The following is a 72,089-nucleotide window of genomic DNA, read 5'->3' on the forward strand; positions in this document are numbered from 1 at the left end:
ATATAATCTCCTCAATGTCAAGATTGGGTCTTCACCATCTTATCTCCATTTGTCTTACATAAGCTCAATATGTACTGAACTAAATTGAAAACCGTGATTCTATACAATACAATATTAATTGATGTTTACAATTAATCTCAGTTCAAAATTGAACATTAGGTGTCAGTGTGTCTAGTAATTATCCTTCCAGTGACATGGAAAGTCAATCTTTAAAATGTTGATTGGGAAGTCTACACACAAATAATCCTCTATAAATGTATGGAGATATTCTTCTCTTTTCCTAACATTTTTAATTGAAGAAACTCTTCTTACCCACTCAAATGACCAGTAAATGCTTTGTAGTATGATGTGCTGGTCCTTATCTAGGCCTGAGATACAGGTACAGTCAAGGTTTTATCTTACAGTGGGGAACCTCGGCTGTACCTGTATCTCAGGTAAAGCAGAGCAATTTGTAGAGTTTCCATGCAGGTTCCAGTTGGCATAAGGTCATTTTTGAATGCTTATGGGGAGATTTTGTTTTAGACACTGATACGGTTCGTATCTGCATCCCTATCAAATCTCAGGATGGAATTATAATCCCCAGTGTTGGAGATGGGGCCTGGTGGGAGGTGATTGGATCATGGATGTGTTTTTCATGAATGGTTTAGCACTCTCCACTTGGTGCTGTTCTCATAACAGTGACTGAGTTCTCGCGAGGTTTGGTTGTTAAAAAGTGTGTTGCGTCTCCCCACTGGCTCTCCCTCTTGATCCTGCTGCAGCCATGTGATGTGCCTGATTCTCCTTTACCTTCTGCCATGATTGTAAGCTTCCTGAGGCTGAGCAGATGCCAGCATCATGCTTCCTATCCAGCCTGCAGAACCATGAGCCAATTAAACGTCTTTTCATTATAGATTACCCAGTCTCAGGTATTCCTTTATAGCAATGTGAGACTAGGCACTGTCAGGTCAATGAATCAAGTAAAAAGCATTTAGACACAGATGCTAACTTATAATGGTTTGACTTACAATATTTTGACTTTACAATGGTGTAAAGTTAGCAACATTATGTGTAGACTACACTTTGTGTACCCATACAACCATTTTCACTTCATTGCAGTAGTTAATAAATCATTTGAGATATTCAATATTTTATTATAAATTAGACTTTGTCTTAGATGACTTTGCCCAACTGTAGGCTACTGTAAGGGTTCTAAACTTGTTTAAGGTAAGCTATATTATGCTATGATGTTCAGTAGGTTAGGTGTATTTAATGCATTTTTTATTTACAGGATTTGTAATTTTTGATGGGTTTATCAGGATATAACCCCATCGTAAGTCAAAGAGCGTGTGTATTTATTTCTGTATGTATAGGATTGTGGAGGAAGCCAAGATATGTTAGTCTGTGAGATAATATAGCATGATGTTTTGTTTTGTTTTGTTTTAATTTAAAACAGGGTCTAGCTTTGTTGCTAAGGCTGGAATGCAGTGGTGCAATTATGGATTTCTGCATCCTCAAACTCCTGAGTTCAAGTAATCCTCCTGCCTCAGCCTCCAAAATAGCTGGAACTATAAGAGTAGGCCACCACACCTGCCTTTTTATTTTTTTTTCCATATTGCCCAGGCTGGTCTTGAACTCCTGGCCTCAAGCAATTTTCCTGTCTCAATCTCCCAAAGTGCTGGGATTACAGGTGTGAGTCACCACACTGGGCCTAGCATGGTGGTTTTAAAGGAAGGATTCCAAGGCCAAAAAGACTAGAGTTCAAATTCCAGCTTTGCATTTGACTTTCTTACCTTTGATAAAATATTAGCCTCTCTTAGCCTCAGTTTCTTTATGTGCAAAATGGAGGTAAGATAGTACCTTCCTTATAGGATTGTTATAAGAATAAAATGAGATAATGTATGTAAACTCTTAACACTATGAATACATTTTATGCAAGAACTATGTTCCTAAAGCCCTCAGATACTCTAAGAGTGACCCAGGCAAAGGATGAAACATAATTCATTTACTGGCTAAATACCTCTTGTAGACAGTTCACTAATTCACTCGCTCATTTATTCACACAGTTTATAGACATTTGACTGACCAAACTTTGAAATAATATGATTCTTGACAAATTTTGGATTCCTGGCTGGGTTTGCTTGGGTTCCTGGGAGGCAGATAAGCATTCAAAAGCCTCATTAAAGAGATTAGCATTCAAGAGCCTCATTAAAGGCTGGGCATGGAGGCTCACTCCTGTAATCTTGGCACTTTGGGAGGCAGAGGCAGGTAGATCATTTGTGGTCAGGAGTTTAAGACCAGCCTGGCCAACATGGTGAAAACCCGTCTATACTAAAAATACAAAAAATTAGCTGGGCATGATGATGTGCACCTGTAATCCCCTCTACTCAGGAGGCTGAGGCAGGAGAATCATTTGAATCTGGAGGCAGAAGTTGCAGTGAGCAGAGGTTGCACCACGACACTCCAGCCTGGGTGACAGAGTGAGATTTCCCTCTCAAAAAAAAAACAACAACAACAACAACAACAACAAAAAGACATATTAAGGAGTGGTGCTGGGACATTTACAGGAGGAGGAAGGGATACAGTTAAAACAAAGGCTCCAGTTAACCCTGAAGGATGATCTAAAGCTGAGATATCTCTCTTAAGATGTCCAGTGTTAAGGCAAAGGCACTGGGTTTTCATACCCATTTTGACCAGTTCTTGAAGGGAAGGAGGTATGATCTTGAGCAGGGCAGCTCTTTTCAGCTGAGACAAAATCTGGAGAGACACTGACCTGAGATTAGTGAGACAATTTTATACCCAGCAAGTGGGTGAACAAGGCCTGAAGGAGGGCATCTCAGCAGAATGATGCCCTGTCCACTGCAAGCCAGGTTGTTGTGATTTTGGATGTATATAAAGTGAAACTTTATATTTTATTGTAACATAACTTCAAACTGATAGACTTTGCCACCTCCCTGGGTATGTGCCCTCTTACTATTATCATGTGGCCCTAGATAATTAATTTCTCATTTATTTAATGGTGCCTCTCTCATAGTGTTTTGGTGAGAATTACAAGTTATGTAATGTATAGGGGGTGCTTTACAAAGTTCCTGGCATGCAGCAAGTGTCTGGTATGTATTAGCTGTTTTTATTAAGAGAAGGTCAACGAATACAGAAGGACTCAGTAGTAAATGAAGGAAAGGAAACTATGTTAGGATTTTAAAATTTACAGACTGATTTAAAGCACTGGCAAAGTTTACATTATGGTATTTGACTAGTGGGTGTCTCAGTCTAGTTTTATGTCAACATTAAATGAAGGTTTGGGTTTTGGCACCTGGTGGGAAGACTCGGTGAGACTGTGAACATTCTTCTCTCCCTCTTATTACAAGAGAATTTAAGAATCTTAGAACTACACTCTGTCTACTTGGGGAATAAAAATGTAAGCAATTGTGGCAAGAAAAGGACAGAGACTAAGATATAATAAAGGATTCAAATCTGACATACAGGATTTTTTTTTTTTTGAGATGGAGTTTTGCTCTTGTTACCCAGGCTGGAGTGCAATGGCGTGATCTCGGCTCACTGCAACCTCCGCCTCCTGGGTTCAGGCAATTCTCCTGCCTCAGCCTCCCGAGCAGCTGGGACTACAGGCACGCGCCACCATGCCCAGCTAATTTTTTGTATCTTTAGTAGAGACGGGGTTTCACCATGTTGACCAGGATGGTCTCAATCTCTTGACCTCGTGATCCACCCGCCTCGGCCTCCCAAAGTGCTGGGATTACAGGCTTGAGCCACCGCGCCCGGCCCATACAGGATATTTATCCTCCGATTAGGTTCTCATTCATACACATGTAAAAATATTCATTATTTCACTCAAATTCTTATGAGTTCTCATAGACAGATACTATATTTCTTTAAATAATTTTTATTTTTGAGACAGAGTCTCACTCTGTCACCCAGGCTGGAGGGCAGTGGTTCAATCTTGGCTCGCTGCTACCTCTGCCTCCCAGGTTCAAGTGATTCTCCTCCCTCAGCCTCCTGAGTAGCTGGGATTACAGGCACACACCACCATCCTTGGATAATATTTGTATCTTTAGTAGAGATGGGGTTTCATGTTGGCCAGGCTGGTCTTGTACTCCTGACCTCAAGTGATCTGCCCACCTCAGCTTTCCAAAGTGCTGGGATTATAGGCATTAGCCACCTTGCCTGGCTTCTCTAACTGCTTTTTAATGTACTAAACATAGTATCAGCACAATGAATAAAGTGATACTACTCCTTTTGGCTGTCTTAGGTGAAAGGTGATTTTAACACACACACACACACACACACACACACACACACACACACATACACTTTTTTTTTTTGAGACACAGTCTGGCTCACTCACCCAGGCTGGAGTGCAATGGTGCGATATTGGCTCACTGCAACCTTTGCCTCCCTGGTTCAAGTGATTCTCCTGCCTCAGCCTCCTGAGTAGCTGGGATTACAGGCGCATGACACCATGCCCAGCTAATTTTGTATTTGTAGTAGAGACGGGGTTTCACCATGTTGCCAGGCTGGTCTTGAACTCCTGACCTCTGGTGATCTGCCCACCTTGGCTTCTCAACGTGCTGGGATTCCAGGCCTGAGCCACTGTGCCCAGCCGCCACACACACATTATATATACCTGTTTGTAAAGATAGATTCAAAACAAAGGCTTCCTTACCAGTGTCCTGCTCCTACACCTTCCTCATCCCCAATAGGATTGAAATATTTATTTTCAGATCCAGAACTATGTCCTATTTTGATTTTGTTTGGTTTTTATTAATACCTCCACAAGTACTTAGCACAGTGTCTGGAATGCAGTGAGTGCTCAATAAATATGTGCTGAATAAATGACTGGATGAAGTTCAGAGCTGGAAAGAATGGTGGAGATTATACTGTCCTCATTTTAGAACAGCATTCAAAGAGATTGAAGTGTATGTGGGAAGTTGCAGAGCTCTGAGTCAGAGTAAAGATCCAGGTCTCAGAAGTCTAGCGCCAGGGCCCTTCCCAGCACAGGAGCACAGCCACCTGCTCTGCTTTAAGGACCTGGGCAGATGTGCTCACAGCACTGCATGGCAGTCATTCCTTCCCAGCAAGTTCATGCTCATAAAGATACTTGTTTCTCCAAGGCTGGAAGTAAAGCAGAGCACTTAGAACCCATAAAATAATGTTACTGTGGCCTACTCACCTCCACATTTTTTTCCTTTCATGTCTTTGTGAAACTTTCTTTTATTTGTAGGATGTATAGCATTTCTTCAGTAATCATTCCTTATGGTTCCACGATTACTCTAACTATTAATTCCACGAATATGAAGTAGGTGTACATCATGCCCTAGACAGAGAAATGAGGATAAGAGCAAGTCTGAGGGCTGGAAATCTCTAAAAACCCATTTTATTTAAAAAATATTATTCATTATTTGAAAGACAACTTTTGTTTTAAGCCTCTATGATCTCGTGACTGTAACATGATAGTGGCAGGATGATAATAGCATGGTAATAGCATGCTGGGGAAACTTCTTTCTAGTCTTTTCTCTTAGGTATATTTTTCCATAGTTATAGTAAAAATGACCAACATCTGCAAATTCTCCTTTTCCTCTCAACATTGTATGATAAGCATTTCTTTCTTTCTTTTTTTTTTTTCCTTGAGATGAAGTGTCACTCACTCTGTTGCCCAGGCTGGTGTGCAGTGGTGTGATCTTGGCTCACTGCAGTCTCCACCTCCTGGGTTCAAGTGATTCTCCTGCCTTAGCATCCAGAGTAGGTGGGATTACAGGCGTGAGCTACCACGCCCGGCTAATTTTTGTATTTTTAGTAGAGATGGGGTTTCATCATCTTGGCTGGGCTGGTCTCAAACTCCTGACCTCAAGTGATCGGCGCACCTCGGCTTCCCAAAGTGCTGGGATTATAGGCATGAGCCACCACACATGGCCTATATGATAAACATTTCTGTATTTCAACATAGCTTTCATAACTACAATGTTTGTTCATTGTACAACATTCCATTGAACGCATATACCACAACTGAGAACCAGAATGCCATTTCCGCTCATTTGATATTTTAAAGCAAGAAGGAATGAGCAGTTGGGGTCTAGCTTTCTCCACATTTGGATTGTTTCCTTAGGCTAGATTCCCAAAGTAGAACTACTGAGTCAAAGAAATGGACTTTCTTGTGGGTCTTTAAGCGCATATTGCCAAATTCCTGGGTCAAGGGAGATAATTCTGAATGTAATTATTTTAAGCAAGGAAGTAGCATTGGGGATGCTACTGTGATCACTACTGCCAGGACTAGCTGAGCCTAGTATGTGAACAGAAAGTGTTGTTCTGAGACGGCGCCCACCCTTTTGCCTCATTAGAGACTCATTAGAACTCTGCTGTATTGGGAAGTTATATCTTAGAGATGTGCATTAGAAACACCATTTAAACTGTAGTGTTGCTACTTCTTAGTCCTGTCTTTGATCTGTGACAGTTTTCTAATAAACTGGAGAAGGAAAATTTTTTGGTTAAACACATTTTTATGTCATCTTTTTCTAATGAGGTCAAACAGGTTCTGAAGCCGAGGCTTAAAGAGATAGAGTATTACAGCATTGAACATTTCTGCAATATTAAATCTTATTGTCAGAAACCACTATGGCTTAGAAAGAGGCCACTAATCAAATAGTGTCCTTGGGGGCCTGGGTTTACCACTCACTACACATTGAAGAGGGACTGAGGGTTTCTTTGCTGTACTCATGTGGTCATGCTGGGATGGAACCCTCAGGAACACATCCAGATAAGTTAAGCAAACACATGTTGATGCTTCTTTCAGTAGAAAGGGACCCCCATCTGTTCTTCACCACACAACCCAATTTTTGGGTAAATAGACACTTTCTTTCCTGCATGTTTACTCTTCAAAGCAATGTCCCCAAGAGTGGCTGCAAATGGATGAAGAATTAAAAACACCACCTAGCATTTCTGTTTTCATACACATTAACTTCAGAAGATCCTGGATAGTTAAGTACTATCCCCCGCTCCCCATTTTACAGATAAAACAATGAAGGCTAAGAAGCATCAAGTGATTTCTCTTCAGTCACCAGGTCAGCAATGGGCTGTATCAGAACTAAAATTCTCATATTGGATCTCAAAACCTGTATGCTTATTAACTCCATTGCCATAAAGATGAATCACAGAAATATATAAGGTGACTGTTAAAAATCTTAGCGCCATTTCAAAGAGTCTCTGAACATGAAAATTACAATGGATGGAAGATGCAAAGAAATGACAAAAACTATGTCAGAACTGTCACAGACTCCAAGGCATCAGAGAAAATTGGAGGAACAGAATAAACAAGTTCCCAAAAACAGGTGCAATTCCCACTTCAGCCAGGGAAGACACCGTCCCTAGAAAAACTTGGAATCATGCCCTAAAATACCCATACCTTTTCGATTCCCACTGGTAACAAACAGCCTCATCCCATACCCAATTTCTTTTCTTTTTTTTTCTTTTTGAGACAGAGTCTCACTCCGTCGCCCAGGCTGTAGTTCAGTGGTGTGATCTCGGCTCACCGCAACCTCCACCTCCCAGGTTCAAGTGATTATCCTGCCTCAGCCTCCTGAATAGCTGGGATTACAGGCATGTGCCACCATACCTGGCTAGTTTTTGCATTTTTAGTAGAGACAGGGTTTTATCACCTTGGTGAGGCTGGTCTTGAACTTCTGACCTTGTGATCTGCCCACGTTGGCCTCTTAAAGTGCTGGGATACCCCACACCTAATTTCTAATAATTCAGAAGACTGAGATTATACACTTGATCTCACAATCAAGATTTCATAAATGCATACATTTTGTCCTGTCTTTAAATCAACATTGTGACCTTTGGAATATTCTTAAGATTTTAAGAGACTTCTATAGATTATCTAAGCCAGCCTTCTGACAAATCTGAATCATTATCCACATGAGGGAACTGAGGCCTGAAGAGGTTGTGACTAGCTCAGGGTCCTACATTCAGGAAAGGTAGAAGAGGAAGGGAAAGGAGCCTCTTGCAGGGAAGGGGCTTTTTCCACTATGACTGAGAGAGAACCAACATTTCCTTTAGTCAATGGACCTTTTAGCCAATATAATAGAAATTCCATTTTGTTTGAAAGGATGCAACTATTACCTCTTCAACACTTCTCAGAGGAAGAGAAAAGAATTATCTGGCTGATGAGATGGTAAAAACTCTAATCTATATTTCTCTACTAGAAGATATCGATGAGTTTAACATTGCTTTGCTCCCATTGCTTTGCTTCCATGCCTCTGTTCTCTCCACATACCTAAACTTCTGGTTGTGCTGAGCAGACACAGTTCTTTCTACACTCAGATTTAAGGGAAAGCATTCAGATTTCCCTTTTGGCCATTTGTCCATGTCATTCTTTCCAATCAGGCTTGGTCAGATATAAAGCTATTGCATTGATCCTGTTTACTTTCTATGCCTAATTTTCAGTTGGTTTAAGATCCAGACAGTGTGCTGGGTGTTGGGGGGTGGTGGCAGATGAGTAACTGAATTAATCTGCTTCCTTAGAAACCTCCACAATTTCCAAGACTTCTTTTAAAGTTTGACTGAACTTAATACTTACATACATGTATTAGAAGCTCCCTTAACAAACTCAGACTTAGCAACTTTCCAGATCAATTACTACTCCCTATTACTGCTTTTCCTATTCACAGCACTATTGACATTTTGAACCAGATAACCCTTTGTTGTGGGGGCTGTCCTGTGTAATGTGGGTTGTTTAGCAGCATCGCTGGTGTCTGCCTACAATATGCCAGCAACACTTGCCTAGTTGTGACAAGCACACTCGTTTCCAGATTTCGTCAAATGTCCTCCTGAGGGCAAAATTGCTCCTAGTTGAGAACCGTGGCTCTCATCCGTCAGCAACACAGAATGCCTGATAACCATGGCCTGCTGAACCCACCAAGATGCCCATGTCTCCTTGATCCCAGTTGAGCTATGGGTTTATCAAGTGCCAGTTGTATCCCAAAGCTGTTTATGTCAGTTGCACTTTTAATTATGTAGTTCATATAAATGTCATCTAGTCCAATGAAATGTGAGAGCAAAAAAAGAAAGTATTTGTTTCTTTTTGAAATCAAATAATTGGTAGGGATTCTGTATGGCAGAGACAAATTATTTCTTCACCTTATCTTTTATTTTCTTCTGTATATACAATGAAACTATTCCCAGCCTCTTCTGCAGTTAGGGGGAATCTATGTGACTGAATTCTGGGAAATAGAAAGTGGGCAAAAAGAAGAACACCATTTTGAGGTTTAGCACTTAAAATTCTCCTTGTTCTCTCTTGCTGCTTCTGTAAGAGTCCAGATGGCCTAAGGCAGGGATTGACAGACTTTCTTTAAAGAGCCAGAGAGTAAACATTTTCAGCTTCCCATATTATTGTTTAAAAAACAGTGTTTGAAAAATATAAAAAATTCTTAGCTTGTGGATTGTATAAAATGGCATGGGCTTGATTTGTCTCACGGGCAGTGGTTTGCCAGCCCCTGCTGGCATGATAGGTGTAATGGTGCAACAGCATTGCCCATAAAGATGCTTAAAAACAAACAAACAAACAAACCCTGACACACTAGGCATAAGTAAAACAAAGATAAAATTTTATGGGGGACTATAAAAGTCTAGACTGATTCTATGCACAGATCATTTCAAAAATTCTTTAAATTCTCATTTGACTTTAAAGATATTAAAAGAAGAAAGCATAGACTGTGAAATCACAGAGACTATATATGGAAGAAAAATAGTGCAAGATTCTAGTTAGCAGATTCAGTTCAAGATAACATCTTGGTCTTACACCAAAATTCTAGTGGACTTGATTATTTATGTTTTGAATTCAAATTTAAAGTCCAAACTGTATTTTTTAAATAACTATTCTTGATTTTAATATTTTTTCTCCTCTTTTTTTGTTCTTTTTAAATTTTTTCATAGATTTAGGGGCCAAGAATCTAGTTTTCTTACATGGATGTACTGAGTAGTGGCGAAGTCTGGGCTTTTAGTGTACCCACCACCTGAATAGTGAATATTGTACCAAATAGAAAATTTTTCAACCATCGTCCCCCATCCTGCCCTTGCACCTTTTGGAGTCTCCAATGTCTATTTTTCACTCTGTTTTAACACACTTTTTACTAAAGTAAAGGGGCTCTATGTCAACTCTCTTTTGTGCGAAAACAGATTGAAATGGTACAGCAGAAGGGCCTTAAGGAAATGGGAGAGTCCCACAACACTGATTTCTCTGTCCTGGGTCTTGGCTGGTACCTCAACTTTCCTAGATATTTATAATACAACTGTGGCAACATTCTAGACGCGGCAATGTAAGACTCCCAACATTTTTCCATATAAAGATGTACAAAACCAGCAGTTAGTACAGTTAATTTAATATAAATGGACATGGGCCAGGCATAAGAACAAGCTAAGGAAAATTAAAAACAGCAACAACAACAAAACAGAGAACTTCTCTCCCACAGTTCCTATCAGCTCTCTCTCATAACAAAACGTTTGGCAATTGTTTTAGGGAGCTTGGGCTGCCATGACAAAACACTGTATACTGAGTGGCTTAAGCAACAGAAATGTATTTTCTCACAATTCCAGAGGCTGGAGATCCAAGATTAATGAATCTTAATGAATGTTAATGTGTTCACTAACAAAGATCTAAGGTGTCAGCACCGTTGGGTTCTGTTGAGAATTAGCTCCAAGGCTTGTAGACAGCTCGTTTCTTGCTGTGTCCTCCCATGGCAAGGAAAGAGAGAAAGGAAGAGAGGGAGAAAGACAGAAAGTAAGGGAGAGAGAGAGAGAGAGCTGTCTACTATTTCCTCTTGGGTGTGGGGGTTACTTTACACTATTTTATTTTATTAATTTTGTTGTTTACATCTACAGGTAAAATTATATGTATTTACTGTGTACAACATGATGTTTTGAAGTATACATACATTTTGAAAGGACTAAATACAGCTAATTAACATATGCCTTACCTCAAAGTTATCATTTTTGTTGTGAGAACACTTTATATTCACTATCTTTGCATTTTTCAAGAATACGATATATTATTAACTATAGTCAACATGTTACAAAATAGATTTCTCGAACTTATTCCTCCTGTGTAACTGTAATTTTGTATTTTTTGAGCAGTATCTTCTTACCCTGCCCTACCCAAAAACCCCATTCCCTGATGACTACCATTCCTCTATGTCTGTGAAATCAATTTTTTTAGATTGCACATTTGCGTGAGAACATGTGATATTTGTCTTTCTGTGTCTGGCTTATTTCACTAAATGTTTTCCAGGTTCATCCATGTTGTTGAAAATGACACCACTTCCTCCTTTTGTATGGCTGAATAGTTTCCATTGTATATATATACCACATTTTTCTTTTTTTTTTTTTCTGGTTAGTCCAGTGAAGCAGTGAGAGTATACCACATTGTTTTAAATCCACTCATCTGTTGATGGACGTGTAGGTCGATTCTGCATCTTGGCAATTGTGAATACTGCTGCAATAAACAAGGAAGTGCAGGTACCTGTTTGATGTACTGATTTCACTTCCTTAGGATATACACCCAGTAATGAGACTGATGGGTCTTCTGGCATTTCTATTTTTAATTTTTTGAGGAACGTCCATGCTGTTTTCCATAATGGTTGTCCTAATTTATATTCCTATAAATAGTGTGCAAGGTTCCTTTTTGTTCCTTTTTCTCCATATCCTTGCCAACACTATCTTTCGTACTTTTGATAAAAGGTATCCTAACAGGTTTGAGGCTAGACCAGTGAAAAAATTTGTAATTTAGCTTTAAATTTATATCTCAGATGGCAAGTTTGGTTTCCTAGTCTGAGCCTCAAGCTTTGCAGAACAACTGACTCCGGAATGTCAGATATGATGCCTGGCGAAAGGATATTTGTGCCTTGTTAACTTGTGAATTACAAGTCAAGCCCTGGCCCAGCAGGATGTTATATCTCATTCCATTTTTAATTTGCCTTGGTGTCTCTTCTTATGAGGGCCCCAATCCTACCATAAGGGCTTCACCTTTAAGACCTCATGCAAACCTAACTATCTCCCAAAGGCTCCATCTCCAAATATCATTACATTGGGGTTTAGGGTTTCAACATATGAATTTGGGAGAGGTACAATTCAGTTCACAGTAGCAATCAACAAGGAAGTCACCAAGGGTGCAAATCTGGTACAACAAAGTGTTAGTTAGGCCTCATATGCACCCAAGGGCTAATTCCACACTTTGTCTCTCAGCAAAATGTGTGGTGAGTGAGCCAAGCAGCCTAGGGCCCCGTGCTGATGAATCAAAGTCATTTCAGACTAAATCATCATAAAAAAGCATACTTGTATTTTCACCTTCATCAATATGCTCTCTTTTATTTTTGTTAAGGAGAGAGACCAGTTGACACTGTATTGGAAAAACATCCAGGAGAGCAGCAGCACCAACTTGTATTCATTAACAAAGATCTAAATACAGTTGAGCATCCTTAATCTGAAATCCTTCAAGATACTAAACTTTTTGAGTGCCAACATAATGCCACAAGTAGAAAATTCCACATTTGTTTGTGGGTGGGAGGCTAGTGAAGGAATACCATTAGGAGAAATATCCAATGTAGATGATGGGTTGATGGATGCAGCAAACCACCATGGCACATGTATACCTATGCAGCAAACCTGCACATTCTGCACATGTACCCCAGAACTTAAAGTATAATGAAAAAAAAAAGCAAATTCCTCATCTGAACTCATGTGTCAGGTTGCAGTCAAACACACAGTCATATCTTTGTTTCATGCACAAAATTATTAAAAGCATTGTGTAAAATTATCTTCAGGCTATGTATATAAGGTATATATGAAACATAAATAAATTCCATGCTTAGACTTGGATCCCATCCCCAGGATATCTCATTATATATGTGCAAATATTCTAAAATCCAAAATATTTCAAAGTCAGATACACTGGTCCCAAGTTTAAGGTCTGACCGCACCATGAACGGCAGGGTGATCTCTGTGACCTGTACGTACACTCCAGATGAGTTCCTGGAAGAAACAATCAACCCCTGCATCACCTAACTAAGTTGAGACATTCTTCTATTGTTTCTTATTCTGGCCTCAATTGACAAGACCGTTGGATTTTGTAACTGACCTTGGTCAACCTTGTGACTCCACATCCTATAACTGTCTCCCAGCTTGCAAACCTATGACCCCAAAAAACCACCCTAAAGTTACTTCGGTAACTTTCCACTGTTTACCGCAAACGTATAAAACCAACTCCTATCATCCACCCTCCACTGATACCTTTTCTGACCTCAGCCCACCTGCACCCAGGTGAATAAATAGCCATGTTGCTCACACAAAGCCTGTTTGGGAGTCTCTTCATTCAGAGTGTTCATTTTAACACCAAGAATTTGTGATAAGGAATTCTCAACTTGTGCTGCTTTCCATCATAGCCAAACACTCACTTTGGCCAGGTTGGGTGGCTCGTGCCTGTAATCCCAGCATTTTGGGAGGCCAAGTGGGTAGCATTGCTTGAATCCAGTAGTTCAAGGCCAGCCCGGGCAACATTGTGAGACGATGTGTCTACAAATAATTTAAAAATTAGCTGGGCAATTTGGCACATGTCTCTAATCCCGGCTACTTGGGAGGCTGAGGTGAGAGGATCAGTTAAGCCCAGAAGGGTGAGCCTGCAGTGAGCTGTGCTCTCACTACTGCACTTCAGCTTGGGCAACAGAGTAAGACCCTATCTCAAAGCAAACAAACAAAAAACCAAATATTCGTACTTCTGCCACATTTTCTTTAAAGAAAAAACAAAACAATTTTTATTGTCATCTCATTGCAACAGTTCAAGCTTAGTAGAACCTCCTTTCTACCAGTTTCATTTCTATACTTTTTAATTTGAAAATGTTTAAACCTTCAAGAGTACAGTGAGTTCCCATAAAGTCTTTAATTTACCAAAAGGTTGACATTTTACGACCTTTATTTTTCTCTGTGTATGTACTTTTATTCTTATTATTAGTGCCAAACCACTTGACAATAAGTAGTAGAAATCATGGCCCTTCACTTGAGCTGGTATTCTCTCAGAACAAAGGCATTTACCCAATAAACAGGGCCTAGAGGGTAAAAGGAAGAAATGGCTGGTATTCACCACAGACACGTATTAAAGGGACAAAGTTTTTGATGAAGAATTTACAGAGCAATTAAATTTGCCCTGTGACCGCAGGAACCTAGGAAGTAAAAGAATTTCAAACCCAGCTTAGGCATGCTCCTTTGACCTGTTTTAGCCTGAGCAATTAATAAAGCGTTTGGATTGTATTTGCACTGCAAGCATCAGCTTCCTGAAGAGTAAGCAGGCTAACACACAGGTGGAAAAATTAGCAATTTATTGATTCGGTACATTCCAAACATAGTTGTAGCTTTCTTAAGCCGTTTCTGAGACCCCAAGCTGTGTGCGTTCTTGTGATCATATTGGCTCCCTCTCAGCCGTCGGGATTAACATCCTGCTGGGCCAGGGCTTGACTTCTGATTCACAAGTTAACAACCCACAAATATCCTTTCACCAGGTGTCATATCTGACATTCTGGAGTCAGTTGTTCTGCAAAGCTTGAGGCTCAGACTAGAAAACAAAACTTGCCATCTGGGACATAACATTAAACCTAAATTCTAACACAATTTGATGCTGAAAGATCAAAGATTCCTCAGTATAGTTTACTAATAGCTCCCCACCGTTAAGTATAAAACATTCCTTCCACATACCTTTCACCTCTGCATTCAACTGTGTTTGAAAAAGCCTGTCTCACAAACTCAATTAGAACTGCTGAGCTTAAACACACCCCTTTCCTTGGTCACTTACAGTGGATCGTTTCCTGACTGCTCCTATCGTGGCAGACTGTTCCTAGAAAAATGTGCTCTTGTCAAAAAGCTCTCACAATAGCTCTCATATAAGGCTCATCACCCAAGGTCAGTGTCTAATCATGTCATGCCGTGTTGTTTTTCCAATGGGAATGAAGCTTGCTTAACTCAAGTTGGAGGATACATTTATGGTGCTGTTTTGAAGGACAGTGTTTTAAATTTGAATTGCAAGATATTTTTGAAAATATAGTCCACTCTCTCATTTGGAGCTCAAAATGAATATATCAAGTCTGTATTTCTGAATAGAAGTCCATGTGTCTGGACATAAAATGTGCAATGATAGTACACACTAGGACTTCATGGGCCTGGGTGTATATAGTCTCAACTATAGACATTTCAAAGGCATAATTTTCATTTCAGTAGATTAAGGCACGTGTGTGAAAACAGTGTGAAAATTTTAAGAGTTTTTAACTGTTTTTAACAGAGTTATCTGTTGACATTTGGGGCCAGGTAATTCTTTGCTGAGGTACAGCCATCGTAGTCTCTATCCACTAGGTGCCAGTATCAACACTCATACCCCAAAATGAAGCAATCAAAAATGTTTCTAGATATTCCCAAATATTCCCTTGGGGACAAAATCACCCTTGGGGAGAATCCTTGAAATTAATTGTTTGGTTTTGTTTTCCTATGTGACTAAAGTAAACCAATATTAGAAAGTGTTGGTTCGTCTTAGTCTTAAGTGAATATGCCACAGAGTGCCTACTTACCCGCAAGGTCACTGAGAGTAGGTACTAGGTTTTGTTTATCTCTACATCACTAAGAGTGCTAGCACAGTCCTCGTATAAGATGTTTGTGATTGGTGCTAATTCCCAGATGCTTCTGGCTTTTCTCCTTCTGGGAATGGCAGAATTGGATTTCCTGACATATTTTCACTTAGGATGGTCACATGACTTGTTCTGGCCAATGAAATGGGACTGGAAATGATATATGCTTCTCCAGGTGGAAACATTAAGAGCCAATGCATAATTTACCACGTGTTTGCTTTTTTCTGGTATGGTGACCAAGCACATTTGCTATGATGGCTGCTCTCCCAGTCTGGCCTCTGAGTTTTTGCAATGAGTGGAGCCCCCTGCTGATCTGACTTTTATAAAAGCATGAGTGAAAAAATTTTGTTGATTCAAGCTGCTGAAAATATGGGGTTGCTTGTTATGACAGCATATCTTAGCCTATCATAACTAACACATACAGGGCTGTTTTTAGTGTCACAGGCATTTGAATTCAGAGCACCTATGAGTGGTTTGTTTCCTCTTCTTCCACATTTTAGAAAGGTTAGGAATCACCAGTGATGATGAGCCTATGCCACCATAGCGAACTGGGAAGACAGCTGCATCTCAGGTTCCTGCTCCAGCTTAAGTGTGATTAATCTCTAAACTGGTTAATTTACCATGAAGAACAACACATTAACTGCTATAATAACCTGAAAAATTAAATGGAATTTTCACTTTACTATTCAAGTACTACTACAAGTAATAATAACTAATATTTACTGAGTACTTTCTCCGTACCAATGGCTGAGAATTGTACCAATGCAAACAATCTGCGTATGTTTGCACAGATTATCTCCTTTACTCCTGATAATAGTTTTCTAAGGTTAATGCTCTTATTAGCCCAATTTTAAAGCTGAGAAACCTGAGGTAGGAAGAAGTTATCAGCTTGCTCTAGGTCATAGCTAGAAAGTGTTTCAGTGAGATTTGAACTTGGGTAGTCTGATTCCAGAGTGTGTGCCTCCTATGAGAATCTACCTCCTAAAGAGTGATTCTCACTCTGACACCCCAGAAAACCATGTACCTATGTATTGTGCAGACACAGACATACATTAGACCTACGTGTTCTCTAACAAAGAGGTCTTGAGAAAGGTTGGAGAAAACAGCCATATAACTGAATTGGCCCAACATCAGTTAAAGGCTGGTTTTCCTCCATGGATTATGGTAAACTGAGTTGCTCAAATCTACTGTAATTAAGTGAATATATTACTTTCTTAGGGATTAAACTGGGTATGCAAGAGAGCAACATGTAAAACATCTGTTCTTAAGATGCTTCTTTGGCCTGTGTCACAACTAATCTACTTAGTGTTTTGTTTCCAGATATATATACACAGCATTCAGCCACAATTATGACTAAGGCTTGAGGTCTCTATTGTATTAACCTGCTGCCTGTAAGTTTTATACCCAGGAAGGTGGCTTTTCTCCAAATATGGCTCACAAGCCACCATATCTCCTGGTATTCAGACCCTTTTGCAATTCCCTCCCATGTTGAATCTCACTCTCCTCACAAGATGACCCAGGGAGCTCCTCCTGCAATAAAAATATATACTTTACAGATAGATTTGGGGTGATTGTTTACCTTCTAATTTTCTCTTTAAAATTATTTATTCAAGTTCTTTTAAATATTCAGATTCTCTCCATTTTAATTGGTATTAAACATTTGATGGAGAGACAGGGAGGAGAGTGGAGAGAAAGAAAAGGAAAAGTGAGGACATGAAACTTAGAATTCAACTGTTGGAAAGCTCAGTCAACTCTTCATGCAGTGATTCATTTATTGTAATAGTACGATGGATGAATGACTCTTCAGGCATTAATGAAGTACTACTACAATGGATGAATTACTGCATGAAAATTTACTGTTTATCCATATATTACTTTCCTTTTGCTTCTGTAACAAATTACCACAATCTTAGTGAATTAACACAACAGAAATTATCCTACAGCATTGGATGTTAGATGTCCAAAACCAAGATGGTGGCAGAACTGCTTTCGTCATGCAAGTTCTAGGGCAGAATCCATTTCCTGGCCTTTTCCAGCATTTAGAGGCTGCCCACATTCCTTGTCTCGTGCCGCCTTCTTTCATCTTCAAAGTACATCACTCAGCCTTTGCTTCTGTAATCACATCTCCTCTTATATGGACAATGTGATTACATTGAGCCCACCTGGATAACCCCTACATCTTGAAATCCTTAATTTAGTCACATCTTCAAAGTCCCATTTGTCATGTGTGATAACATAGTCACAGGTTCTGGGGATTAGAGTGTGACCTTCTTTGGGCAGCCATTATTCTGTTGACTACACCCATTCTCATTCAATATATTCATTTACATTTATTGATACATAACACATCAAACAGTGAGCTAGTTGATAGGAATGTAAAGAATATAAAGCATTGACTAGATGCATTCAAAGCAGCTTGCAAAAACCTTAAATATATGGTACCAGTGAAAAAAGTAATGAACAAATTGAGATCCATAGCATGTACCATTATATAAATCACAAGAGCATATAGTCAACATATATTCAATACATTAATACATATTTTACAAGAACAGAAACACAGGATCCAGACCAAACCCATTATAATGGTTGTATTTGAAGTTGGAAGAGGATGGAAGAAAAGAACAGGGATTGAAGGCAATAGTACATATGTAGCACAAGAGATGGGCATATGGACCAAAGATAACATTGTGTTATGAACTCAGGAGTATAACTCTACTCTTTGATATGAATATTTAAAAGGAAAATAAACAAACTAGGTTTAAATAATAAACAGAGTATACTTATGTAAACTTTAATAGCCTTGTTAACAAAAGTGGGAGAACATACAGCACACAGGAGCACAGAACAGGTAGGAGGTATGTTGCCGAATACTTGTTTTCAACTGCAATGATTTTCCCCCAGAAGAAAGTAGACAATGTGTGCGGCAATTTTCATTTTCATAACAGAGAGGGGGACGCTACTGGCTGGAGGAAAGAGATGCTGCTAAGTATCTGACAATGCACAGGGCAGCCCCCACAACAATTATCTAGCTGAAAATGCCAATTGTGCTGAGATAAAGAAAACCATGTGTAGAACAACCAGAAAAAAAATCCCTGAAATTATTGTGATATGCCAATAGATTTGATTTATAAATATTTGATTATTTGAGGATTCAAGTATAATCAACTATATCCTCTATGTTCTCTCTGCTGGGTTTAAGGAACTCCTTTCCAAACACCTGATGCCTATTCTTCATGAATTTCAGTTCCTGTGTCTACACACTGAAGATTACTGGCCCCTGATTCTCCTTGCATTTAGAGTTTTTAGCGATTTCATGAACTTAAAAAAATCAAATCATAATTGGGGTTAGAAAGAATCAACAATCACTGTTTAATTCCATTAGTTCTATTTGGATTATAAGCTAATCTTCAAACAGAGAAGAGTGCTGATCTCTCACATTTTGACAGTGGCTTTGGCTTGTGCAATCATTCTATGTTTGAATATTATTGAATAAATTAAGGGTACAGTAGAGTAATTCTATTCAGGATCTCCAATCTTGTACAATAATTCAATCTTTCTGTAGAACAGTGAAGCAGTGTCAACTTAATAAATATTAATGGCTAATCACACACATATATATTTTAGCCATTTCTTTTCATTATTTCATAGACAGATAAAACGTACTAAATCACTATACTTCTAAAATTATAAATTTGGTCTGACAAAGTGAAATTAGCTTAATAGTCTGACTTATACCCCTCTAGCCTTTCCTTTATTTCTTTTTTTTTTTCAATTTCTTGGGGCATGAAGCCATCTCAAACCTATACCAATAATTCTGTTCATTCATGACAGATATTGATTGACCTTGTGTTTGACACAGAACCAGACATGTTCAATGGGGAGAAAATCCTACGCCTTATTTTCAATACTCCATTTTATTCTCATATCTTTATATGTTGTTATCAAAAGCGAGTTGGCTATAAAGCCAAAGACCCCTAAATGACTACAGGCAGGCTATTGAAATTCTCCAGGCTTTGGTCACCTCATTTGTAACATTGTTCTTAGAAAATTTAATTAAAAGGTGAAATTAAGTGCAATAAAGTAGGTAACACACAACCATTAATTCCTTTTCCTTGTTCTATTCCTAAATTAAGCCCTATCAATATTAAAGTGAATGCTTTACCTTCTGGGTCAAGCGAAGATAAAGCAATTAGGTAAGACAGTATTCCGACACTTTTGCAAATAGTTCTATGATGTATCCTCTTCGGATGCTCAGCTTAAATCCCACACCAGCTGAATAGAATTCCTTACCTCTTTTGAAATTCTTAACATTAATTGTTTGAAATACTTATTTTATGCTAACTAGGGGTTGCCCTTAGTTCTCATTTTCTAGTTTTGTCTTCACAGATAAACTATAAGATCCTTGAGATTAGGAATCTCATATCTCTATCATCTATATCTATCTATCTATTTATCTATTTATCTATCTATCTATCTATCTATCTATATCTATCTATCTTGTTTTATATAGGAAACATTGATTCAGATAGTGTCTTCTTAGAATGCAGGTTGTGGGAGGAGGCAATCAATATTTTTGAGGAACTGAATATTACTGAAAAGACTGTTTCGGCCGGGCGCTGTGGCTCACGCCTGTGGTCCCAGCACTTTAGGAGGCCGAGGCGGGTGGATCACGAGGTCAGCAGATCGGGACCATCCTGGTCAACATAATGAAACCCCATCTCTACTAAAAATACAAAAAATTAGCTGGGCATGGTGGTGCGTGCCTGTAATCCCAGCTACTCGGGAGGCTGAGGCAGGAGAATTGCCTGAACCCAGGAGGCGGAGGTTGCGGTGAGCCGAGATTGCGCCATTGCACTCCAGCCTGGGTAACAAGAGCGAAACTCCATCTAAAAAAAAAAAAAAAGACTGTTTCATAGTCTTTTTTCCAAGTATGTGCTAAATTCCAAATATGTAAAAATTAATGCATGTTAATATCCTCCAGTACGGTCAAATTCAGTGATTCATGAAATGCAATCTTCTAGTTACTACCGTGTTGAATCCTCATATAACTTCAAAGGGAATAAAAAATTAAAAATACAATAAAGACCAGTGCTGCCCAATCAGTAAACCTGATGTTAATACCTATTTAGAGTTTTTATTTAAAGAAACTAAATCATGGACAATATATAAGGTTTTAGAAATTAAAGAAAACTTTGTGTATCTCATGCCATATTAAATTTATATTGAATGATCACTTTTGTTGTTTCATTTACCTAGCCAATGTAGTTTTTAAGCAAGAAAAAATATCACATTGAAGATATTAAGATGGTTGTATCTGTAGGCTGAAGTGGATAAATACATAAGGATGTCATTTGCTAAAAGGTAAGAGTTTCAAGTATTCTTTACTTTCATTTTATATAGCTCTGGTCAATTTCACTGCCCCAACTGGTACTGAACAGGGAAATTGGAAAACTGCAGAATCTATTTGGAGAAGTGAAGTTCTATTTTCTTTTACACTTTGTTCATCAGAGTTGCTATCATTCTTGTGTTGTGTGGTATTACAGAGAGTAGCCTGGGGATAGCTGATAATTGCTAAAAGTCATTCTCTTGAAATGAAAGCAGAAAAAAACAAGGAGCCTTCAATTTCTCATTTTTGAATTTTTGGATTTCCAAATTTGATGCTTTCATAATCCTTCATCTTTGCTAGAATTTAAATGTAAAGACGTTTCTTCTCTCAAGCAACCATGATTATAGCAATTCTCTTTGCTTGTGATTCCTAGGTAAAACAATAATATTAAAATATAAAAGCTCTAAGTGTCTAAGTAGAACTAAATGTAGGACCTTCAAATATTCTAGTTCAGTTTTTCAATTTCTGTTCTTAATTGATTTTACTTTAAACTGTGAATATGTGAGAAAATTGAAATATAGTACTCAATACCTTAAGAGGAAAACTGGTTTACTTTTGCTGCTCTTTCCAGATGTGCAGTGATTCAGGAGGTTCTTACTAAAATTCAAATTAGAGCCATTTTAAAATAAATGTGTAACCTTTGGCTAGTCAGTATCCGTCCTGAAAAGGAATCTCCCCAGTATTCTTACAGATCATTGAGAAAGAATAGTTTGGTATTACTGTCTCAGTTTCAAGATCCTCCTATTTATTGTGCTTCTAAAAAATGCATTTTAGTGAAGATTAAATCTTTATTATGGGGTAACGCCATCTGCCCAGTAGAATGGGGTCTATTTACAGTGTCATATAAATGGCAACTTTGTACCTATAATTATTTTCCTATTTGTATTTAGATTGGCTTTTGTTATTTGTATTCTGCTCCATCTCCAATTTATAAATCTTTGTGGGTCAAATAACCTGAACACTGTCTTTTAACTAATCAAACAATATTGTCAGGTCTGTTTGCTACTAAGTTGGTAATTAAATTTTTAAAAAAATTGACCAAATATCTAAAGGCTTAAGTAAATAGATGGCTACAAAACAACAACAAAGTGCAAACGAAACTCCTATTTTAAGAAATCTGAAAAGGTTGCCACGTAAAATAGAGAACACCCAATTAAACTGGAATTTCAGATAAACAACAAGTGTTATTTTAGTTTAAGTATGTCTCAAATAATGCATGCCCTGTATTTTTATCTGCAACATTGTCAGAGGTTGTCAAACCCTAAGGATTAATGCAATTTTCCCCCCAATACTATCCATATTGTAATAAAAATGCCACCATTTAATAACTTAGAAAGCAATATCATTAAGCACATAAAAATGAAAAAGTAAAGTTATGAGTAACAAAAATTAAGTCAATTTCATCCATCCAGAAATGTGCAGACAGGACATTCACAAAGAGGAAATTATAAGCGCATATGGGAATGCATAAACCCCTGTCATGAGGAAATACCACTTCTTGTTAATTTGCATGGGGTTATAGTATTTTGAGTTCTAAATTTCTCAGCAGACCTAGGGGACAGAACTGAATTGTTTTTCAAAATTCTTTCTCTTTCTCAATAACAATTTAAATTCCAAGATCCTTTATCAAGAAGTTCAACTGTTTAATCTTTTCAGTGCTAGAAGATTTATGCACACGGGCTAACTATATGCCTACTAGACATTCTTGCCATTCACTGATACTTCCTTACATTTTAACAGTCTAGAAGTAACATTACCAATGTTAGCTCATTTGCACCTTAATCTTTAAAATATTAAGCATCTATAATGTGCCAGGCACCCCATCAGATGTTAGAAACACAAGATGAGTAAATCAAAATTTTGATTTTCTTTCCAAAGGGTTGCAGCCTATGAAGTCCATAGAATACGTATTACTATCACTTCACGTTACAGGTGAAGGATCTAAGTGGTTAAGGATTGAAAGGTCTTATGTCAGTTCTCACATATAGTGACTAAAGAGCCAGGGCTTCAGTAATCATCCCTGGCCCCGGGCTCAGGGCTCTCCGGTATTTTTTTCAAAGGAATTCCCAGAATACTTAGTATTGCATCCCTCCATTTTCCAAGAGCAAAAAGGAAAGCATCTGGGATCCCTCTATAATGTTCACGTGCGGAACAGGTGTTCTCTGGGTGCGCTAGAAAAGCAAGGCACGAGTGGGAGTTAAATATCCTAAACAACCGCTCTAACCAGACCAAGTTAATCTGTGGAAACCAGAGTACCGGGCCAAGGCGATGCTATTTCAATTGGGTGTCACAGGTGACTCATCAGAGACGCCTTGCTTTTGGGCCTTCCGATATTTTTCTTCAGGGTGGGGCGTCATATTTCCTTTGCATTTTTGGACAACAGCCCTCCTGTACATTTCCAAATTTTTCAGGTTTTACAGCTCTCACGCAGAGCTTGATTGCATACCGGAAGCCAGTCAGTGGCAGGAAGTTTACGGAAGAAGAAAAAGGTAAAAAAATGAGCCGGGGGCCAGGAGAGAGGCCTAAAATGGGGACATTCGCACTTGAAGAGCTTTCCCTACCCCAGCCCCTCAGAATGACAGTTCTCCTCCGCCAGAAGACTACCTCTCCCGGCAGGCACTGCGCGCTCGACGGCCACAGGCTGGCTAGCTCCCTGCTCTCCACCTCCGCCCGTATCTGCCAATAGGAATTCCCGGGTTGGGCCTCCGCCCAAGTCTGACCACGCGGGAGCGGGGGCAATCAAACTACATTACCCGTCACGCATATGCTCGCGTCGAGACCAATCAGTGCCAGAAATTCGTAGGCTAGGGGCGGAGCCAAATGCACAGTACACCCCATTGGCTAGGGGAAGCTTAGAAGAGCCGGAACCCGGGAGCTGGAGAAGCGAAATGACATTTCCTCTTTAAATAGCTGGAGCCGGGGCCCCATCGAGAAATGGCCGCGTCGGCAGGTGGGTTGTGTGGTGGCCAGGGCGGCGTGGAGGGAGTTGAGGGGGAAGGTTGGCCGGGGCCGGCCATAGGCGGTGGGATGAAGAGGTAGCGGTGTGGAGCCGGAGGGAAGGATGAGGAGGTAGAGGGGAATGAGGGGAGGATGAATGGTGCGGAGGGCGGTGGGCGGTCCGGCGGGACAGGGATGGGGAGGCTGGGTACCCGCCGTCGCTGCGACCCGGGAGGCAGCGGGAGGCGGCTTGAGGGGGCACCGGCGGTCGCCGTCGGTTGAGCTTCCTTCGTGAGGCTCTGCCCTCGGCTCTCGGCGGAGTTCTCGCAGACGCCTCACATGGGCTGCGAGCGCGTTCCCTCCGCGAGCACGGGCGCCGGGCTCGCCGGGCTCCGCAGGAGCAGGCTGGCCTTTGAACTTGTTCCGCCGATGGCGCTCCGCCCTCTGTCTCCTAGATCCTAAACTCGCGGTCCCACGAGGTCGTGCGTATATCCACAGACATATATGTATATATATATCTTTGTAGCGGGGAAAAAGCCAAGCAAGCAAACACACAAACAAAAAAAAATCCCGCGACGCCGTAACTGGCTCGGCACTTCTTGTGGTTGTACGATTTTTCTCCTCCTAGATTTAAGTAAATCTTCCCCAACACCGAATGGGATTCCATCTACAGACCCAGCCAGCGATGCCATGGACCCCTTCCATGCTTGCAGTATTCTTAAGCAACTCAAAACAATGTACGATGAAGGACAGTTGACAGACATTGTAGTGGAAGTGGATCACGGGAAAACATTTTCCTGTCATAGAAACGTTCTTGCTGCAATCAGCCCTTACTTCAGGTATGATGATGGTAGGAACTTGTGTCGGTATCTGCACCAAGCTCCCTTCCCCCCTCAGTATTGTCCACTTGATGTTTATACTGAGATGCAATAATGAAATGAAACCAATGGCTTTGTTTCTTGAGACTAGAAAACGGGTCCTCTCTTTTTAAGACCTTATTTTGACTTGAGGGATTCTTCTAGCGTTGAATTTTAAGTTACTGGGTCGGTGTGTGTGTTTGAGGTAATCTAGACTTGTGCTGGTCAGTATGGCAGCCAGTAGCCATGCGTGGCTGTTTAAACTTAAATTATAAGTTAAATAAAATGAAACATGTAGTTCCTCGGGTCCCCAAGTACACTAAACACTTTTTTTTTTTTTTTTTTTTTTTTTTGCGACAGAGTCTCGCTCTATCGCCAGGCTGGAGTGCAGTGGCGCAATCCCGGTTCACTACTTCCGTTTTCCGGTTTCAAGCAATTCTTTCTCAGGGCTCCGAGTTGCTGGAGCTATAGGCAGGCACCACCACGCCCAGCTAATTTTTTGTATTTTTAATAGAGACGGGGTTTCACTGTGCTGGCCAGGATGATCTCCATCTCTTGACCTCGTGATTCGCCCGCCGCAACCTCCCAATGCGCTGGGATTAAGGCGTGAGCCACCGTGTGGGGCCACTAAACATGTTTTCGGTGCTTGGTGGTCACCCGCAGCTAGTGGCCGCCATATTAAACAGCACAGAGATACAACATTTTCATCACTGGCAGTTATACTGGACAGTGCTGATCTAGAATTATTTTCAACAAGTTATCCATAACGCATGTTTCTTTAGTACATGGGACTCTTTTATAAAAGGGTTTAAAACATAGTAGTGTGTTCCTTTAAAAACAAATTACCATTTGATAGATTGTTTTAATGCTTTGGGGGTCAAAGCAGTGGAATAAAAAATGAGTAAAATATAGTCTCTACGTGCCTAAGTCCCCAAATTAACAATTTTCAATATTTCTAGACGTATGCTAAACTGTTTTTATTTTTACTTTTATTGTTTAAACTTTTAAAAATAAAATTTAAAAACTGGGGGCTGAAAAATAACTTCCTACTTTAAAATTAGTGGGAAAGGCAGTTTACTGTGTGTGTTTAACTTCTTTTGTGCTACCTGCTCACTTGAAGCTTTTCCGTATTCACAAGTGGTGCATAAATAATAGTAAAGTGTTCAACCGCACTCTGAATGTGATTTTTCCTTTTGAAAGTGCTTACCTATATAGGGAACATAGCCGTATAATGTTCCAACAGTAGTTTCTGGTTCCTCTTTCTCAGAATACTGGGTTAAATATAGTCATTTCAGTTTGATGCTTGTGATGTAACCATTTAGACTTGCCTAGGCTAGGTCATTGGACTACTAAGTATTAATCATTGCAATACGGAAAAAAAAAAAATAAAACCCACGTATGCAGAAGGTATGAAGTTTGGCCTGGTAATGGAAACTTCTGGTGAGATTCACTTACACAGATTATCTATTAGATATGGTTAGGTCATTTGTATGTTTAAATATACGTTACAATTACTACTTATCAAGCTTACTTTACATGTATTGCCTTATATAATCTTTATAATCCTATTTCTGCACAGTTGTTGTTCCATTTGACTTAGGAAGAAGCTGAGGCTCAGTGAGATTAAGTTTTAATAACACGCCTAAATCATCTATCCAACAAGCAAATGGCCGAGGCTACATTTGATTCCAGAGCCAGGCTTCTTAGTCAACATGTGACTCTTAAGAAACAAGAGTGGGTACAGTGGGTCCTTTTTAAAGTTTCCTGTAAAACATTTTTACTATATGTTACATTTGAATGGTTAAGAAAAACTGCAAAGTGAAAATGTCTATATCTTACTGAAGTTTAATAACCCAGATTATATCATTTAAATGTTATCCTTATTAAGTATAATACTTAGTAAGCATACTTAATAAGTATGACATTTTCACTTTGCAGTTTCATTTTTTTTTTTTTGAAGACCTAGAAAAAAATCTTACTTTAAAAGAAGTATGCTAGGATAGATTCCTAATTTTCTTGATTCCTTAAAATCTTAAACTCTTTATTAAGCTAATTTTAAAAAGGAGTAAAATATACTTGAGAAATTTTCTGAGGATATGATACAAGTGCATTAAAATAAAGATATTTGGCTAGAAAACTTAAGGATTAGAATTTGGTCTCTTGCTAGAGGTTTTTGTACTGACGTTTCTTGGTACCAGCATTACTTTATGTGTGGGATGTAGAAAGTCATACTTAATAGTTTCTAAGTCTTGCATCACTAGTGGAAGAATTAGAATAATGGGAAATCTGGAATGGCTGTTTCATGATACCAGTAACTCATCAGAATTGAAATTTGTATGATTATTAGAAATTTTTTGCTACTATGGATTTTGTGTGGGGAAGTGCCCTGGCTTCATTTATGTTGCATTTACATGAAGAACTTATTAGAACAGAGGAAAACTCAAGTGTCAGACCACTCCTGTGTGTAAGATGAGCCTATTCAAGTCTACAGTAGTTCCCAGGATAAAGGGATATGTGGTAATGTTTTCCTTTGGGAGTTAATCTCTCCGTAACACAGGGATGTATTTTTCTCTTTAATTGGTAGCTGTATGGTTGAGTCTTTCAGCACCTGAATTGAAAACCAGCACATACATACGAACATCTAGCTTTTAGTCATGAGAAAAGCCTATGTGATATTAAATTAAAATTTATACTGTAGAAGTAAAAATAGAACTTGAAGATGATTAACCTGCGCAGTGAGTTGAGTCCTTGTACCTCCAGTGTTTCTCATACTGCATTTTAAAATTAATTCCATGAGTTTGAGAGATATTTTTAAAGTAACTGGAAATCTTTGCAATTTATTTTTCATAACATCACAAAAACTAAATAGGATGAGTCTGGATCATCTAGAATGAAACTTTAAAGGAGGGAAAAGAAAGGCAAATGATGTTTGTAAGTGACTGATACTTAAAAAGGCAGGCTGCTTAATCTTTCTATCAAGAAAGTCCCATAAATGCAACAATATTTTAATAGTAAAAAAAAAAAACAACTTGGTCTCAAAGGCGAAAGTTTGGGGTTTTAAAAACCATTATCTTCAAAGAATCATTTTAACTATTAAACTCTGTTTAAAAGAGACATTATATATTAACTCTACCATAATGTTTATTTATGTCTAGATTTAAGTAGGTAAAATACAGTAACTTTAACTGAGAAATGAAGTATTTTTAAGCAAATGTTTTCAAAATTCCCAAAGGTAAGTGAAGTGATTATTGTATTACTTATAATGGTTAAGGAAGCATTCAAAAGATAAAAGTTTTAAAAAAGAGTAGGAAGAGAATATGTACTTTTAAAGAACTTACTGCTTTTCTAAGATGAACATTTTAAAGATCTATTTTGGGTACAGGTTGCTTTGTAATTTTCACCGGGACATGGAAAGTTTTATTAGGTTGGTTTTTTTGTATGCTAATGTATAATGTTGATATCTTTATAGTATTCTTTTTTTTTTTTTTTTTTGAGATGGAGTCTCTCTCAGTTGTCCAGGCTGGAGTGCAGTGGCCTGACCTCAGCTCACTGCAACTTCGGCCTTCCAGGTTTAGGTGATTCTCTTGCCTCAGCCTACTGAGTAGCTGGGATTACAGGGATGCATCACCATGCCTGGCTAATTTTTTATTTTAGTAGAAACGGGGTTTCAGCATGTTGGTCAGGCTGGTCTTGAACTCCTGACCTCATGTGATCCGCCCACCTCGGCCTCCCAAAGTGCTGGGATTGAGCCCAGGTGTGAGCCACTGCACCCCTTTGGTATTCTTAAAGTTTCTGACTGGCTCAATTTAAGATCTCATGTCCATAAGGCAACTTGACCAGAAGCTTAAATAGGGGCTCCTAGAAAAATAAGTGACCTGGAATATGTGTGTCACCTTTTGATTTGCTTTTCCTTAGGTCTACTTTCCTTTTTTTCATAGATGGCACAAAGCAGGCTAGCCCGGATAATAGGGTTTTGAGGTTAGCCAGACTAAATCCTTCTGACACATTATCAATTTTTACTCCTATTCAGAATATCAGGGACTATTTTAGGAAATACTAAGTTTTAAAAAGTTATCTTTGTGGTAACTTTGTACTTTTAAAATCTTGTAGCAATAATTTTGATTTATAGCACACATGTAATATTAACCAATCTTTTCTTCTTAGATCCATGTTCACTAGCGGCCTTACAGAAAGTACTCAAAAAGAAGTTCGAATAGTCGGTGTTGAAGCTGAATCGATGGATTTAGTGTTGAACTATGCCTACACTTCCAGAATTATTCTCACAGAGGCCAATGTTCAAGCCTTGTTCACTGCAGCTAGCATCTTCCAGATTCCTTCTATCCAAGACCAGTGTGCTAAGTATATGATCAGTCATTTAGACCCACAAAATTCTATTGGGGTCTTTATCTTTGCTGATCATTATGGTCATCAGGAACTCGTAGATCGATCAAAAGAATACATTCGTAAGAAGTTTCTGTGTGTCACCAAAGAACAAGAGTTTCTCCAGTTGACAAAAGACCAGCTGATAAGTATACTAGACAGTGATGATTTAAATGTAGACCGAGAAGAACATGTTTATGAAAGCATTATAAGGTGGTTTGAACATGAACAGAATGAAAGAGAAGTGCACCTCCCAGAAATTTTTGCTAAATGCATACGTTTTCCTCTGATGGAAGATACCTTTATAGAGAAAATTCCACCTCAGTTTGCACAGGCTATAGCCAAAAGCTGTGTAGAAAAGGGACCATCCAACACCAATGGCTGTACACAGAGGCTTGGAATGACTGCTTCTGAAATGATCATATGTTTTGATGCTGCCCACAAACACTCAGGAAAGAAGCAAACAGTGCCTTGTCTAGATATAGTCACAGGAAGGGTGTTTAAACTATGCAAACCACCAAATGACCTGAGAGAAGTTGGGATTCTTGTATCACCAGATAATGACATTTACATTGCAGGAGGCTACAGGCCAAGCAGCAGTGAGGTCTCCATTGACCATAAGGCAGAAAATGATTTCTGGATGTATGATCATTCCACCAATAGATGGCTATCCAAACCATCCTTGCTTCGAGCCAGAATAGGCTGCAAACTCGTCTATTGCTGTGGTAAAATGTATGCAATCGGAGGTCGTGTTTATGAAGGTGATGGGAGAAACTCACTAAAATCTGTGGAGTGCTATGACAGTAGAGAGAATTGTTGGACGACTGTTTGCGCAATGCCAGTTGCAATGGAATTTCATAATGCCGTAGAGTACAAAGAGAAGATCTATGTTTTACAGGGTAGGTGCCTAAGTGATTTAGTTCTTCATGGAAGGGTAACACATCAAGCAGTGGCATATTTAATTATACTGAAACAATTGTGTTAGTTCCTGTTAATTAAGGAATACCGCCGGCTTCCTTATCAAACTGTTGGAATAGTCTGTTTTGTAAAGAGCTATAAAGAAAATAAAATTTTGAATTCAGGAAAAAGGCAGGTATTGTTAAATTTCTAAAATAATTTTATACTTTTAATGATTTTGTTTTGATACGTAGAATAACTATTTTTGAAAACATTATAAATAATAATTCGGCATTTTGGGATAACTATTTCAGAGTAGTTTATAGGACTTGAAATAAATAGCAAGGTTGTTGCATGGCTGCTTTTGCTCTTCAGTAAAATCAAGAGATCTTGCAGCAACTGCTATTCTATGGAACTTACTGGAGTAGTTTAAAAGAGAAAAATGAACAAAGAATTATCTGAGTTATACTGTTTAGTTACCAGAGAGTTTTATGTAAGCCTTATTATTGCAAAAGTTATGAAACAATTACAAAGAGTTTGGAAGTATAGTCTTCAATTTTCAACTTCACTGCTATTTGTGTTGCCTTTCATTATATATTGTTTTCAGTTTTTTTCACTGGAATACTTTGAGATGTCACTTTTCTTTGTTTGCCATTTTAAGCGGGACTATCTAATACATGTAATTTTTTTTTTTTTAAATCTATTAAGGACTACTACTTTGACAAAAATACAGTATAGGTGGAGTGGGTCAGAGTAGATAAGACATTTGATTCAAGGCTCTGATTTGTGATAACTAATATTTTCATTTTATTTGGTTCCTTATGCATTTTAGTTGCTTGAATGTTGCATGCAGTGTAGATAATAGCAATATCCTTACTCCTGTGTATGTCTCTTAATTGATGTTTTTCTCACACTACTACTTAAACAAGGAAAAGGAGCAGCTTCTATGAAGATATACAGTCATGTGCCATGTAATGTTTTGGTCAACTATGGATGACCACATACAAACACATACAATGGTGGTCTTATAAGATTATGGTAGCATATTTTTACTGTACTTGTTCCATGTTTAGATCTATTTAGATACAAAAATGCCCATTGTGTTACAATTGCCTAGAGTACTCAGTACAGTCACATGCTGTACAGTTTTGTAGAGTAGGAGCAATAGGCTATCCTATCTAGCCTAGATGTATAGTAAGCTATCCCATTTAGGTTTGTGTAAATACGCTCTATGATGTTTGCATAAGGACACTTAACGATGCATTTCTTTCTTTTTTTTTTTTTGGAGACAGAGTTTCACTCTTGTTGCTCAGGCTGGAGTGCAATGGCACAATCTCAGCTCATCGCAACCTCAGTCTCATTGGTTCAAGCGATTCTCCTGTCTCAGCCCCCGGAGTAGCTAGGATTACAGGCATGCGCCACCACGTCCGGCTAATTTTGTATGTTTTAGTAGAGATGGATTTTCTCCATGTTGGTCAGGCAGGTCTTGAACTCCAACCTCAGGTGATCTGCTTGCTGCAGTCTCCCAAAGTGCTGGGATTATAGGCTTGAGCCACCAGGCCCAGCTTAACGATGCATTTCTTAGAATGTGTCCATGTCATTAATTGATGCATGATTGCCCTTATCCCATTGTTTTCTTTCTCCCTCATCTTTTCCCTTCCCCTTCCCTTCTTTTCTCTTTTCTTTTCCTTCCCTTCCTTTTCTTTCTCTTCTTTTTTGAGACAGGGTCTCACTCTGTCTCCTAGGCTGGGGTTCAGTGGCACGATCTCAGCTGACTACAACCTTTGCCTCCTGGGTTCAAGTGATTCTCCTGCCTCAGTCTCAGGCACCCGCCACCATGCCTGGCTAATTTTTGTATTTTTGGTAGAGATGGGGTTTCACTTTGTTGGCGAGGCTGGTCTTGAACTCCTGACCTCCAGTGATCTGCCCACCTTGGCCTCCCACCATTGTTTTCTTTTAAAAATTGTTTTTTGCTCTAATCCTTTATTTAACTTAAAATTTCCTAGTAACGTCTGAGCCCATTTGTTTAAGTTCAGTATCAAGTTAATTCTTCAGAAGGAGTTGTACTATCTGGTTCCTTATTTTAGTTAAATAGAAGCACAGGACATGATTTGGGTTTGCTGTCTTGCGGAAAAATGGAATATAAGAATGTATGTGTAATCCATCCAGTATAGTTGGATACGTTATGTCATCCAGTATGAAGAAGCTCTGTATGTGTGTATTTTGGTCTTACTGGCTGTTAGTTGATAAAGGTAGAATTAATTATAAGATTCCTATTTGGAATATGAAGATTGTATATTAATGCAAATACTAAAGCAAACTAGCAAGGAATTAATACATTTCAGGGCTGGAATTATTAACACCATCTAATTTGAGATTATATTTTATTTAAGAGGATTCTGAGGCTCTAAGGATTTCTTAATTGCATATCATTAGCTTTAACTTACTAAAGAGACTTTAGATTTTAAAATTCAACTTCTTTGGTTGTCATCTTTACTTTCTTATCTATACGAAATTTATAGAGAAGTAGCACACGTTACAAAGTTTAAATTTCCTACCTTTATCAAGAGTCTGGTTACAAGTCAGACAATTAGGGCAGATGACTCTAGAGCAGATCTAGAAGCTTAACAAGCTATTTTAAGTCAGTTGAAGGTAAAGCATCACTGTTACGAAGTAGGTAGTTGAATTTGTAGATAAGAGTAACCCTAGTTCAAAACAGTTTTCAAGGGGAGGCTCAATTTAGAATCTGGTATTTCTAATATAAACAAAGACTCTTTACAAAAATGAAACTGACATACACAGTCAGAAGCTTATGTTGTACTATCTGTGGCTATTGAAGTATCATTTAATTTGTTCATAAAGGGTTCAGATTTTTATTACAAAGATTCTATAATTAGCAAAACTTATAAATCTTCACTTTTAATTCTTTCAGACATTTTCATATTGGCAGTCTGACACAGCTACCCTTTTATTGTCAAATCAAAATAGAAACTTGACTCAGAGTCAGCGTCATAAACATATATGTTTTCTATCATATTAAAGTTGTTTTCTCCTGTTGAATATTTCTCTTTGCATTCTAGCGACATTCGGGTAAGCACATCAGTGACCCATAAGCATAAATCTGCACAATTCCATCTGCTGTCTTCTAATGAAATAGCACACAGATTTATCATGCCATATTTATGATGATATTATATATATGCATTTTGGTCTGTCTTACTGGCTGAACATTAGTAATAATGCTTTTTTAGAGCTAGAGTAAAATGAATTTTCTATAAGCACACAAATTGGATAAAGCAAACAGAATCAAGTTTTCTTTCTTTCTTTTTTTTTTTTTTGAGATGGAGTTTCACATTGTCACCCAGGCTGGAGTGCAGTGGTTCATTAGTGGCTCACTGTAACCTTTACCTCCTGGGTTCAAGCAATTCTCCTGCCTTAGCCTCCTGAGTAGCTGGGATTACAGGTACCCATCTCCACACTTGGCTAATTTTTATATTTTTTAAATGGAGTCAGGGTTTCACCATGTTGGCCAGGCTGGTCTTGAACTCCTGACCTTGAGTGATCCATCCATCTCAGCCTCCCAAGTGCTGGGATTACAGATGTGAAACACTGTGGCTGGCCAGAATTAATCTCTTAACAACTCTGCTATCAAGCCCAAGTAACTCCATGTACCTTCCCGATACAAATATTCCAATTCAGGTTGATTATAATATTATCTGTTATATTGTGTCAGGGAACAACAAAGTTTTAAGGTATTTTGTAACCTTTATGAATGTATCTCTGGAGATTATTATAAAAGAAATATAATTACTACATATAACCAAAAACCAGATATAAAAATGTACATATTCTTGTTTTCTTTTTCTTTTTTTAGGGGAATTTTTCCTCTTCTATGAGCCTCAAAAAGACTACTGGGGTTTCTTAACCCCCATGACTGTGCCTAGAATCCAGGGCTTAGCAGCTGTATACAAGGACTCGATCTACTACATAGCTGGAACCTGTGGAAATCATCAACGTATGTTTACTGTAGAAGCCTATGATATTGAGCTAAATAAATGGACTCGTAAAAAAGACTTTCCATGTGATCAGTCTATAAATCCATATCTTAAACTGGTACTTTTCCAGAACAAACTCCATTTATTTGTTCGAGCTACTCAAGTGACTGTTGAAGAACATGTCTTCAGAACCAGCAGAAAAAATTCCCTTTACCAATATGATGACATTGCTGACCAGTGGATGAAAGTGTATGAGACACCAGATCGGCTCTGGGACCTTGGCCGGCATTTTGAATGTGCTGTTGCTAAACTCTATCCTCAGTGTCTTCAGAAAGTACTCTAAATGGGTACTTTCATCACTGGCATCTCATCCTTAGGAAACTTAACTTTGATACAAGAGTGCTGTCAGTATATCAGAAAGCTGTGAGAGTTTTATACATGGAAAATGGGTACGCTTAAAGATTGCAGGGCAGGGAGGGATTTTTCCTTCATCCTTGTGACGTTTTCATTTCAGTAAGAAAAAGATAACAAAGTGCAATTATCAGCATTTTTCCCCCTGGCATAAAAGTAATCATTTCATTCTAGAATTTTGTGATAAATAGTCACTGAGATACCAGATGAATCAGGACAACTATGCACTCTTATAAGAGCATTTAGGGTATTACTGGGTAAAGGCATCTAAACTCATTTGATGTGACTTTTAATTTTAAATACGGGTAACAATCTGAGGCAATATCACTAGGATTTTACCTTAGCTGTGACCTCTCTAACACAGAGAAGCACTAACTTAGATCCTCATTCTTAATATTTATATGTATTTTTGTGTATTGTTTTTAAGTGTACAGAGATTTAAATGTGTTTTGTTATTAGAGTAGATTGAAGGAAAAACAAATTAGTCTCAGAGAGAGCTTTAGTCTGATGGCTTCCATTTCCCATGTAACTTTAAGTTAAGCTAAAGTTTTAAAGTGGCAGTTTTCTGTTGATAATTTTCGAGTGCTAACACTGTCTCATTTATGAAAATCTGGAAAAGTGCTCATATTCACAGGTGGCTGGTGCTAGTCTAACTTAATTCATGTGTATAACTAGATAGATTTAAATGGTCTGAGCCTATGCCTGTCTTTCAAATTGGTGTGGATTTCATGGCCATCATGCTTTACCTGTTGAACTCTTGTGATTTCACAAGATTTTCTACTTATGTGATAGGAAGATATGGCCAGTTATTGACCTAACTGGATCCAATCTTAGAACAGTAGGAACATTATACCCAGTTTGCACTAACATGGGCTATTTGTTGCCCAACCTTCTCTTCCATCTACCTGTCCGTTCATTATTGGTATAAGGAAAGGTAACTTATTTCTCTTCTGCACAGAACATAATGTGAAGTTTTATACCTACTTTTAAAATTCTGCTTTCCAGAAACATAAAATGCCTGCAGCGGTTGAGTTTAATGTCTTTTAAGTTTTATATTACAATTAAAACCTCATTTTTTTTTTTTTCCATTTTTGCACTTAACAGTGATGAATACTTTTACATTGGAATCCTCCTTCTAGCTGAAGGTGATTGAAAACAAAGAATGAGTGAACAGAACCATAGCTTGCTAGGTACTAAAGCATTTTTTGTATTTAACTGATGAATTTCTAACAATCAGGAATATTAACATGAAGGACAGACCAACTTATTTGTATACCTAAGGCAGGAATTTGGATCAGTAACATGTTTTACTAAGTCTAGCACAATTCATAAAGGGTATAAGCATAGGACAGGTTCTGCCCTTGATCACAACATTTTCATTCACTTAAAGAAAGCAAACTGGCCTGGTTTGTATTTAAAAAATCTTGCACAAATTGTAATGTGATACTGTGAAACAAATTGAAAACATTGCCTCTTTGCATCACATACCTCGTTTTTCAGAAACTTTCCAAACTGCTTTACATAGACCTCTACAAGTAGGGAATGTTTTCTGAAGCAGAAGTTAAAATGGGCAGCATTTCTAGAATTAACATTTTAAAGTCTAGTCTTAGCTAGATACATGGTTTCTTCTTATTGGCCTTGATAGTTTGTGTGTAATCTCTGTATAAACTTTGTCAAACAATGTTTTTACCTCAGCAGTTTTATCTTCTGCTGTTTGTGGTTTTTGTTTTTATCATTATGCTGTTTTGGAGTTATTACTGTGCATTTTGAAAATCATTCTTTACAGTTTTGCATTGCTAAGGAGAGAGAAAAAACGATTTTCTTTTTGTAAGAGATATTCGTGTAATTTATTTCTGAAAGCTTTGTTGAGTAAGACTTCCTGCCGCTTTTTGACAATCTTCTGTATTTAGAAAAATGCATTACTTGAAAACATGACATAGAACCTGGAGTTAGCAATTTACATGTGCTGTATGTTATGTAAGAGAATGACATGCTGTGGCTAATTCAACAGTAGATTTATTCTCTTGGTCTGTACAACAGTTGATCTTTTCGCTGTAATTATTTACATTGAGGGTATGATCTAAGTTTAGTGTGTCCAAAGCAAGGCTTAGGATTTGTTATGGGAGTAGAATATATATTGAATTTTGTATGAAGAACTATTTGTTTATATTATGTAGCTGGGATATTTTGCCACTTTTAAAATGAATTCAGAAGAGGTTCTAGAAAACTAATATTAGTGATATGTGTGGGTTTATGTTTAGATATTTAAGGTGCATTTTCATAGTGTGACAAGACTGTAAGTAAAAGGCACAATGGGTACTACAGAATTCAAATGTAGGTCTAACATATGCCAGTTCCACTTTAACTTTGTTTTTGCTTTTGAAGAATGTATGTAGCACTTTTCTATATATTTTTTACACATTGAAAACTGGACTTGGTATAACTATGTTATAGGAAAGTAGAAATTGTAGTCTTTATTTTTCATATTTGTGTTCTGTTCTACAAAGTTGATGCTTAAGCCTCACACTGATTTCACTGGTCATGAGAACAAATGGAATGTGATCATCAAGGAGTTAGATTCCCTATGTAAAGCAGTTTAAATGGAATTCAATGTTCAGTGCTCAGGTATGTAGTAAGTACTGTAGTCCTGTGGGGGCAAATGTGTAGATATTTTTAAACATTTTGCCATAATTGCACAATTTTTTGCATTTCTACCTGATGTCATTGTTTCTTATAATAAAACTTTTCTGATTGAAAACGTCTAGTGTTGTAAAGTGATATCTGACTAGTGAGTGTTGCAGAACTAAAATCTGGTAACAAATCATGAAATACTTTATGTCCTGATAGAATGGAATGATATTTTAATCTATCGAATACCTGGCCTCTGGTAAAAAATGCTCTCCAACCAAATGGAGGGCAAAAATAAATAAATAAATGAAAAGCAGGAGTTGCAGTTCTCACATCTGATAAAATAGATTTCAAAGCAACAAAGATATAGTGCTAAAAGGATTAATGCAACAATAAGAGCTAATGATCCTAACACCCAGATACATAAGACTCATAAAGAGATTTAGACTCAAGGAGACAGAAAATTAATAAGGATATCCAGGATTTGAACTCAGATCCGGAACAAGTAAACTCAATAAATATTTATAGAGCTCTCCACTGTCACCCTATTCTAAGCCAGCCTGTCTTGTCTGTCTTAATGCAGTTTCCACTTACCGGACATCCTTCTATCACCCTTGACCCCTCACAATCTATTCTTTTCTCCACAAAGTAGTCAGACTGATCCTCTTAAAACACAAGTCATCATGTTTCTCTTCTGCTCAGATCCTTCCAATGGCTTCCCATCTCCCTTCATATGAGAGCCAAACTCCATGCTTACATGATCCACACCTCCCATCCTCTTTGCCATTTGCTTGGCTTGCTCTATGTTAGCCACATGGACCTTGCTGTTCCTCAAATATGCTGAGCACCTCCACAGTAGCTTTGCCCTTGCTGCATCTTTTGCCAGATACATCTTGACAACCCACTCACTTTCTTTTTTATTAAGATATCACCTGGCTGTTGCTTGAACCCAGGAGGTGGAGGTTGCCGTAAGCCGAGATCACACCACTGCACTCCAGCCTGGGTGACAGAGTGAGACTCTGTCTCAAATAAAAAACAAAAAACAACTCCCCCCGACCAAAAAAAAAAAAACACATCACCTTACTGGAGAGGCACCTTCTCTGATCACATTTTGTAAAATAAGATCATCCAACCCCACCCCCATCATACCTCCTGCTTTATTTTTCTGCTTTATTTTCCATATGTGTCTTCCCCCATTGAAATGCACACTCCATAAAGGCAACCAGGAATTTATTTTAATTCACGGTTGCACTTTAGACTGATACCTAGCACATAGTAGGCACTCAATAAATGTTTGTAGGAAGAAATGAATTTTCGGTTAAGTCTTAGAGCCTAAAGGATTATCAATTTTAACCCGCCTAAAGATGAGCAATTTTATTGGTCTTTTTTTAAAAAAAAAAAAAAAAAAAACAAGACAAACCACGTTTAGTTCTAATGAATTTTCTCTGTCATTTTGTATTTTCAGTTTCATTGATTTCTGCTCTAATTTTTATAGTTTTTTTTTTTTTCTGGTTGCTTTAAGTATTAATAACTCATCTTTCTCTTTCCTTTTTTTTTTTTTTTTTGAGACAGGGTCTTACTCTGTTGCCCAGGCTGGAGTGCAGTGGTGCGATCTTGGCTTACTGCAGTCACCACCAGGGCTCAAGAGATCCTCCTACCTCAGCCTCCTGAATAGCTGGGACTATAGGCATATGCCATTATGTCCAGCGAATTTTTTTTTTTTTTTTTTTTTGGTAGAGACGGGCTCTTGCCATGTTGCCCAAAGTGGTCTCAAACTCCTGGGCTCAAGTGTTCTGCCTGCCTCAGTTTTCTGAAGTGCTCAGATTACAGGCATGAGCCACCATGACTGGCCTTCTTTTCCTAATATATGCAGTTAATGCTATAAATTTTCCTCTAAGTATTGCTTTTGTAGCATCCCACAAATTTTATGTAGTATTTTTATTTTCTTAGTACAGAATATTTTTATAATGTCTTCTTAAGGAATATACCCTTTCATAATTATGTAATGCTTCTCTTTTTCCCTGATAATCTTTTTCTGAAGTCTTCTCTGTTTGAAATTACTATAGCCACTCAAACTTTCTTTTAATTAGTGTTTGCTTCATTTATCTTTCCATATCCCTTCTCTTTTAACTGATCTAAATCTCTGTTTGTTTGTTTGTTATTTTATTTATTTATTTGCATTTTGGGTTTTGGGGTACATGTGCAGAACATGCAAGATAGTTGCACAGGTACACACATGGCAGTGTGATTCGCTGCCTGATCTAAATCTTTATGCTTAAAAGGGGTTTCTGGCAGACAACATACAGTTGGGACTTACTTTAATATCCACTGTGAGAATGCTGGTATGTTTAGACCAGCATTGCATTTAACGTGAGTACTGATATAGTTGGATTAATATCTACTATATTTGTTATTTTCTATTTGTTGCCCTTTTTGTTTCTATTTTTGCCTCTTTTCCTGCCTTCTCTGGTTTTGACTGAGCATTTTATAGGATTCTATTTTATCTCCTCTTAGCATTTCAATTATATTTAAAATTTTTTTTCGGTAGTTGCATTAGATTTACAAAATACATTTCAAAACGAATCTAAGTCTACCTTTAAATAACATTATACTGCTTCGTGTGTAGTGTAGGTACCTTACGGCAAAGTTCTCAATTCTTCTCTCTGACCCCTTATGACATTGCTGTCACTGATTTTAGTTATCCATATGCTATAACCGTGCAATACATTATTATTAAAGTTATACTTTTAGATAATTGATATTTAAAAAATAAAATATTTTAGTTCACCTTCACTTATTTCTCCAGTATTCATTTCTTTAGATACATCTAAGTTTCTGTTCTGTTTCAATTTCCTTCCGCCCAAAGAATTTTTTTAATTGGACATTGCTTGCAAGGCAGGTCTGCAGGTCATGAATTCTTTCAGATTTTTGTTTGTTTGAGAAAGTATTTCTCATGTTTCAAGGATAATTTTGCTCGATCTAGAATGCTAGGTTAGTGGGTGTTTTGCTTCAACTCTGTAAAGTGAGTAGCCCTCTAATTAATTATCAGTTGTTTAGTGGGCCCGTGTCATGGGGCTGTGATCTTGACAGGTGTTTTTCTAGTTGTACAGGTTTTTGTTTTCCCCTCTGCATGCTCTTTCTGGCTGCACCATTCCCAGTTTTATTTCCATGAAGTTCTGACTCATGTTGATCTAATCCTTTTCCCTTTAGGTGAGAAAAGAAGGTTAAAGAGGTTTGGGGTGGGAGGAATGCTCTTCCCCCAGCTTTTATCAAGCTCTGTCAAAATGTTTTCCAATGGATAGTATGCTTTTTAAATGGAAAAGGGCCTGGGTGTATTTTATCATCATTACTCTTCCCTGTCCTCTAGTCAGAGCCACTAAGGGGTCTTTCTCAGATCTTTGCCATGAGAACCTGGTGGAGTGCTGGTTGGTAAAATCCCGAGAAATGTAGGGGCCCCATAAGACTGAAGTTCCCAGGAGTTTCCCACTTTCATGGGGGTCCATGTTCAGCCTCAGTGATTCATCAAAAATGACCATTTAAGTGTTCTTACAGTTTATGGCTCTAGTTACTTCTGGTCAAGGTTAGCAGACCTGGACTGTGACTCTGAATTCACCTTTACTCCAAGGTAACATTTGACCTGAAGCCTCATTTCTCTGATGGATCTAATACAAGTTACTGATTTTCAGTTTGAATACCTTTTTCTTCCAAGGTGACAACATCCAGGATCTTTACATGTGCATTGGTAAATCTGGAATCCCCTATAATAAGCTTTTAATACATATTTTTGATTGAATGATTCTTTAGTTATACATAAATATCTTATGCCATCTCGTGTATGTATAATGTATTTCACAATAAGCAACAATCCTGTATGAGCTGCACATGTATTCCAGAAATTAAAGTCCAATAAAAAATAAATAAATAAAAATATTTTTAAATTTTAGCTTATTAGCTAAAACGATAGTCTCAGTTTTAAAAACCTATAAACTTAATCATATTTAGGTATGTTTTATTTTTAATTTATATGGCCATGGGATTATTCAACATGTAGTTCAGTGAATGTTGACTCTTGAGTACCTAATAATCCAGATTTCTTGGACCAAATTAAAATTATATAAGTTAATAAAATCATCAATAATTTTGAGATTTTTTCCCCCAAGCTTCTAAAACTAAATTGAAAATTACAATATAATAATTTTAAATTATTCTTTTCATGTATATACAAAACATTTTCTATTGGTTTAGGAAGAAATAAGATTTAATATATCCTTTTGCCCTTTTCTCTTCTGTAAGTATATGCACAATTGTATGATTTGGTGAATAAAACACTATAATAAATATTAAATAGAAAATGTGTAATATAATTTCTAAGTATTTTATATTGGTCTTATGAACATGAATTGTAGTGTTTTTGGTGACCATGGGTAGACTACCTTTTCTGAGCTTTACTTTTTTCAAGCAAAAAACAGGTTAATAATCTACCAAATATTATTGAGTTTTTTTTGAGAATCAAATAAGCATGTAAAACACTTATCACAGTGTCTTATGACAGCACATAATCAACACTTCCTAAATATTAATTTGTTGAAATTATTAATGACTATTCGGCTGTCTTATACTTAAAACAACTCTTGTACAGCAACATTCCTTAATAGCTAATATAAAGTATATATTAAAGAGAAGTATAGCCATTTGGACTCTGGTTGTGCCCATAAGCCATGCATAAAAACAATTTTCACAGTTTTACAGTCACACAGTTCTCACTTTCGTTTCTGGACTGTGCATTTCTAAAGGATTTAAATTAAACCAATGGTATTTAAAGTAATTTATACAAGGCTTGTAACCTCTGTCTGCAAAATAAAAATAGTGCTTTTTGGCTTGTCTGTTTTTCCTAACTGACAAGGGCCTGTCCTTAGAGTTTATTTTGTTCTCTGTTCCCAGTCAGAGATAAGGACCTGTCCTAGTCAGTTCAGGCTGCCATGACAAATTGCCATAGGCTGTGTGGCTTAAAAAACAAACATCTATTTCTCCCAGTCCTGGAGGCTGGAAGTTTAAGATCAAGGTGCTGGCAGATCCTGTGTCCTGTAAGGGCCCTTTTCTCATTGCATCCTCCCATGGTGAAGAGCAGAGAAAGAGAAAGCAAGCTCTCTTGTATCTTTTAATGAAGGCACTAATCCAATCCCAGAGCCCTCATGACCTAACCACCCCCAATGGCCCTACCTCCTAATACCATCACATGTGGGGTTAGGATTCCAGCAAATGGATTTGGTGGAATCGAGGCGGGCAGAAAAGTTCAGTCCACAGCAGGATCTAACAGAGTTCTGGTCACATAGTTCAGTTCTTGAAACATATGCTTGCAAAAATCCTTTAAGGATAAAAAGATAAGATCAAAACGTCTTATACCAACACTTAGATTAGAATGTCAAGTAGCCAAAGTTAAGTCTTGAGGAGCAAATGCCAACAGGAACCTACACAACATGGGGGAGTATTTCCTTGTAATCAGCAAGAACCTGAGACTGTAAGAAATCCACGGTATTCTCTGACAACTGTTCTTAAATCTCAAGAGCTTGGTCAAGGTTAGCAATGGAACTTAGGAGTCTGGCATATCCACAGACCTGGTTTTGGTTGAATTTGAGTGTATGGATGAGTTACTGCAAAGATATATTGTAAAATGAGAAGTGAAAGTGGCTAAGAACAAAATTTAAGAAACTCAGCTGAAGGGGCGAAAGGCAACTGAAAAGTTATCAGAGAAGAAGGGAGAATCACAAAGTAGTACTGCAGGAGAGAACTTCAGGAATGAGATCCATGGGGAAGAAATACAGACAGTAAGAGGCTCCTGGCCTAGCAATGTAAAGATTTGAAATGAGAAAGTGGTTTCAGCCAAGTGCGAGGAATGAAAATCAATTGCTGTGAATTAAGGTGCAGGTGGAGGATGTGAGTGGGTGTCAGTGGGTGAGAGTGCAAGTGCTTCCTCAGCAAGCCTGCAGGTGAGGAGAGTCAGACATGGAGATGCTGGAGAAATCATATTTAAACAAATCAGAACACTCAGTCCTTTTCAATAAAAATTGGAAATGAGAAGTATCCATGCAAAAAGTAAAAATCTCTTCCATTTCTAGACTATTCCCAGGTGAGAGTTCTGCAGTACCCCTGTTAACCCCAAAAGTGAAAGAGATTAGGGATATACAAAAACTTGCAGGCAAAGAGGCAGGACTGATGAAATACAAACCCCTAGAAATAGGAGCAGAGTGAAAAAAGAGAAAATCCTGACCCAGAGAGACGTAGACACGCTTTCTATAGCCTCATATATTTCTGAAAAAGAATGAAAATATTAAGTTTTTGCAACTTCTTGCTACTTTGCCCCTGAGCCAAATATGGTTCCCCCCCGACCTAAAACATCTGGTTTGTGATAAGTGCTCAAATATCCTGTGCTTTCTAAAGTATGTAGTGGGTGTGGTGATGGCAGAAGTCACAGGCAGAAGAATGGATGAGCTAATCAGAGTGTGCATACATGAAGGTGAAGAGGACGGGGTCCTCTCACGTGGTGTTTGTGTAGCTGGAGATGACTGGGAGATGACACCCATCACCTAGGGGTCTGCCCCAGTGAGTGGGGAGTTTCAGGGATCTCAACTCGAGTTGTACAAGTATACATCCTGGGGCAATTTTGATCCACAGTTTATAAAATAATAGGATTTTGTAATTTTTTAAAAAATAATTCTACTCTATAGCTGGGGGTAGAAAAAAGAGAAGAACAATTTTAATATGTGTATATAGGCTTTTTTTTCACTTTGCAGGTATTGTTTATTCAAGTCTTTTCCTCATTTTTCTTTTCTAAAATTTCATTTCATTTTATGTTCTGAGATACACGATTTTTATATTCATGTATAAATGTGATACACAGCAAAATATTTGCATCAGTATCTGTGTATCTTTCCGGAAAGTTTCTAAGAAATGGTTATAATTTTCTTTTTAATCTACATTTTACAATTCCAAAAAATAAAATGCTATCCATGCTTTACTGGGGACTAACCTGTATGAGGTTGATTTCCATGTTAGCATGACAAAATATATTTATCCTGTTTAGCATGACAAAACATATCTATCACACTTATCTATGATAACAAGGTTCCACGTGAAAAATACTTTAATGTCTATGAGCCACTGGCTAATGCTTTGGTATCTGTTATCTTTTAGGATCCTACTACAGGTCCTGCAGCTGGCTGTTATTGCCCCCCTTTTACTTTTGAAGAAACGAAGAAACGGAAAAGGAGTTGTTAAACTTAGGGATCAAACTTAGTTGTAAGTGAAAGCAGGCCTGCTAATTTCTTCCCACTCCCTAGCGAGCAGGGACCCAGGAGGGTGGCCTGAATGGTTATATTCAAAGGCAGAACGTGGAGGTGCTGGGACTGCAGACCTTGGTCAAGGAGCCAGTTTGGGAAGTAAAGTGAGTGAGCTCACTTTTGGAAGAGCTGAGATTCAAGTGACAGAGGATCACTATGTATAGATCGCTGTGCCGAGAAACAGCCAGGATGGGTGTGGAGACAGGAAACTGAATGAAGGTGATAGGTCAGGCGAAGATGTGGAGTTGGCAGTCACCCAAATCCTGGTCAGCGCTCAAGGCACTCTCAGAGGGAATGAGAAGAGACGGGCCTGGGTGAGAGCGAAGTGTCGGAGGGCCCACAGGAGGCCGCAGGGAAGGGAAAGAGAACCTTTCAAAGAGCCGAGGACAGAGAGGTCCTGGAAGAAACAGGAGCTTAGCCTTGAGAAAGGAAAGAGGTTGCATGTTAAGGGAAAACTTGGTGTTCACAATGACGACGGCTCCTGAACACTCAGTTCAACGTTTTGTTCATCAAATCTTCACTGTGAAATGCAGGTTTCAAATTTTGACTCTGAAAAATGGTTTCTTCCTATAGAATGGCGATATGAATGATTTCATTCACTGGAACACCTCACCGCCTACCCAGTGACTCAGAGGAACTTTCCTCTGTTAATGACTGTGGCCTCCCTCTCCTCTCACTCTTCTGCTTCTTGACATGGAACACTGCACCTCTTTTGTGTCCGCCTCTGCTTGAATGTGAAGCTTCCCAAGGTCAGGGGCCCTTAACATTGAGTGAGTACTGACCAAGGATCATGGTACTTTGCAGAAAGGGGTCCCTCAACCAATTTAAGGAACAATGGCATGAATATCCCTCTTCTGCTTTCCAGCGGTTTAGTTTTCCTCTCTGGGACTCTTTGACTCCACATTTCCTGCTGCTTGGAAAGATACATTTGCAGGCTTAGCCGTGATTGGCAAACATTTTCATATGGGGCTTGGTATTTAACATCTGGAAAAGTTGTGAAATCAATTAGCTGCAGATAAAGATGGACAGATGGAAATATCTGGTGCTTTTCTGCACATGGGCCATAGACAAAAATCAGACCATTGCTTATTGTGCAACACTTGGACTCTGTTTTACCACATTTTAGGTAGAGTATTGTCTTTTGTTTTAGAGAATGAACACTCAGTCAGGAAGTGGAAATACCATCTCCTACTGAAAAGGGGACTGGGTGTAAATGTGGTATATTTATCAGTGTGGAGTTTTCATACATTTTTCCAACAGGTTTATCAAATCCCTCTGGAAAATTTATGTGTCAGTTTCATTCAAGCAATGATGCAGTTGCACTGCTTCTGTCTATTTTATCATGGTGGAGGAGGGCAAGAAAAAATGAAATTAACAGAGATTGGAGAAGGGGAAGGGAACTGGGCTCTTGAAAGGGAACTGTTAAACTTGCTGGATCAAACTTTGCTTTAGCTTAAATGAAAGTGGACATTTTATTAATTTCCAGTGAGTAGAGACCCAAAGGATGGCCTGGTTTGTTATATTCAAAATAATAAAAATTAGTTCCCTTCCTACATCTGAGTTATAATATTAAAGCTTTGCAACCTGCTTTGTGGTGCCTATATATCCTTTAGATTCCTAGAGGGGCTTCCACATGTGATTAAAAAATGCGTATTCCCCTCTCTTCTCCCATCTCTGCTAATGTATATTGAAGTCAATATGCCATTGCTTTCTAGCAGCCAGTACTACCACGGATAAGTTGTAGGTTATTCTGTTTCCCTGATCTTTGTAAACTTTTTTTTTTTCTAGAATCTTTTAGATTTTCTTTATATTCTGAAATTTCACAATATATGCCTAGGTTTATGGACTTTTCATGTAATACAGTGGCACTGGGAAATTCTCCTGTGTCATTTATTTGATAATTTATTTCCCTGTGTTCTTGACTTCTTTTTTTCCCAAAATTTATATTAGTTATTGAATTTACTAGACATATTTGTTCTCATATTTCTCTCTTTCTTAATCTCTCTCTCTATTTTCTGGAATATTTTCTTGATTGAAGTTTTCAACCCTTCTAATAACTTGGCTACTGTGTTTTTTGATTTGCAAGATATTTTTGTTTCATGATTTTTTTATGGCAATCTAACAAATATTCTTTTCTTATGAATAAGATATTTTCTTATATTTCTCTGAAAATCCTGTTTTCCACCAATTTACCATATCTAATTTCCAACATAAAAAGTTAAAGAATTACATAGTAAATACCAATATACTCATAATATATATCCCATAATTACATGTTGCAATTTTCATATATTTATTTAATCACATATTTATCCAACTAATAATCTTTAAAATATTTCTGGGACAGAGCACCTGGAAAAAGGGGCAGTTCTGGGTTCTGCTTCAGCAGACTTAAATGTCCCTGCCCAGCAGCTCTGAAGGGAGAAATAGATCTCCTAGCACAGTGCTAGAGTTCTGATAAGGGACAGACTGCCTCCTGAAGTGGCTCCCTGACCCTTCTGACTGGAAGATACCTCCTAGCACAGGCTGACAGACATCTCATACCGGAGAGCTCTGGCTGGCATCTGGTGGGTACGCTTCTGGTACAAAGCTACCAGAGGAGGAACAGGCAGCAATCTTTGCCGTTAACAGCTCTTGGTGGTGATTCCCAGGCAAGCAGGCTCTGGAGTGAAACTCTAGTAAACTCCAGAAGATCTGCAGCAGAGGGGCCTGCCTGTTAGAAGGAAAACTAACAAACAGAAAGAAATCGTTTCAACATCTACAGAAAGGCCATCCACTCAGAAAAGAGAGAAGAATCAAATTGGTGCAATAAAAAATGATAAAGGGGATATCATCCCAATCCCACAGACATAGAAACTATCATCAGAGAATACTAAAACACTTATATGCAAATAAACCAGTAAATCTAGAAGAAATGGATAAACCTGGACACTTACACCCTCCCAAGACTAAACCAGGAAGAAGTGGAATTCCTGAATAGACCAATAACAAGCTCTGAAATTGAGGCAGCAATTAATAGCCTACCAACCAAAAAACATCCAGGAACAGACAGGCTCATAGCCGAATTCTACCAGAGGCATGAAGAGGAGCTTCTTTGAAAACTATCCCAAACAGTACAAGAAGAGGGAATCCTCCCTAACTCATTTTATGAGATCAACATCATATTGATACCAAAACCTGACAGAGACACAACTAAAAACGAATATTTCAGGCCAATATCCATGATGAACATTGATGCAAAAATCTTAATAAAATACTGCCAAACCAAATCCAACAGCACCTCAAAAAGCTTATCCATCACAATCAAGTTTGCTTCATCCCTGGGATGCAAGGCTAGTTCAACATATGCAAATCTATAAACATAATCCATCACATAAACAGAGCCAAAGACAAAAACCACAATTATTTCAACAGATGTAGAGAAGGCCTTCGACAAAATTCAACAGCTCTTTATGCTGCAAACTTTCAATAAACTAGGTATTAATGGAATGTATCTCAAAATAATAAGTGCTATTTATGACTAACCCACAGCCAATATCATACTGAATGGGCAAAAACTGGAAGCATTCCCTTTGAAAACTGACACAAGACAAGGATACCATCTCTCATCACTCCTATTCAACATAATATTGGAACTTCTGTCCAGGGCAATCAGGCCAGAAAAAGAAATAAAGAGTATTCAATTAGGAAAAGAGTAAGTGAAATTGTCTCTATTTGTAGATGACATGTTTGTATATTTAGAAGACCCCATTGTCTCGGCCCAAAATTTCCTCAAGCTGATAAACAACTTTGGCAAAGTCTCAGATACAAAATCAGTGTGCAAAATCACAAGCATTCCTATACACCTGTTACAGACAAACAGAGAGGCAAATTATGAGTGAACTCCTATTCACAATTGCTGCAAAGAGAATGAAATACCTAGGAATACTACTAACAAGGAATGTGAAGGACCTCTTCAAGGAGATCTACAAACCACTGCTCAAGGAAATAAGAGAGGACACAAACAGATGGAAAAATATTCCATGCTCATGGTTAGGAAGAATCAGTATCATGAACATTGCCATACTGCCCAAAGTAATTTCTAGATTCAATGCTATGCCCATCAAGCTACCATTGACTTTCCTCCACAGAACTGGAAAAAACCATCTTAAACTTCATATAGAATCAAAAAAGAGCCCACATGACCAAGACAATCCTTGGCAAAAACAAACAAACAAACAAACAAACAAACAAACAAACAAACAAACAAAACAAACCTGGAAGCATCACACTACCTGACTTCAAACAATACTACAAGGCTACCGCGGTCAAAACAGCATGGTACTGGTACTGAAACAGACATATTGATCAAAAGAACAGAACAGAGGCCTCAGAAATAATGCTACACATCTACAACCTTTGACAAACCTGACAAAAACAAGCAATGAGTATAGGATTCCCTATTTAATAAATGGTATTGGGAAAACTGGCTAGCCATATGCAGAAAGCTGAAACTGGATCCCTTCCTTACACCTTATACAAAAATAAACTCCAGATGGATTAAATATTTAAACATAAGACCTAACACCATAAAAACCCTAGAAGAAAACCTAGGCAATACCATTTAGGACATAGGCATGGGCAAAGAATTCATGACTAAAACATCAAAAGTATTGGCAACAAAAGCCAAAATAGGCCGAGCGTGGTGGCTCACACCTATAAATCCCAGCACTTTGGGAGGCTGAGGCGGGTGGATCATGAGGTCAAGAGTTTGAGACCATCCTGGTAAACATGGTGAAACCCCCTCTCTACTAAAAATACAAAAATTAGCTGGGCATGGTGGTGCGTGCCTGTAGTCCCAGCTACTTGGGAGGCTGAGGCAGGAGAATTGCTTGAACCCAGGAGGCAGAGGTTGCAGTGAGCCGAGATTGCGCCATTGCACTCCAGCCTGGGTAACAAGAGTGAAACTCTGTCTCAAAAAAAAAAAAAAAAAAAAGCTAAACTAGACAAATGACATCTAATTAAACTTCAGAGCTTCTGCACAGCAAAAGTAACTATCATTAGAGTGAACTGGCAACCAACAGAATGGGAAAAAAATTTTGCAATCTATTCATCTGACAAAGGGCTAATATCCAGAATCTACAAAGAACTTAAACATATTTACGAGAACAAAACAAACAGCCCCATCAAAACATGGGTGAAGGATATGAACAGACACTTCTAAAAAGAAGACTTTAAAGCAGCCAACAAACATATGAAAAAAATTTCATCATCACTGGTCATCAGAGAAATGCAAATCAAAACCACATTTAGATACTACCTCCTGCCAATTAGAATCCTGATCGTTCAAAAATCAGGAGACAGCAGATGCTGGAGAGGATGTGGGGAAATAGGAACGTCTTTACACTGTTGGTTGGAGTGTAAATTAGTTCAACCATTATGGAAGACAGAGTGATGATTCCTCAAGGATCTAGAACTAGAAATACCATTTGACCCAGCAATTCCATTACTGGGTATATACCAAATGATTATAAATCATTCTATTATAAAGACACATGCACAAGTATGTGTATTGCAGCACTGTTCACAACAGCAAACCAGACTTGAAACCAACCCAAATTCCCATCAATGATAGACTGGATAAAGAAAATATGGCACAGATACACCATGGAATACTATGCAGCCAAAAAAAGGATGAATTCATGTCCTTTGCGGGGACATGGATAAAGCTGGAAACCATCATTCTCAGCAAACTGATACAAGAACAGAAAACCAAACACCGCATGTTCTTACTCATAAGTGGGTGTTGAACAATGAGAACACATGGACACAGGGAGGAGAACATCACATCCTGGGGCATGTTGCGCAGTGGGGGGCTAGGGGAGGCATAGCATTAGGCAAAATACCTAATGCAGATGACAGGGTGATGGATGCAGCAAACCACCATGGTATGTGTATACCTATGTAACAAACCTGCATGTTCTGCACATGTACTCCAGAACTAAAAGAGGATAATTTAAAAGAAATGATAGAACTAGGTCTGTAATATCAATAAATGTAACTAGTTTAAACAATAACATGTTATGTTTAATAGTTAAAAAAAAAAATTACTCCAGGAAACAAAAGAAAATTTCAGACATGGCTGGGTGCGGTGGCTCAAGCCTCTAATCCCAGCACTTTGGGAGGCCGAGGCGGGTGGATCTTGAGGTCAAGAGATCAAGACCATCCTGGTCAACATGGTGAAACCCCATCTCTACTATAAATTCAAAAAATTAGCTGGGCATGTTGGCGCGTGCCTGTAATCCCAGCTACTCAGGAGGCTGAGGCAAGAGAATTGCCTGAGCCCAGGAGGCAGAGGTTGCCATGAGCTGAGATTGCGCCATTGCACTCCAGCCTGGGTAACAAGAGCAAAACTCGGTGTCAAAAAAAAAAAAAAAAAAAAAAAAGGATACAAAAAAGAAGATCAAGATGTATCCGGAGAACTCTCTAATGAGAGCTAATCAATTCATTGCAGAAATCAGTATTCTTTAATAGAAGCTCAAATAGAAATGACAGCTGAAAACAGAGCTAGGGACATGGAGAAAGACTTTTGAAAAAAAAAAAAATTACACCAGAAGAAAAGCTATAGTCCCATTCTGATAGATATGAAGTTCAACAACTAAAGTGAATAAAAACACTCAGTAAGCCAGAAACAAATAAATTTACTCTATTAATAAAGAATATCTTAGTGGAAACGCATCCAAGCATACAGTTATTGGAATAACTGTATATTATTCCTATTAAAGTCAGAAGGGCTACTGTTATTTATCCTTGTTCTGCTAATGCTAATGATTAAAAAATTAGACAAGGGAGCAAAACAAGAATCGACTTTTGTCAAGAAAAAAGAGACAAGTTTATGTGTGAATAATTGGTTTGCCTACCTAGAAATCTATGAGAACCAAATGCAAAAGGGTAGAACTAATTATATAGTTTGTGAGTTAGGCAGAGACAGTAGATGATTGTTAATACAGGAATCAAAACTTGAGCATGCCAACAAAATATCTCATTTTAAAGTTACACTCACAGTGACAATTAACAAATTAATTCATCCTTTTGGAGGATAGTTTATCACTTGGCCTACAATTTGTCCTGGAGAAATTCAGCCCATGTAAAAACATTTACAGGCATACGAATAGTAACTGTTGTATTATTTATAACAGTACATAGAAAGATGTGTTTTAAAGTTACAGAAACATGTCTTTTCAATATTAAGAAAAAAACTGTATGCATTGTATAAGTATATCCCATTTTTAATAGAAATGCTGTGTGTACTACACATATGTACCTATACTAAATTCTCAATAGGTTAGAAAAGTGCTCTATTGCTTCATTTTATATACCTTTGTTTGTTTCTGAGTAGGTTTTTTTAAAAATTCATTTTGTTTGTTTTAAACAAAGATAATATATGACATATTACATAAATTAAATGAAGCTAACACCCAAAGTCCCTGGATTTGAACCTCAGCTCTACCACTCACTGGCTTGTGTGATCTTTGGCAAATTACTTGAGTTTCCAGTGTTTTGGTTTTCACAGTTTTAACATGGGGTTAATAACATTAAAACTGTCCCATAGTGCTGTTAGAGAATTAATAAGATAATTAATTATTGAACAATTAATAAGATAATTATTGAATAATAAATTTATGAATAAATTTATTTCCATATCAATTTTATCACTTTTCCTTTCCTTCAAATTTAATGAAGAAAATGTGATGTATTGACATACTAATCTGTTGTTGTTGTTGTTTTGTTTGTTTTTAGACAGGATTTTACTGTCTCCCAGGCTGAAGTGCAGTGGTGGGATCACAGGTTACTATAGCCTTGACCTCCCGGGTTCAGGTGATCCTCCCACCTCAGCCTCCTGATTAGCTGAGACTACAGGCAAACAACACCACGCCCAACTAACTTTTTGTATTTTTTGTAGAGATGGGTTTCACCATATTGCCCAGGCTGGTCTCAAGCTCCTGGGCTCAAGAGATCCTCCCACTTCAGTCTCCCAAAGTGCTGGGATTACAGGTGTGAGTCACCATGCCTACCCTTGTTTTTAAACAATAAATACAGAATTCTTATCTCACTTTTAACTTTTTATCCTCTCCTAACCTCCACCCCTGCAAATGTCATTGTTCTTTAATCGTATGCAGTCTCTCAGTGCCAGAAAGCTTCAGAACTTTGAACAAGTTCTTTCAGGAGACCACAGGAAGAAAAGAGTACATTTATCTTTTATTAAAAAAATACTTCGAACCTCTTCTGCATACATCTAAGCAGAGAAGGTAACAAATATTTTGTGGTTATATTTTTATCACCGTGTTAGCTGGTAGATAAAGAAAACCACCTCAGTTTCTTCTCTATCTCCAGGATATGGAGGTATGAATCTGAAACTGTATAGATTGAATCTGCTTCCTTCTAGCATGGCACTTTCTATCTAGGTTCAAAAAAGGTGTTTTTATCATAGGACAAGTTCGAATCCTGAGAAGGGGCACATTAGTGTGAATGAATGAATACTCTAATAGCTCTTTTCAAGTTAGATCTTATTGTCATTTTGAATATTTTGTTTGAATAACCACATTGTGGAATCTCAAGAGAATTAGGAAATGAAACTGTCAGAACTCTGTGATAGGTATCCCTTCTTGGTTATTTTAGTTCATCTGGGTTATTGTTCTCTTTCAGGGCTAAACATATTGAAATTCTATAATTAGCTTTTTGGTAGAGTTGGATATAACTCTAGTGATTATAATTAATAAGTAATTTGGTAGCAGATAGAAAGCTCATTGGCAAATAAATGTCTCATATTTCCAGAATTTACTATATATCCTGAAGAGATTTTTAAAATAATCTTTAATTTTTTCCTAACTTAGAAGTATATATATGTAATCTATGTTCTTTCTGTGTCAGGAGGTCAGGCTAAAATGAAGCCATTCTAGCTATGTGAACAGAACAGAGAATTTTATTAAAATATCACAATTTCAGAAATGTTTAGTGCAGAACCAAAGTTACTCTAATTGGAATTTTTTAGTTAGAAAATGTTGAAAATTGAGTAAAGTATGTGAAGAGTTCTGATTGTTAATGGCTTCTTACTATTGTTCCCTCTGTGAACTTTGTTTCAGAGATGTCTTTCAAACCTTTCTGTTGAAATTGTATAGCAGTTGTCCTATATTCCTTTAAAATTGGATGATAAAGTTTCTACTACTTTTTGTATATTTTACCAGATTTTACATTAGTGACAAAGGCATGATTTTGAAAGCATATTTTGGTCTTTGATCAGGAAATCATGGCTCTTTGCACAGTCTTTGAGAGAGGCGCTCAAAGCCTTCAGGTAAATTATTATCTAATGAGGAGAAAGAGGGTTGCCCTCTTCTGGTGAAGGTCTCTGGGGAAGGCTAGTGCATAGTCATGCCCTAGGAGTCCATTCCTAAGCCTCGCCAACTGGAACCTAAGTCCCCTCTATGTGCATGACATTCGGGTCTCCTTGAGAAGAAGACCGCTTCCTCGACAAGAAGACTGCTTCCTCTCATTGATGACTCTGTGGACATGGAGAATATTTAATCAGTGTATCTTTTCTATGACCCCTTCACATAATTGAAAAGGTTAACTGTGCCATTTCTTTGCTCTTTTCCTGTATTTGACCCCTTTGAATAATTTGCCACTCATGTTGGATTGTCTCCAAATTGGTTTAAAAGTGTGCTGTTCTTAAACTGAGTATTTGACCAATGCCAATATTGCAGACCACAGAAGGAGAGCTCATCAGTATTTTTATGAATTTCTATTCATGTATATGATATTTTTTCTTCTCTAACTTTAGTACTTCTGCTTCCTTTATTTTAATTTTCCCTAAAAGTAAGTATATTCTACACTTTAATATCTCCTAAAAGTAAGTGTATTCTACACTTGTTCCTATTGCATTTCATTTTATTTTTTATTAGGCAATCTTTTCTTTTCATAGTTTCTAGTGCCTTTGCCCACCAAGTTCCACATAAGCACTCTTAAGTTCCAGCCACAACAAATGACTCACATTCCTGCAAACCTGTCATGCTTTTTCATGCTCAAATACCTAAGCATCCTCTTTCCTCTTGGATACTTGTGCTCATCATTTAAGGCAAACCTCAAAGGTCACTGTATTTAGGAAGCCTTCCCCACATCCTCCCCAGTCTAAGTACCATCGCTTTGCACTCCCATAGAACACCCTATGGGTACTCTATCTTACCACTTGCTGGTTTGTGAGTCCATCTCTGTGACATCTAAGGACAGTGATAAAGACCACTTTGTGGGTAGTGACTATGACCTACTCCTATCTCTGCTTACAACTTCTAGCACGTGGTTATACAGCTGGGTGTCAAAAGTGTTTGTGAGGCTGGACACAGTGGCTTAATCTTAATCCATGCCTGTAATCTTAGTGTTTTGGGAGGCAGAGTGGGGAGGATCATTCAAGGCCAGGAGTTTGAGACCTTCCTGGGCAACGTTGTGAGACCCTCTCTTTATAATTAAAAAAAAAAAAAAATAAGTAGCCAGGTATGATGGTATGTACCTGTAGCCCTAGCTATTCTAGAGGCTGAGGCAGGATGATCAACCTCTACAATCAAGCCCAGGAGTTTAAGGCAGCAGTGAGCTATGATCACACCACTGCACTCCAGCCTGTGCAACAGAGCAAGACCCTAACTCTAAAAAACAATGACAATGTTTGTGGAAAGAAATTGAGAGAATTTTAAAATGTATTACCGTTACTCAGAGCATTGTAATTCACCTTGATTTGATGTCACTTACGAATTACACATCCTGATTTGCTTCATTCAGCTCATGCCAGAAACATGTAAGAATGAATATCTATCATTCATTTACTGAACCCCATGTGCCAGATGCTATTTTAACACCTTAAAACATGAATTCATCCAAGTTTTACAACAAGCCAATGGGAGGTAGGTACTATTACTGTTATCATTACAGATAAGGACAGACTTGCAGGAAGATTAAAAGACATGCCATGACCTGGCTGAGGCAGTGTTTGCCAGGTTTCTGTTCTGTCAAGTTCTTCTTTCCCTTCCTTTTTAATACTGTCGTCTTTGGAATCAAGCCACTAAGAGCAGCCCACACTTAGAGCGTGGGGAGTTTTGCTTTCCCTGCATTCTCTTTTAAATCACCTGCCTTGAATTTTCTCACAGAGCATGACCTTGGTTGATTTTCTCCGTATCACTTAGATATTCTAAATATAGGTCTAATCAAATGTCCTTAGTCGTGTCTCCTTTCCTCACTTACTAGACCATCTCATCCATGCCAGTAGCTTCTCTGTCTTCTCCTCCATGCTAGAGACTCTCACAGGCATAACCTTCACTGAGGCTTTCTTCTGAGCCCCAGGAGTAAATAGCTCTGCCCAGATGCCTGCAAGCATGTGACAGTTTTACCTTCCAAGAACTGAACTCTTCCTTTTCTTCCCTTCTCCATTTCTATTAATAGCTTCTTTAACTGCTAATTTATTTAGTCACGAAACTTCAGAGTGGTATCAAGTCTTTCTGGCTTGTACCTGATTCAGTGTTTATCATGTCCCTGAAACCCTCCTTTTGAAATATCTCAATGATCGCTTCTTTTTTATCCCATGGTTAACCCCAGAATCAGGGCCTCAATTTCTCTTATCTAGGCAGTTTCAGCTGGTAACTTACCACATGCCTCTTTCCTCACAGTATATTTATTCTATTCTCATGGTCAGATGATTATTCAGTAGCACTGAAATTATAGTATCCTGATTTAAAAATCTTCAGTGGGTCCTTATTCGTGAATCTAATACAGTCCCCTGTATATATTCTCCAGGCAAGTGCTGTGTCTGCTACCTCTTGTTATCAATGCTAGCATTTGCATAGCATTTGCATAGAGTAATTCATTTTGGCAGATTACCTTGCTTTACATTATATTGAAGAGTCCTTAAAATGAGAAATAGTCCCTAGATAATTACTGCGAACAATGCCCTGGGTCCTATCAATATCGGACCCTTTTCCTTTCCCTTCCCCTCCCCTTCCCGTCCTTTCCTCCTTCCTCTCTTCCTTCCTCCCTGGAAAAAGCAAATACTCAACACTAGTGGGGTAGAGACAAAAATTGTTGAAATGTGGCTTCTGTCAGCCAAGGTGAAAACATGTTCTTCATTGTGATAATGGTCAACAACCATTCTAGCCCTTACCTCCAAATACTTCCATACTCTGCTTATTGATAATAAAATATGTCTTATAAACACAAAGATGGGAACAACAGACAATCAGGCCTATTGGAGGGGGGAGGTGGGAGGGAGGGCATGGATTGGAAGGCTACCTATCGATAACTAGGTTCACTATCTTTGTGATGAGATCATTCATACACCAAGCCTCAGCAACATGTTACCCATGTAACAAACCTGTGCATGTACCCCCGAACCTAACACAAAAGTAGAAAAAAGTATGTTTTATATAAATTCTGTTTTTAAGCAAATTAGTTTATCTAGAATGCAGTGCTTTTGGAGACAACCCATTACACACACACACATACAAACACACACACAAACACACATACACACACACACATACTCTCTCTCTCCCTCTCGTTTTTGAAGACATAGAGCATTCTGTTTATTTTAATGCATGGAGCTTTCTTTACTCAAGTGTAGTCTTTTGTGTACATGTCTTTTATCTTTTGTCCTTTGCCCTAGTGGTGGTTTCTCAAGGCAAGTGCTGTGTCTCAGTTACCTCTTCTTATCAACTCTAGTGTTTGTATAGAGTGGACACTCAGTAAATCATTTTGACAAGTTACCTTGCTTTATGTTGTACTGAAAAGTCCTTGAAATGAGAAACAGTGCCTAGATAATTACTGTGAACATTGCCCTGGGTCCTATATAACACTATCAATAACAGACTGTATTTTATATCCAATTGAGTACACATCAAATAATTATCTGTCTGACATATAAGTATTGTTAGAAATTATTTTCTTTTATCATTAGAAAAAATGTTAGCGATAAGAACCAAAGAGAAACACATAGTATAGGGTGTCTGTACACTTTAGTAGTTTTTATTTAATAGATCTTTAAATCCCTTTGTCAGCCAAGATATTTTAAGCACTTTCTAATATTTAATTGTGTAACATAACCATGGTTTTAGATTTAGCTATCTAGATAGTTTTTCTCTTTTGTGTACTTTACAGAATTCATTTCAGGTATAATTTTCAATTTTGAATAATAACATTTTAAATCGACCCCAAGGTAAAAGTTGCAGCACAACATAAAAAATGAAGCCGGTTTTTCTGTGTTTCCCATTGGCAAATTACTGTGCTTTTTCTGCCACCAGCCTTCACCTAATGATGTGACCTTTACCGTGCTAACAGACAGCAAACAAAAATCTGCCAAATTGTGATAAAATATAGGTTTTAAATATAAAATAAATTAAGCTAAGAAGACTTGTAAAGGTCATATGTATGGAAAGAATTAAGTTGAAACAGTGATTTGTGTTTGACACACGCTGTACCAGTTTTTTCCCAAGGTTATTTTTGAACTCTTAAAGTTTAATAACTGTACAAGGAAATGCAGTTTTTAAAAAAAGTAACACTACAGTAGTGTTGACTAATCTTTGTGGGGCTCAAATGTTAGTTTATTAAGCAACTCTTGATTGTGCTCCTAATATATGCCAGGCAATGGAATACAGTAGTGAAGACCTCGGTAATGATCTTGATCTCTTGCCACTTATGATTTAATAGGAGGTACAGATAAACTTTCAACTACTTCATACAACAGAGTCAGGCTGTGAAAGAAGAAATGCAGGTGGAAGCTGCACCTATGTAACCCAGGTGGCTAAGCTGAGCCCTGAAGATAAGACAGAACTGGCGTAACAGGATGAAAGAGCGTTGCATACTAAAAGGCACAGAGGTACAAAGGAACGCAGGAGAAAGAAATGTGCATTCCAAAATGGAAAGAAGCTCATAGGACTATAAATTAGTGGTTCTTAATCAGGGAACCTTTGGCTCCAGGGAACGTTTGTCAATTCCAGGAGACACTTTTGGTTTTCACAAGCGGCGGAGAAACTGCTGCTTCCCTGTAGTAGGTAGAGGCCAGTGAAGCTACTATAAACATCCTACAGTGCACAGGACAGCCTCCACAACAAAGAATTAACCAGCTCTCAAGGTCAACAGGGCTTAAGCTAAGAAACCCTGTTATATTAAAAGATAAATCTGGACACTTAAATTGGGGTTAGATTACAAAGTTATTGAAGGAACTTGGGATTGTTCTAGAATTTGGGGGCACCACTGAAAGATTTTAAGCACATGTTGTCAGTCTGAGAACCACTTTATTATTATGGCTGGACCTCAGTATTTAAAGATTTATACTAAGCTTCACTCATGTGGGCTGATCATTGTGGCCTGCTACAAATTACATCCCCTATTTTACAAAAGTGGAAAGAGCATCATTGTGAAAAGTTTGCTAAAAGTTTTTTTTAAAAAGACGAATTAATTCTTTGATCCTCACCAGTCACAACATAATTTATTTATGTGTATTTATTTAATTGGGCTTCTTCCTGTCACATAGGGCTGAGTGTGGGGGTCTGCTTTCATGAATCTACAGCACTTCTGGAGATTAATACACTGGGCCAAGGCAAGGTTACAACCTGAAATAAATAAGTAAGCTTGTACATTCAGAGCAAAGAATTTTTTACTTATAAAAAAAAAATCTTAGTTCCAGACTCCTTTGAACATCTGATGACACGATGACCTCTCTATTTTTTCAGAAATATGCACTTATCCCCCCAAATGTTTAACTTCAGAGGTTCACAGCCCTAGAGAGATGCAGTGGCTTCTCACAGGATACTAATGTTCCCAGAAATATCTAATGGCCAGATTTATAGCAATAGACATTTGCCAAAAAAAGTATAGCATAATTTAGAATCAATCAGAGAAAGCTGAACATTATTTAATCAAGGAGCAGCTCTTTCCAAAAATGCTCATCAAGATACCATTTATGTCATCTTGTAAAATATCAATAATATTGCATCACAGCAAAAAAAGTCTAGGGAAATGAGCAATTTTTTTTTTTATGATCCATAATGAAGTCAATGTGTTGCTCTGGTTACAATAACCTCTGTGAGAAACAATTCTGTAAACCATGTGCTTTCTGCTGATTCCTTTCCATTTAAGCATTACTTTCTCTAAAAATAGTGATTGATTATAGGCTCAGTGTCTTGCAAATTGGAAGGGTGAACTAAACTGAGCCTGAGTTCATTACAGTTTTTTTCTTCTACAATCAAGTACCAGACTTCCAATTCCCTTTACTCTCTTTGACTGCAGATATCCCAATGGTCTTAGTCATGACAGAACTGCCCTCAAACACCCACATCGTATATACACACATGCACACACACATACACACATATGCACACACACATAAACACACCACTTCAGTTCTTTGGAACATATAATGCATGCTTATATAAAGGTTCCTATCTATTTTAATGCCATCATCATAACTCAATTCTACTTCTTGATTTGCCAGTGTGCCCTATCATTTTCCTCACTTTCTAGTTCTGTTCAGAAAATCTCTGTCAGCTTCACCTCCAATTCTCACTGTGATGTCTAGTAATCTGAAGCACTTGAACCTGATTCCATTATATTTGGATTTTGTGTACTATAAATGTTAGTTAGAGGCCAAGTACAGTGGCTCATGCCTGTAATCCCAGCACTTTGGGAGGCTAAGGCAGGAGGATTGCTTGATCTCAATTCAAGATCAGCCGGGACCAACATAGTGAGACATTGCATCTACCAAAAAAAAAAAAAAAAAAAAGCTTAAAAGTTAGCTGGGTGTGGTGGCACATACCTGTAGTTCCAGCTACTGGGAAGGCTGAGATGGGTGATTGCTTGAGCCCAGGAGGTCAAGGCTGTAGTGAGCTGTGATTGTGCCACTGTACTCCAAGCTGGGTAACAGAGTAAGACCCTGCCTAAAAAGAAAAAAAGCCAAAGTTAAGGTATCACTGGAGGCTGCAGTTTGCCCTTGGGACTCAGGGTCCTCTTAGGAGCTTCTTGCTTATTTGCAAAACTAATTTCCCTCTCATGCTTTTTATGTGACTGGCTCCGCCTTCAGATAGGCAATGGCAGGGAGAGCTCTTGTGCTTCCCATTTCTTTGACTTTATCTTCTGCCACATACCCCTGACACCAACTTGAGAAAGTTGTCTGCTTTTAAGGGCTCATATGATTAGATTGGGCCAACCTGCATAAATCAAGATATTCCTTCCATCTTAAGTCTATAATCTTAATTACTTCTGCACAGTCCCTTTGCCATGTAGCATATGCGCCTAGGTTTCAAGGATTAAGGCGTGGACATCTTTCAGGGACATTCTTCCTACCAGAGAAACCTACAGGTAAAGTGGCATGGACGTTCAGAGAGAGAGAGAGTGAGAGAGAGAGAGAGAAAGAGAGAGAGAGAGAGGTCAGTTTAATTAGAAATGTGAAAGAGCTAGTCAATTAGAACTGAGAGGAAGAACTATTTTGGCTGGGCTTTGAGGTACAGATAGAATTTTGATTGGTGGAGATGAAGTTGGGGGATGCATTTTAGATGAGGGTGTTTAGGGGAAAAGATGAGAAGTCAAAACTTGGGATAGGAAGGAGGACAAAGTAGGTGGGAGGCAAGGAGTAAAAGACCTTACATTATGGATCAACAGTTCACTGTTTCTAAACATGTAAACTATACCTTAAGTAAAAATAAGTCTAAACATTACACACTGCTACCAGAGAATTTCGAGAAAGTCAGTTTGCAATAGTTGGATAAATTTAGCAGCAGAAAGGATAATGTTACTAGTATGATTTGGGTTATGGGAAAGGTCTGAGAGCTGATGAAGCCAATTACAGAAATGGTTCCTTTTATCAACTCCTATGCAAGGACTTCCGATTAAAGTTTGATATTTTCTATGAGGTGATGCTTCAGATTTTACACTATTGTAAAATCCTGTTTCCACCACAAATGTGGAAATATCTTGCAGGTTATCTCTTTCCTCTTTCATTCCTAAAAATAATCAATTGTATTGTGACTTGAAAGTCTAGAGATGAAAAAAATACAAAAGAGATAATAGGAGGAAAATTTCTGTTTACAGTAGAAGCTGAAAAGGTAAAAGGAAATAAACTACATGCAAGACTTACATGAAAAATCCTTCATAATGCTGTCAATGGATTAAAAAAAGACTCAAATTAATGAAAATACGTATTGCTATATTCTTAGATCAAGAAGACTAAACCTAAAGACATCCATTTTCCTCTGTTAATTCAAAATTTAATATGATGTCAATAAAAGTTTTTTTCTTTCATTTTTACTGGAAAAACTAAATAAAAAATTTATACAAAAATAAATGAGAATATTCAAAAATAAAACTTCTAAAAAAGGAAAGCTGACAGGTGGGACTAGCCCTATCAGATAGTAAATTACACCTAAATGTTTCAATAACCTAAACACTATGGTAGCAGTGCAAAACTAGACAGAGAATCCAATGGAACAGGACAATCCAGAAATAGACCTAAACACATGCCATATTTTAAAGAAGCCATTTTAAGTCAATGGAAAAAAATATCAATTGATCACTAAATGGTACTGGGTCAACTGGCCAGCTATCTAGAAAAAAATTGTATCTACAGAATACAGAATTCAAATCTACAGAATAAACTCCAAGTGAATCAAAAATATCAATGTAAAAAGTGAAATCATAAAATCATTGGAAGAATAAATAAGAAAATTCCATTATGATCTTAGAATATCAGAAGCCATAAAAGCAAAGGTATATTTAATGATATTAACAATTTCTTCATGGCTAAAAGCAACATAAGCTAAGTCAAAATATGCTAATAAATTGATCAAAATAGTTACAGCAATATTTGAAATAGCAAAAAAAAAAAAAAAAAAGGAATACTTTGAATGTTATCTGTAGGGACCAGTTAGTAAACTATGTTTGATTCATACAATGGAATGCTATGCTGCTATGAAAAACAGTAAGGGAGTTAGTTCCCTACCTATTGACATTGGAAGAACTCCAAGATATGCTATAGAGTGAAAACAGCAAAGTGTAAAATATTGTCTTAGTATGCCACCTTGTGAATATAAAGGAAGACATTCAGGATACATGTTTATATTTGCTTGTATATGGATGCAGAAACTTTGGAAGTGTACATAAGGAACCAGTAATAGTGCTTATTTGTTCAGAGGTTGGGAAAGTGAGTGCAGATGGTCTAGGTGTGAGTAAGAGTTTTCTCTGAATCCCTTTTTATATTATTTTATTTTGTACCACTGATTCAAAAACTTACTCCCAAAATAAGATCTGGCAAATACCTTCCGTTTTCTAGGAAACCGTAATTCATTCTATCAATTCTTGTTTTATTAAGTCATCATAGGGACTAAGTGCCAAGCACAGAATTTTTTCCTGGCATCAGAATTCTATGATACTGACTTAAAAGTAATTGACCTAGAATATGGTCCCATATGATGACAAAATACAAAAAAACCTATATAATACTCAGTTCAACCAAGGTAAAGTCCTTTTGGGTTTTGGGTCTCTCTGGCTCTCATAGCCACTTCAGAATAGTCAGTTATATCCTTGTAGCTCTCTGAATCCATCTACTGGGCTATAAAACTCCAGGGATCTGGTGAGCCAGGCTACTTGGGCCAGGAATTGGGCAAGTCAATCCATGCCCAGGATACAGACTTAGCAAATAAGAGATTAGTTAGCATTCCTACTCTGAATTTCTTTCTCTCTTTCCCTAGCCCCAGTGATCTACCCCGACTGCTTAAATCTCTAGATTCCTATGAGTGCTGGCATCTTGTAAGGGTCAAAAGAGAGAAATAGGGAAGAAGTTGGACTGAGAGGGAGAAATTGCCATTTGCAGGTGCTAGATACATGAGTGGTATTTTTAATTAACGAGATACTTTGGAGACACTTTCATTTAATACTGTTTTTATATTTTTAGGTTTATCTTTCTTTAAAAAGTTAAATTCTGGGAAAAGAGGCCCAGATCTTTCAAATAGGGCAGGTTGTGACTGAAGACCAATTATATGCATGCAGAAGGCGGATGACGGAAGGGAACAAGCAAGCTTAGAATAAATGAGATTCCATTCCAATTAAACGAGGAGCCTAGAAGCACCTCCAGCAAGCTAGAACTGCTGTGATGCCTGTTGATGTTTTAATCTCTTCTTTTCTATTGGGTGAGAGGCATACAAAGAAGCAGAGAAACGAGGAAAGCCAGTCATTTGGGAAACCACAGGAAGCATGTTTTTTCTTTATAATTTTTAAGTATTAAAAGGCTGGCTGAAATTGGGATGAAATTACAATATAAATGGCCGGAGAAGAAAAAAGGCAACAGTGGTTTTTATAACTGACCATGATGGATAAGATTTTAATTCTTTAAGAAATCCTAGAAAAGCTTAAAAAAAGAATCAGATGGAAAGAGATTCACTCAAGCTTTGAAAGGAAATCTAAGGCTAAAATAAACAAGGCCCAGATGAGTTTTAAAATACCCAATTTTACCCGGTATTTACCCTAGGTTTTTCTCTAAAATTGAGCATCTCGTTTAAAGAGAGTATTTCTTCATATTTCTGGACTTTTTTTGTTGTTTAATAGAATATTCTACTTTAGAGGAAGCCTGAGTAGAAAATTGTATTAAATTCGGTGACTGACTCAATCGTGCCTGTGGGAAGGCTAGCTATTCAGACCCTGAAGCTCTAACTTAGGCATCATTATGAGAATAGGATAACGGCGTCTGCCTCCAGATAAAGAATTCAAATAGTAGGCAGAGTATCAGGAGAAATTTAAAAGCCACTGAAGTGTTAGCATAAATATGCAAATCTGCAAATTGCCTTGGCAAAATACCAAGGCTATTTTGCAGATTTGCATGTTTGCAAGCAACAGATACAGAGGACAGCACTAAATCTGGCTCTTCAGGCAGATGCAGCTTTCAAAACAAGAATTAGATTTTAGGTCTTCAGAGTGTAAAAAACAAGAAAAGTGAACAAAACTTAAGAGATGATTGTTGAAGTCTATTTAATGTTTTACTTGTGCAACTTAAAGGCTAGTGATTTTTCTTTCTTTTCTTTCTTTTATTTTTGGAGATGGAGTCACCTTTTGTCGCCTAGGCTGGAGTGCAGTGGTGCGATCTCGGCTCACTGTAACCTCCACCTCCTGGGTTCAGACTATTCTCCTGCCTTAGACTCTTGAATAGCTGGGATTACAGGTGTGTGTCACTATGCCTAGCTAATTCTTACATTTTTAGTAGAGATGGGGTTTCGCCATGTTGGCCAGCCTGGTCTCAAACTCCTGATCTTAGGTGATCTGCTCACCTCGACCTACCAAAGTGCTGGGATTAGATGTGTGAATCACCAGGCCTGGCCAAAAGCAAGTGATTTTTATCTTTGCATTATTTCAATAATTTTCAAAAGTTTTAAATGACAGTGGAGCTCAGTTTTCAAATTTATCTTCTAAAGAATCTTAAATACATAAAACAAACCAAAAAATAAAATGTTTTAGTTTTTAACCTGTAAATTCACATTTATCAGTTTTTATTTAAAAATAGACTGTTTTGACAAATTGATACTTTGAAAACAGGAGTTGTCATTGTAATAGTAGTTATGACAGTTGTAGTCCTTTCTCAGCTTCAAGACTCAACTAATTTTTGTATTTTATTTTGTTTGCACAATAGGGAGAAAAATCTTAATTTGCTAAATAAGAGCAAATAGTTTTCTAAACCCCTCATTTTTCATTCTTTGGGTACTGGATTATTAAACAGATTTTGAAGCATCACAAAGCATGGTAGATTGTTTTTCAACATTTATTCATTAACATTTCTAACTATTGTTCACATCATTAAGTGTTCAAATTTCAGAGAAGTTGCTGAAAAGATATAATCAATTCTTTTGGTGGAAAATACTTTTAAACTGTGTCTTATAATGTAATATTTGGTGGTGTTTTTAAAAACTCTTGTATATTTCAATGCTTGTCTATGAAATATAGGGTCACTTAAAATTTCAAATAGCAAAATGGATTTTGCTTTGCATATTAAGTCCAAAATTTTGTTTCATTACTAAGGATGGTATAACTGCAAACTGAAAGGCCTTATAAATGTTATTTATGCTGTAAAAATTACAGACAAGACACAGAAGCTGATGTAAAATGTATAATTGAATGTGACAGACATCGCATTCCTAATTAATTAACAAAAAGCCATGTATGAAAAGCTACATGCATTTTAAAAGATTAATGTTGCATTTATAAGAGATTCAACTATATGGAAAGAGATGTCCAAGCAAATACTATTTTGAAATTTGTGCCTAATTGATTTCGCCTGACAGCAAAAGATTAGGCGTTAATGCTCTCTAGTGTGTTAAAATTTGGTACTTAGCACTTCTGTACAAGCAGATTTGTGTGTGTGTGTTACAGTATAAATCACATCTAAAAAAGTATAAAGTAACGTTTGAATGAAACAATTGTGTGACTCCTGATGCACATTTTGAAATAGCTTTTAAGATATCTCAATAGTAGAGTCAGAGTTTTGGGACTTAGGGTTGGAAACAATCACTACAAGCCTAAAATCCTGAGCTTTCATGTTGGTGTATAAATCCCATAAATCTCTTAATCACTCCTAGAGCAAGCTTTCATCTAATTTTCCCAAGAGAGAGTTATCAAAGTAATTCTTGGAGTTCAATTAGGGCATGCTGGAGCCCTTCAGAGGATACGTTTCATATACTTCTAATAAATCAATATGAATCCCAAGCCTGTCTAATATTATAATTGTGTTAAATTCATTTCTTCAGAATGCTGCACTATGAAATTATATCTTCATATTGTTATCACAAAAAGGCTGAATTCTTTTCTAAAAAGAAGTAAAGATAAACCTTTTTTTTTTTTTTTTTGAGATGGAGTTTTGCTCTTGTTACCCAGGCTGGAGTGCAATGGTGCGATCTCGGCTCACCACAACCTCCGCCTCCTGGGTTCAGGCAATTCTTCTGCCTCAGCCTCCTGAGTAGCTGGGATTACAGGCACACACCACCATGCCCAGCTAATTTTTTGTATTTTTGTAGAGACAGGGTTTCACCATGTCGACCAGGATGGTCTCGATCTCTCGACCTCGTGATCCACCTGCCTCGGCCTCCCAAAGTCCTGAGATTACAGGCTTAAGACAAACCTTCTATAAGTAAATAAGAGGACATTTTCTAAAACCATCCCACAGTATATTTTTCTGGTTTGGTCTTTAATTTTGCCTTTGGTCTGTATCAACTAATGGTATTTTATTTAAGATGTCACTAACAGTAATAATTACTGAAGAAGATACAGCACCTTAACTTTACTTAGCAGGCTGATAATCTGTCAGAACCACAAAAAAATTAACACATGTATCCCTCACATTACTGAATTAACTTGAAAGGCAAATTTCCAGGGTCTATAATTATAGCCTGATTACAACTATCACTTCCTGTGTCAATTTCATGAAATGAACTCCATTTAAAAATTGTCTTGGTATTTCAGTATGTTTCCTGTTACTGTACTTGAGAAGAGTAATAAACTCTAGTTAGCAACTCCTTTCCAAAAGTAGGCAATGTAAAACAAGTCAGCTTCTTCTAAAGCATTCATGTAAATGATTTTAGCCTTCTTCAGTCTTGACCTTTACGTACATTTTCCTCATTATGATAATTTTTCAAGCAATCTGTGAAAGCTAATATCACAACTCTCACTGCCCCTAATTATAGGCTTGTTGTGAGAGCTGTATTTGCATTCTCTACCTTCTTCCTGTTTTGTCCTTATGTTAATCTGTGAAAGAACTAACAGGCATAAATACTTTAAAAATTTTATTTGTGGTAAAAATACTTCAGATGAGATGTATCCTCTTAATACATTTTTAAGTGTACAATTATAGTTGACAATAGGCATGATGTTGCATTTGCATTAAAAAAAAATCTCTGTATTCTAGTGGGCAATGAAGGCTCCCAACATGGTGTAGCACTATCTGGCATGGTGGGCAGTGACATGGGAAGGCAAAAATGACTTCAGAAAGAGGGTAGTTCAGAGGACTTATTAGCTTAGGTGTAAGGGTGATACACTGCTATATTAGAGTTGCATACAACTAAAGGGTTTTCTGGACAGCCAGATTCAGTCAGGCAAGTTCTGCCTTCTTGTTGAGATATATTTTAGCTGGATGGAAAACACTTATAAAATATCTATTAAGTAAATCCATCCACATAACCAGATATTGGAAAAAGTTGTGTTAGTAGGTTGCTGGTATTGTAGAAAACCCATTTTTCACCAATGTACAATTAGGAGGTTCTGCTAAATAGCTAATTATTACTCAGTGCTATCCTAATAAAGAATTAAAGGAATGTCCATTTATTCAAGTGGGAAAAATTATGATAATTATTTATTCTTGTTTTTGGAATGTACTTATACATATATACTTGAGTGTGAGTTTCATTCTGGAAGTTCACATTGTGTAAAAAATTAAGCCATAGTTAAACAGTAGTCAAACTATGATTATCTGACTCAAGTGACAACACATTTATCTGTTTCCCATTCTTTCTTTGCTGATCAGTTCTTCCAGTTCCAGTATAGCTCCCCATTGACTGAAGCAAAGCAATAGCCTTGATAGAGTTGATTTTTAAATTTCCATTTACTACTTCCCATCTTATCTATCACATAGGAAAAATGAAGTACTTTGCCATATATCGCAACCTCCAGAAAAACAAAATCTTATTTATTTACAGTATGAAGCCTTGAAATAAATGGAGCAGGTGAAACTAGCATAAAATGTAAAGGCATGAGTTAGCATGGTTAATCAGACATTCTATTCAAAGGTAAGGCACATACACTGTCTCATATTTGGCAGAAAGTACAGAGGACTAATGATTTTATCCATTTTTTTGCTCTCATTTTGCATCTCACAATATAAAAAAAATGATTTGGGTAGATGAAAGACCTAAATGTGAAAAGCAAAACATTTAAGAATTTTTAAAAAAATAAGTTAGGGGACAATTTTTGTGTCATTTGCTATGGTTTGGATGTTTGACCCCTCCAAATCTCATATTAGAATATGATTCCCCATAAAGTGTTTGGGTCATTGGAGTGGAGCCCTCATGAATGGCTTGGTGTTAACCAAGATAATAAGTGAATTCTTGTTCTACTAGTTCTCATAAAAACTGAAAAAATAAAGTAAAAATAAAAAAAGAGCCTGGAACATCCCTCCCACCCCATTGCTTCCTCTCTTTCCATATGTCTCTGCACATGCCAACTCTCCTTCACCTTCCACCATGAGTGAAAGCAGCCTGAAGCCCTCACCAGAAGCAGGTGCTGATGCCATGCTTTTTTACAGGTTGTGACACGGTGAGCCAAATAAACTTTTCTTCACAAGTTACTCAGTCTTAAGGATTCCATTATAGCAACACAAACAAGGACTTAGATAGCACTGAAGCAAAAATGAACAGATCATAAGAGAAATAATTGGTAAATCTGACACACGAAAATTAAAAACTTGTACGTAAAAAAGATACCATAAACCAAGTTAAAAGACCATGACACAAGGCAAAAAGATATTTTCCCTTACAAGACTTACAAGAAAAAGACTTACAAGAAAAAGCATTTCTATTTAGAACCTGTAAATAACTCCTACAAGTCAATAAGGGGACAACTCAATTTCAAAAATAGGCAAATAATATAAATAGGTAATTCATAGATGAGAAAAAAACCAAACATATTAAAAGATGCCCAACCTCACTAGGATTGTGTGGAATGCAAATTAAAACAATAATGACAACATTTCATACTTCAAAATTTACAAGACTATTAATACCAGGTGTTAGATTGTAGAAAAAGGGGGAATTTTCATAAATTTCTGGCAGAAGTATGAATTGGTAAAACCACTTGAAGCAATTTAGTAACAGTAAATAAAATAAACCTATCCACATCCAGGTATATGCCTTAACTTTTGCACATACGTGTAAGGAGACATTATAAAGCTATTCATTACAGCGATAGAAACAACTAGATGCATAGCCACTTAAATGACAAAATCCTATATGGTAGCTAAAATAAATAAATGTATCCAATACATATCAAAATATGATGTTCAGTTAAGAGCAAGTTTCACAACGCTTATTATTCAGCTTGTATAAAAATATTTAGATATAGTTTATGAAGTAAATATATACAAATATGGATGGGAAAGATATAAGCCATCATCAGAAAGGAGGTAGTCTTTGGAGAGAGAAACATGGAGAGGATTGGAATAGGGGAAGGAAAAAAAGGGTTCATTCTTCTCTGTAATATTTTATTTCATAAAAACAATTGCAGAAGCAAGCATGACAAAATGAACATATTTGGAGTCATGAGGACATGAATATATACTATATTATCTTCTGTACTTTTCTGCTTATTTTAATCATTTCATAACTAAGCAATAAAATAACAGCTCACATCATAAAGACAAATTATTGATACAAGTTCAAAACTAAAAATATAAACTACTTTAAAAATTTTGTTCCCCAAAATAGCAATTGACAAAAAAGATTTTTTAAAAATTAAAAAACTGATTTAAAAAATAATAAAAGCTAAACATTACATAGCAGGGCTTATGGAATATGGCCAATATGTTCTTGGCAAAAATTGATTGTCTTTAATGCATTTACTTCAAGAGTTAATTTAGACTAATTCATATAAAATCTGATGTAAGTAGCTGAAGGAAATAACAAAGATGATTGTGGAAATCAATACTTTCAAAACTGGGTCTTCAGAAAAACAAAGAAAATAGAAAAATTTCTAGAACACTTAAGAGAACAGGGGAAAAAACTAATAATTGATATTGGAAATTAAAAAGCATAACTACAGAGAGAAATAGAGAAGTAAAATGAAAAAAGACTACTTATGCACACTGGTATGTGAACATATTTGAAAACATAACAAAATAAATAAGTCTTTAAAAGTATACAAATAAAATTTGACTCAAGAAGAAATAGGAAACTCAAATAAAAGATAAACAAGGTAAAAATTAAGGATGCAAAAGCCTTTGATACCTTCCTTAATCATATATATGAATCTATATATATATGACTATATATATATATATATTCCTGTGCATTTTAAACCATTTCGAGCCACAGAAAAACATGGAAAGCTACCCAGGTCACTTTCTAAAGCCAGCAAACTGTGAAATCTACATGTGTCAAAGATGGCACTAAAATGTTTCTATAGCTTTTTCTCATTTATAGGTATAGGGTGTACTTAAAAAATTACTAGCAATAGAATTAGCCAATATATTAAAATAATTCATCCTATGATATCAGTATGTTATCTTATCAGTAGGGCCAATAAGAAAAAACAGAGATGCAGTCTTAGTAGGTCCTAAATCAGAGTTGTAATATTTTTTAAAAATTATTTTTTTTTTAGCCATTTTAAAAAAAATTTTACTTTAAGTTCTGGGATACATGTGTAGAACATGCAGGTTTGTTACATAGCTATACATTTGCCATGGTGGTTCACTGAACCCATCAACCCATCATGTAGGTTTTAAGCCCTGTATGCCTTAGGTATTTGTCCTAATGCTTTCCCTCCCCTTACCCCAATCCCCCAACAGGCCCTGGTGTGTGATGTTCCCTTCCCTGTGTCCATGTGTTCTCATCGTTCAACTTCCACTTATGAGTGAGATCATGAGGTGAGATCATGAGGTGTTTGGTTTTCTGTTTCTGTGTTAGTTTGCTGAGGATGTTGGTTTCCAGCTTCATCCATGTCCCTGCAAAGGATATGAACTCATCATTTTTTAATGGCTGCATAGTATTCCATGGTGTCTATGTGCCACATTTTCGTTATCTAGTCTATCATTGATGGGCATATGGGTTGGCTTCAAGACTTTGTTATTGTAAATAGTGCTGCAATAAACACATGTGTGAATGTGTCTTTCTAGTACAATGATTTCTATTCCTTCAGGTATATACCCAGTAATGGAATTGCTGGGTCAAATGGTATTTCTGGTTCTAGATCCTTGAGGCATCGCCACACTGCTTCCACAGTGATTCAACTAATTTACACTCCCACCAACAGTGTAAAAGTGTTCCTATTTCTCTAAGCCTTGCCAGCATCTGTTGTTTCCAGACTTTTTAATGATCTCCATTCTAGCTGGCATGAGATGGTATCTCATCGTAGTTTTGATTTGCATTTCTCTAACCACCAGAAATGATAAGCTTTTTATTTTCATATGTTTCTTGGCCAGATAAATGTCTTCTTTTGAGAAGTGTCTGTGTCTGTTCATACCCTTTGCCCACTTTTTGATGGGGTTGTTTTTTTCTTGTAAATTTTTTTAAGTTTCTTGTAGATTCTGGGTATTAGACCTTTATCAGATGGAGAGATTACAAAAATTTTCTCCCATTATATAGGTTACCTGTTCAATCTGATGATAATTTCTTTTGATGAGCAGAAGCTCTTTAATTAGACCCCTTTGTCAATTTTGGCTTTTATTGCCATTGCTTTTGGTGTTTGAGTCGTGAAGTCTTTGCCCATGCCTATGTCCTGAATGGTATTGCTTAGGTTTTCTTCTAGGGTTTTTAGGGTTTTAGGTTTTACATTTAAGTTTTAAATCCATCTTTAGTTAATTTTTGTGT

At 37.4% G+C, this 72,089-nt stretch overlaps 1 protein-coding gene and 1 long non-coding RNA gene across 5 annotated transcripts; one reads left to right on the forward strand and one right to left on the reverse strand.

Moving 5' to 3' along the window:
* Nucleotides 1-4,288: 4,288 nt before the first annotated feature.
* LOC118147991 (uncharacterized) lies at nucleotides 4,289-24,296 on the reverse strand. The gene is made up of 3 exons (XR_004734727.3): nucleotides 24,183-24,296; nucleotides 23,787-23,908; nucleotides 4,289-5,308 (listed from the first exon to the last, which is right to left on the reverse strand). It is a non-coding gene; the product is annotated as an uncharacterized LOC118147991 (long non-coding RNA).
* Nucleotides 23,888-37,268, forward strand: KBTBD8 (kelch repeat and BTB domain containing 8). Of its 4 annotated transcripts, none has more exons than XM_035276063.3 (4): nucleotides 23,888-23,983; nucleotides 24,599-24,809; nucleotides 28,992-30,106; nucleotides 33,979-37,268. In XM_035276063.3, the coding sequence occupies exons 1-4, from the start codon at nucleotides 23,968-23,970 to the stop codon at nucleotides 34,440-34,442; spliced, it is 1,806 nt and encodes a 601-aa protein (XP_035131954.1). In that variant the 5' UTR covers nucleotides 23,888-23,967; the 3' UTR covers nucleotides 34,443-37,268. The 4 variants fall into 4 exon arrangements, with proteins under 4 accessions (XP_035131954.1, XP_035131955.1, XP_035131956.1 ...); XM_035276064.3 differs by having other exon boundaries at nucleotides 24,644-24,809; XM_035276065.3 differs by lacking the exon at nucleotides 24,599-24,809.
* The last annotated feature ends 34,821 nt before the right edge of the window (nucleotides 37,269-72,089 follow it).

The sequence above is a fragment of the Callithrix jacchus genome, chromosome 15 (assembly GCF_049354715.1).
Source record: "Callithrix jacchus isolate 240 chromosome 15, calJac240_pri, whole genome shotgun sequence".
Taxonomy (NCBI): Eukaryota; Metazoa; Chordata; class Mammalia; order Primates; family Cebidae; genus Callithrix; species Callithrix jacchus.

What these genes read in the sequence shown, in the direction of transcription:
- KBTBD8 (XM_035276063.3), top strand. An exon ending in GCAATCAGCCCTTACTTCAG is followed by an intron (nt 24,810 to 28,991) that starts GTATGATGATGG and finishes TTTTCTTCTTAG; the next exon opens with ATCCATGTTCACTAGCGGCC. An exon ending in GAAGATCTATGTTTTACAGG is followed by an intron (nt 30,107 to 33,978) that starts GTAGGTGCCTAA and finishes TTCTTTTTTTAG; the next exon opens with GGGAATTTTTCCTCTTCTAT.